This window comes from Gossypium arboreum, chromosome 9, assembly GCF_025698485.1.
Source record: "Gossypium arboreum isolate Shixiya-1 chromosome 9, ASM2569848v2, whole genome shotgun sequence".
Classification (NCBI taxonomy): Eukaryota; Viridiplantae; Streptophyta; class Magnoliopsida; order Malvales; family Malvaceae; genus Gossypium; species Gossypium arboreum.
Window position 1 is genome coordinate 14,315,509 of NC_069078.1, and position 72,089 is coordinate 14,387,597.

A 72,089-nucleotide genomic window follows, 5' to 3' on the forward strand; every position below is an offset into this window, starting at 1 on the left:
TCTATTCCCATCTCTTACATATTCGGCCACCATCCACAATGGCCCTAGGGTTCATACCTTTGCCGAAATTGATGACTAGTTCTAGGTTTAGTCACTCCGATGATCCAAGCTTATCCGAATCGATACCCCATGCCCTGCTGCTCCTCCAACGTATCTACTTCACTATATAAACCATAAAAATCAATTGCAAAAACCCAATAAGGCCTACATCACAAATCGGTAACCACCCTCAACTATAGGGGTTTCGGCTTTTGTCAACAATTACTACTGAATCAACTTAGAGCACTAACACTTACCATAGTCTCCCTCCTTGAACCATTTAACGCCTAGAAGATAAAGGGATTGGCCACCAAAACGTGAAGGGAAAAAAGAAGGTTGCTGGTCAATAAAGAATCGGCACCACCAAGCTTCACAGGTTCGGCTCTTGCGGCTTTTCGGAAGAAGTGGAGGTGAGGAAAGAAGTAGTTAACTGGTTTTGGAAAAAGAAAGAGGAAGAAAGATGATGGATGAAAGGGTGGTAGGTTCGGCTAGAGAAGAAAAAGGAAAGAAAAGAGTAATCCTAAAGAAGAAAACGGCACAACCTAAGTCCCTAATGCCGAAAATACTAACCTAATACCCCCTGCCGAAATCCCCTCTCCAATCCCCTCTATTCGGCTAACTCTATCTCCCTCTCTAATCCCTAAAATCTCTCCCCTTATCACTCCTTAATCCATGCGTTTGACTAATTTAAACTCTTTCCCACAGAGTTCCAGTTGGCTACAACTCCTGCATGCTCAAAGCATAAAAATAACACCACATATGCCATCACAGGGAATCGATCCCAGGTTTTCCCCAACCACTTACATGCCACCTCTTTAGTTCCTTAGTGGCGCCACTTAGCCACTTTACCAGGGGCTCTTTTGTGATACTTTTTACCCACAATTTCTAATAAGGCCACCTATACAAAGCCCCTAACTTCTTAAGTCCAAAATTCAAAAATTCTATCGGGTTTTGGCCATTACGTGGGCCATCCATAAGACTATTTACTCACTCCAATTATGAATTTCACAAAAAATAAAAACTTTATCAAAAATATCGAGAAACATGAAAAACTCGAAAAAATATCAGGATGTTACACACGGGCTGGCTACACGCCCATGTGCCAGCCTATGTCGATTTCGCACCCTGGTTCCCAAATACGTGGAAAAACCCAATTTTTAGGCTTTCTGATCATTCTAAAACTATAAATACCAATTGGAAGAAGATATAAAGGGACAATCAAAGAAGATTGAAGAAAATACTCAAAAAACACCATCGCAATCAACTCGAAAGTGGATATTCTTTAAGATCAAAGATCTTTTAATTTCTTTTGAAGTTTTATTGAGTTTCTTTATGTCTTGTGGTTATTCTGACTTTGATATGTGTTCACTCAAGATTATCAACTAAATTTCCTAGATACCTAGGGAAGATGAAACCTATGATGAATCCTTTTATTTAATATTTGTTTTTACGTGATAAATATTTGATTCTTATTCTCAATTATGTATGCTTAGTTCTTGTTTTAATATTTTTGGGATATTAATTCATGTTTAATGTGCTTATTTCAGTAGAGGAAAATTCCTTGTTTAAGAGTAGATTTAGCATAATTGAGTGGAGTTACATGCAATCCTAGAAATAGGACGACATAAATCTACCGGATTAGATTCAAATCTAATAAGGAAATCCATAGATCAAGTTAATGCGACGATAAAGGCTTAAATTAGAAAGAGATTTTAATTAATCAACATAAAGTTTTAAGAAACATAAAGTCAGTTGTTCTTACTCTCGAAATAGATATTAACATAATTTAGGGATTTCTACAGATCAAGACACAAGTGAATAAATCGTTTAATTCAGATTCATAATAAAAGGTGAAGTCTAAGTGGATTCTTTCCTAGGTATTGTCTATCTTATTGGTTATTATTCTATTATTTCATTGATTTATTCTCCATTGCTTTCTTAGATAAATTAGTTTAGTAATTTTAGATTAAAACACATCACCCCAATTTGTCTGCTAGATAATAAGAAGATGGTAATTACTATTACTTTTAGTTCTCATGGATACGATATTCCCTACTCACCGTAGCTATACTATTGTTTGATAGGTGTGCTTGCCTTTATTGTATTTATAGTTAGTTTTGTGACCATCAATCCTTTATATCTCCAACATGTCCTAGTGCCTCAATGCCCAAATTAAAAAACACATATAAGTAAGTACTTACAATCCTTTGGCATGCCAACTATATCCAACAGTCTTATAAGGTCACAAGGCCAAAATATCCACAATTACACAATTTTAATTATTGATTTAATGCACATCATCTCTGTTCATATTTGTCAATTCACATCACAAACTTGTACACGATGCATGCTTATCAAATTCACATTTAATTGCATGTAAAGTGCCACAATAATGCTCATTAAGCCATCATGTATCCAACCTCATATGAGTGCATTAAAATCAGTTTATGACATACATAACCTGTTACATTAGCATTATATTTCATATTTCAACACATATGTACTTACCAGTTCTTTCACACTTTCACTACACATTTATATTTCTAACACAACAACATCATTATGTTTTGGCATATTTAATATGCCCACAACACAATACAATTCACAATAGTCATCACACATGTCTCATATCACAATATCGCATTATAATAATCAATCCATAAATATTCTCATAATCACATAATTTTCCAAAAATAAAACAAGAGAAATAGAAAGCTTACACTTGGAACTTAGGATAGAGATTTAGGTTATTCCTAAGCTCCCAATTAACACTATGAATCGTGTCTACTAGTAGTGATTCTAAACACTTACTGATTACGCTTTTGCCGAAAAGCTGAAAGTTTAAACTAGCTTTTCCTTGCCTTTTGCCTTGCTCGAAGAAGGTTTCAGTGCTTTGTACATTATAACCACACAATATACACAATCAATATTTAGCCAAAGACTCACTTAAACCAACAAAAAACACAAGTCTAAGTTATATTCCTCCTGAAATTGAAATTTCGACTAACAAACTTGAAACTCAAATATCTTCCTTTATACTTAATATTTTCACCTACAACTGATTACGTTCATCTAGCTATTCACCTACGACTAATTCTCAAATTTTAAACTACACAAAACTACTCAATTCATGGTATCGAAATTTTCGACATGGTTATGGCTATTTTCACAAAATTAATTAAATCCTTTTAAATCCTTAACAAAACTTTAAAGAAATTTTATAAACCTTCTAATCATGTTAAAAAAACTTGAAAAACACTTTGAAACCACCATTTTTACCCAAAATCCCGAAATTCACCATTACGGACCCAATTTTCAGCTTTTATATAAAACATGCGATTTAATAGCTAAAAATTTCATTTAAAAGACCAGATATCATTTAAAACTAATTAGGAATTGAATCATTACCTTAGTTGACAAAAAACTGAGCATTTGATCGAAAACCCGAAATACCCACAAGCTTGACAATGGACAAATCTATGGTATTTTTGGGTGTTTTTCTTGGATTTTATGAAGGTTTAATGATTTGGAAAGTGATAAGAATCAAAGGAATTTAGGTTTGACAAAAAAATTGTATGGGAGGAGTTGGGAGAGCATGAGACGGTAAGAGCAAATAAAAAGCAAGAAGTTAACGTGAAAATAAAACTAAGTGGGGAAGATATACGGTGAATTTTAAATTTTGCTTTATTTGCTACATAAATACAGAATTTTGATCCTTTTAAAAATCAGCACCTAATTCAAAATTGAAAGTCTTTGGAACATTATTTTCAAAAGTTAATTTAACAATAAAAAAGCCATTGTCGATTTTTTTTCGATTCATTATGCTACCAGATTTCCGAGCACTTTGGATCTAAAATTCCTAAAACACCTCTAAAACTCTTAGGCCCAATTTTGGGGTGTTACATGAATAGGCTACTGAAGATGCGACACTAGGACAGTGATGTTGCCATATTAAACATCAAAGTAATCAGGGTCAACGTCGTGATGTGAAGGTACCTGTGATCCTGACGTCACGATGAATGCCTACATAAACACAACCGTGCTTTTAAAGGCTAAAGGGGATTCCTTTCCTAGTCAAATCCTAATTTCTACAAGAGTATTTTAGGCATTTGAGTATTCTGATTTTTTCCTATATAAAGGGCCATTATAACTGTAAAAATAGAATGTCGGTAATGACAATATATCGCAAAAAAAAAAAGAGAAATAAAAATAAAGAACACAGATTTTTACATGGAAACCCTTTCGAGGAAATACCACGGGCGGAGGAGAAGAAAATTCACTATGTTGAATTTGAATAATTACAAGAGGAGTAGACTTTATTCTAATATGAGTGTAGTTGTAACACCCCTTACCTGTATCCGACACCAGAACAGGTTACGAGGCATTATCGGGCTTAAACATAACCAATTATACAAAACTGGGCAATAAAATTTGGTCCAAATCAAATTCATCCAATCACATGCATATGCATATCGTCCCTATTACGGGCTTACGAGGCCCAAAACATACATTGGAGGTGGTTTGGGACAAAACCAAAAACTTTGGAAATCTCAGAAAATTTTTCATCAAAACAGGGGTCACACGCCCGTGTGGGTAAGCCATGTAGTCACACACGCCCGTGTCTTCAGCTCGTGTAATTCTCTGTTTATGACTTCATGTACAATTTGGGGTCACACAGCCAAGTCACACGCCCGTGTCCCAAGGTCGTGTCCTTCACACGACAGAGACACACGGCTGTAACAGCCCAAATTCGCCCGGGCCCATGAAATAAATAAAAATAGAAAAAAAAAGGTTCCTTTATAGTCCATTTACAATAAACAGGCCTCAAGGCCTGATAAGCCCAAAACCCGCTACACTTGAGACCCAATTGGTCTAAACCGGATAGCCTATACCTGGTTACACTTAAAAAAAACCCTTGGCCCATGTACTAGAACCTGACCCAAATTAATAAAGCCCAGTAAGGCCCAATCCTTAAGTTGAATCAGGAAACCTTAGGGTTTCCAGCAGCTTTGCGCCACAAGCACCACGCCTCTTTGACTTATGCCGTTCCAGTCGACACCGTGATTTCAGCCCCGTATCACGCCGTAATCAACGGACGGATCAACACCAGCCCACTCCTCACCGTGAGGTCCTCGTTGATACCTGCAAAAGAAGGAAAGAACTACGACAGAAAAGAGGCAAACAAGGAAAAAAATCGAAAGATTCTTTCCCAAAAATGTAATCGGGGGTTATAAAACCCCTCTTTTTTTAAATTTGTATACACGTTTTTACACAAAGATTCAATAAAAACATAATACATTTTACACTAAAAGAAACCAACAGTCGACTGGAGAGTACAGAGGTAATTATTTTATTCTTTTTTTTTCTAAATACATACTAATAATAAAAAAGAAAAGAAAAGAAATGTACAGATTTAATCTACGTTGGAAAAGGAAACTTTCCAGTTTTCGACCGCCGTAAGTGGCGGCGTTGGCGGGGGCGCGTGAGCGGGTGCAAGCCACAGCCGGAGTCTCGATAGAACTCCGAGGACATCTCCCCTAACCCTCTCAGAGGGTTTCTTTCTTTCTTTTTTTTTAAACAAGGTTTCAAAATGATTTTAAGCTTGATATTTGGCTTATATAGCCTTACTAAAACGGTGTCGTTTTGCTTAAAACCAAATAGCTTCAAAACGACGTCGTTTAAGCCCAGGATCCGCATGTTGACCAGAAACCCAAATGAGATCCACGTGTTTTCATTTAAAGGGGAAATTGTCCAATCGATCCTTCCGTATTTTAAAATTTTATAATTTTAGTTTACTTTTATTTTAAAATTGGCCCTAACTTCTATATTTGTTTCAATTTAGTCCTAATGGCCATTAAAACCTATTCTGAGGAACGACGTCGTTTTCTGGGATTAGGGCTAATTGCCCAATGAGTCCCTCTGATTTAACGCGCCTTTTAATTTAGCCCAAAAAAATTCATTTAGTTGTAATTAACCCTAATTTTTTAATTAAATTAAATTTTAATCCTTTTTTATATATTCAATTTATTTTAAATACTATATATATTTATACAAACATTAGTTATATAAAATGGTATATATTATTTTTCTTTGTATATTATTTATTATATTATTTATATATTATTATATATTATATTACTTACATTTTAATATATATATATTATTTTATATATTACTTATCATATTATTTATATTATTATATATTTTGTTTATAAATTTTATTATATGTTATATATTTTACCATACATTATCTCTTACATTACTTTTATTTTATTATAAAATATATTATTTTATCACTCATTAATTACATATTTTTTATTTTTTATTAAATAAATATGTGTAATATTAATATTTAGTACATTATTTTGTTAATATATTAAGTTATTATATCCTATAATATGGTTTATATATTAATCATTTTTTTAAAAAAGTTCTCCTTTATCATTCTTATATTATTCTAAATATTTCTAAATATCTTTTTATTATTTTTTATTTGATTTATATTTTATATGTTTATAATTTGCTTATTTATTTTGTTTTCTTTTATTTTGATATTTTTTAGTAGGTTAAATTTTCATAGATTATTTGTTATTTCATGTTATTGATTTTACATATTCACATGAAATTAATTATTTATGTTAATTTAAGTTACAATTGCATAAAATATTATCATATATATTGCAATTTATATCTGTTGTATTCATTATGGACTATGTTGTATCTTACATGTAACGATAATGTATGTACATTTATGTTATTTATGATCATATATGCATAAAATGATAATGTATATTGTGTAATTTATGCAATTATTCATCATCTTTTATATTATATTTGCATGGAATGTTAAAATAGGTATTATGTAGGTTAATTTATTTAATATTGATCCTTTGTAATATGTTAAATGCATCATCACTTTAAAGAACTTTTATATTTCATTCGATCCAAACAGATTTTTTTTTAAGGCAATGTTTTTGGTAGTTAGGAATTCGGGAAGTAGTGCCCTAACATGCTGGGTTGCAATTTCCTATTTGTCTAAGTACCTAAAAGATCCTTTTAAATAAGTTTTGAAAATCACAAGATGATTTTAGTTACGAAAGTTTAAAATATCGTGTCCAATCATGCTGGATATGATGTTTATATTCTTTTGAAATAAAGGAATCTTGATTCTTTTTAACTCAAATTATTACCATTTTTTTTTAAAAAAAAAGATCTTATTTCTAAATTCTTTCAAACTTTTGACATTAAGACAAAATTATTCAATTTGATACCAATTTTGGGCATTACGAGGGTGCTAATCCTTCCTCGTACGTAACCGACTCCTGAACCTATTTTCTCGTAATTTCGTTGACCAAAAAATTTTATAAAGTGATCTAATCATACTTTAAAAGGTTGGTGGCGACCCCCGTTTTCAAAATACCCTCCCCATTTTAAAATAAGAGGTTTCGACAGCTTGGCGACTCCGTTAGGGATTATAAAAGAGTCAAGCCAAGAAATTGATTTTTTGTCAAAAGTTTGGAAAATTTTTAAATATTGATCATTTTACATGTGTTTGCTGCATATGTTGTTAGTATGATTCCGCACATTGCATTCGCATGACCGTTGTGGTCAGACCTTTACGTGGGAGTGAGAAGCTACGCTTTCATGAGGTTTTCACCTCCGTATGAGCTAGTGGATTGCTTCCGGGATACTGTACCTATGTCTTCATGAGATTTACATCTCCGCATGGCCATAGGGAAATGTGTCCCCCTGAACTGAACTTGGTCTATATGAGCCTATAATGAGTGAGGACCGAGGAATCTGCTGGTTCAGGTACCCTCGCTTTAGAACTGAAACTCATATAGTGAACTTTAAATGCTTACCCTAGGGATTATGGTGATAACTTTTAGTAAACTACCCTTATAAGTGTTTGTTTGCTATATTTTTATACTATACTAATTTATTTTGTTTTACTATCATTGTATTCAAAGGTATCGATTCACGGTTCGATTTCTGGGTTAGAAAGTTTTGTAATGGGGAATAAATATCTTGATAAAGTGGAGGACAATGCCTCTGTCTGTACCTGGTCAGAGAAAACCCAGTTAGAGAAAGGAGATAGTGTCATTGAGGGGAATACATCAGAGTTATGGAACTTCACCCGTATTAATTCGACGCAGAATGAGTTTCAGGAGTTGAGAGACATTTGGGCCCAATGGGATGACAAGGCTAAGCAGCTTTTCTATCAGAATTATGGAGACCTTCCCTATTTGCTAGACGTCAAAGTAGATAGGCACTTGTTTCGAGCTATGGTACAGTTCTGGAACCCTGCTTATAGTTTCTTTACATTTGGTGATGTTGATCTTGTACCTATTTTGGAAGAGTATACGACTTTACTGCGTTGCCCGAGGATTTAGGGTCACAAGGCTTATGTTAGGCCTACTAGCCTTCCAACTTTTGTGAAGAAGTTGGTGATGATTACTGGGATGAGTGAGTAGTGGGCTGTAGCTCGTGTGCAGTAAAAGGGTGATAGTAAGTGCATTCCATGGGCCGTTTTGAGGGATTTGATATCGACACATCCAGACGTAAAGAAAAGGGTTGACGTCCTAGCTTTGAGTATTTACGGCATGGTGATTTTCCCAAAGACGTTGGGGCACATAGATGAGGCAGTCGTGGATTTGTTCGATCGCGTTGGTAAGCAAAATACACCGGTACCAGCAATCCTAGCTGAGACATTTAGATCTTTGAGTGCATGTCGGAGAACAGGCGGTGGTAGATTTATTGGATGTGCTCAATTATTGCTAGTCTGGCTCCATAGCCACTTCTGGAAGCTTGATAAGGTTCCTTTCTGAGTATTCTTTGAGGGTTATTCTCCCTTAAAGGAAGCAGTAGACTTGCTTAGGAGAGATGACATTTCAGAGGAGAGGTGGATAGACATTCTTCAGAATTTTTGAGAGAAAGATGTTATGTGGAAGGCTCATTGGTTGGTTCCTAGTGACCTCTTTTACCGCTGTGGTAGTTTTGATTGGGTCCCTTTGCCAGGAATTTGGGGAGTTGTTGGATATGCACCATTGCTTGGTCTAAGGCAATATCGAGTGAGGCAGTTCATACTGGCTACACAGGGTTTAGCTCAAAGTGATTTCTCTTATAAAAGAGATCACTATAAGAAGAGGATGCGAGAGATTTCTGAGGCTTGGAAGAAGCCTTTCTGTATGAAGATCTTGACCGAAGGCTCGACGTCATCCCTTGAGTATAAAGGGTGGTTTAGTAGGAGAGTCAATGAAAATGTCCCTAGACTGATTTTGGGGGTGGCTCGATCATTATAGGAGAGCTTGCGAGTGGTTCTATCAGAGTTGGAGGTTATGAAGCAAGAGTTCGAAAGAAAGAATTCGAAGCTTGAAAAGAAGATTGAGAAGTTCGAAGAGGGAAAAATGTGCTTGAGTCTTGACGTCGATGTTCAAAAGATGGAAGTTGAGAAGGTGAAAAAGAAAAAGAGAAAGATCAAAGAAGATCGAGATGATTTAAAGAAGCACTACAAGAAGGCCAAGGTAACATTAAAAAGGGTCGGATTAGGGAGATCTTCAGAGCAGTGGCAGCAAGAGATTCAAGAAGAAAGAGCCAAGCCGAGTATTGGGAGAAGAAGTTCCAAGAGATGCAGTCGCGTAATCAGGCCCTAGAGAAGGAAAATCAAGGATTAAAAATTGAGGTGGCTGAGCTTGGACGATCTTTTCATCATCACCGAAGTCGTAGATCGAGGAAATAAAGCACAATATTGGAGGGTTGGAAGCAGCACTACAAGACTGTGAGCTATAGATTGAGTAGCTCGAGGCAAGAGAAGAACAGTGGAAGGGAGAACTTCACCATCTTCAGAATCAAGTTGGAGATAGGGATTATCTTATGGGAGAAGCTATAGTCCAGATTCGAGAGGTTGGTGATCATTTACAAGGCCTAGTAGCACAAGCTAATGTATTGAGTACAAAATATGAGTTAGTGTCAGATAGAGGTCTAGAGTTAGCTTTGCTATTAGATAGGGTTAAAACCTTGGGCCTGAGGGCAAAGACGTATTTGTAATCCGTTTTGTGTAAAGATTTTTGTTTCTTAAATAATGTTTTCTAAAAAGAAACTGAATCAAAATCGATATCTTTTAGCATTCATGCATTTGCATCTCATCACATCATATGCATTCAAGTTTATAGAAAGACCCTAATTAGTTAAAATTATTAGGGAGAAAGAGAGAGTAAGAAAAATAAAATCTGGAAACAACACATCCTTACGGTACACGCGCTAAGTCAAAGAATATGGATCAAAGACTTGAGCAGATTCAGAAAGAGATGCAAGAACAGTTACAGGAGCAATTGGCAAAAATCCAACAAGAGATAAAGGATCAAATGTTGGAGGCTCAAAGGAATATGATGGCTGAGATGGCTCAGCTGTTGAAGGGGGCGACGGATAAAGGAAAGGGCCCTATGACCATCACTGAAGGAGATAATGAGGATCATCCTCCGGGTTTCACCCCACCCCATGTGCAAACTCAAGCTGAAGCATATCCTCGAAGGCCATCCATCACAATAAGGCCTCAACAGGGTCAAGTTAATGCTGGAATACCCCTGAACTTTCAATCTAGTTTGGGATTCAATCCTGGAGACAATCCTGCCAATCCGGTTATCCCCGGTCTAGATGTAGCTGAGAGGGAAGAAATGAGACTCGAATCATCAAGGCAATTGGAGGAACATTATAGATGGTTAGGGAAGAAGTTTAAGGCATTTGAAAACGCTGATAATCATCAGGGAATCGATGCCAAAGACTTGAGTTTGGTCCCAGATTTGGTACTTTTCCATAAGTTCAAGATGCAAGAGTTTGAGAAGTACAATGGGACTACTTGCCCTGAGACCTATATCATTATGTTTTGTAGACGAATGACTGGATATGTAAACAATGATCAACTATTGATCCATTGTTTTCAAGACAATTTGGTTAGAGCAGCGGTAATGTGGTATAATCAATTGAGTCGTGCAAGGATCAGTTCTTGGAGAGACCTAGCGCAAGCTTTTTTACAGCAATATAATCATGTGACTGACATGACTCCTGATAGAATTACCTTGTAGAACATGGAAAAGAAGCCTAATAAAAGTTTTAAGCAATATGCCCAGAGATGGAGAGAGGTCGCCATGCAAGTCCAACTATCGCTCTTGGAGAAGGAAACTACTATGCTGTTCATTAACACTTTGAAGGCCCTATTCATTACTCACATGATTGGAAGTACCACCAAGAGTTTTGCTGATATGGTTATGGCAGGAGAAATGATTGAGAATGCCATAAGGGGTGGCAAGATAGAGGGGGAAACTGCCAAACGATCAGCCCCACGGAGAAAAGATAATGAGGTGAACAATACAAGTAGTTATAATCCAAAGGCGGTTACAGTTAGTCACCCAGAGTAACTACAGTTGGGCAACAAGATTCTCAAAAGCAGGGATCTGGTTCGAGACAGAATTCTAAGAAAATCTCATTTACACCTATCCCGTTAACGTATCGGGAGCTTTACCAAAGTTTATTTAATGTGCATGCGATAGCTCCTTTTCATTTGAAACTACTGCAACCTCCATACCCTAAATGGTACGATGCAAATGCCAAATACGAATACCATGCTAGAATACTGGGGCATTCGATCGAAAACTGTACCGATTTTAAGAAGGCCGTAGAAAGGCTTATTAAGTTGGGGGTAGTGAAGTTCGACAATACTCCTAATACTGAAAACCCGTTGCCAAATCATGGCGATCAAGGAGTGAATGCCATTGGCAAAGCTAGTGAGAGGAGAATGAAGGAAGATATTGCTGAGGTGAGGATACCTATGAAGGTGATTTGGGAGGAGATGATGAAGAGAGGTATGTTAACCTCTAAAAACAAGAGAAGAGAAACAAGGAACTATGGTGAGTTCCATGAGAACGAAGGACATGAAGTTCAGGATTGCAAAAAATTTAAGGCCTTGGTGCAAGGCTTTATAGACAACAAAGAATTACAAATTTTTAAAGGTAGCTCTTATGAAAAACAAGTATGTGTGCTAGAGGATGAACTGAAAGGAACTAGCCGGCCAAGGATTATTATTTCACTACTAGGGAATAATGAAGTAGGGGCACAAATGGTGCCTAAGGTTATTATCCATAAGCCTACGCTTTTCCCTTATAAGGATAACAAGAGGGTACCATAGAGTTATGACTGCAGTGTGACAGTGCCGGAGGATGAGAGTATAGCCAGTACGTCTAATGATGTACAAGTTGAGGGTTCCCATACACGGAGTGGAAAGCGGTATGATACGGTAGGCATCAGAGAGGAGCCCACAAAAACAAAGAATATTAGTACGGAGAAGGAAAAAGAGGCTGAAGTGCCTATCAAGGAGCCAGTAAAGGAGGAGGAGGCTAAGGAATTTCTAAAGTTCCTTAAGCATAGCGGGTATAGCATGGTCGAGCAGTTGCGTAGGCAGTCGGCTCGCATATCAGTATTGGCTCTACTTCTGAGTTCTGAGGTACATCGGGATGCATTAATGAAGGTGCTCAATGAAACATATGTCACCCATGACATATCCGTTAGCAAGCTAGACCGTTTGGTGAATAATATAATTGCAGATAATTTCATCTACTTTAATGATGATAAAATCCCACCGGGGGGCAGGGGGTCAACTAAGGCCTTGCACATCACCACTTGATGCAAGGGGTACACACTCCCAAGCATGCTCATCGATAATAGATCGGCCTTGAATGTTCTACCGTTGTTTACATTGAACAGATTACCAAATGATGGTTCTCACATGAAGACATGTCAAAATGTGGTAAGAGCCTTCGATGGTACAGAAAGGAAGCTGATGGGAAAGATTGACATCCCCTTGGAAATTGGGCCGAGTATATGAAGTAGACTTCTTGGTGATGGATATCAAGCATTCCTACAATTGCTTATTAGGGAGGCCATGGATACACTCAGCGGGAGCGGTGCCCTCATCGTTGCACCAGAAATTAAAGTTGGTGAGGATGGATGGTTAGTAACCATCAATGCGGAATAATATATTATAGCTGTAGTCACTAGCAAGGCCCCTTATGTCAAGACGAACGGAGAGTTTATTGAGTGTTCCTTTCACTCTATAGAATTCGTGAATGCAACTTTCATTTCAGAAGGGAGTGAGCTACCGGTGCCAAAGATAGCAAGAGCCACGAGGATGGCTCTACAAATGATGGTGGGAAAGGGAGCCTTACCAGGAAGAGGGTTAAGAGAATACCTGCAAAGAGGGACTCAAATTTCAGAACTGAAAAAGAAGAGAGATCGCTTTGGTCTGGGCTTCAAGCCAGACTATAAGCAAAGGAGGAAGGAAGTTGAGAAGCGCCAAGAGAGAAAAAGGGCGCGCCTTAATGGAAGAGAAGTGGAGTGGGAGCCGATAACATTCCCTCCAATATCCCAAACCTTCATATTTGGAGGGTTACTTATAGAAGAAAGTCATCAGATTAATGCTATACACGACGAAGGATCGGAGCAAGGAAACTTTAAGGGCATTCGCCCTTACGAACCGGGAAGCTCTCTGAACAATTGAATCATGAGGAACTCCACGTAGTCTTTAGGAATTTTCGAGTAATTCTCAAACATTCTTGTTACTCTAGGGCCTAGGAGTAATAAGATTACATTTGTGGAATGGGCTTACGATCATCTATTATTTTTTTAATAAAACATAACTTTTATCAATTTGAACGAGTATTGTTTCATTTTTTATCAACCAATATTCCATTAAACTTTTACAATTCTTATTCTTTCATTCATAGCACATAAATAATCATTCTTAAATTCATTCATTCTTTGTATATTCTTTATACTTCACAAGTCCCTAGATATCAATGACATGAGCATTGATATTACAAATCCTGATTTCTCTAGTGAGCAAGACATGTGTTTAGAGCAATCTCAGGATTTTGAAGATGTCCAGGATTGTGATGTGTCTCCAGATCTGTTGAGGATGGTAAAACAGGAGGAGAAACAAATCATGCCCCATGAGAAAGAGGCAATAGAGAATGTAGCCCTAGAGGAAGGGAAAGAGGTGAAAATCAGCACGTATATTACCGAGGACACAAGGCAAGGATTGATTGAGTTGCTACGTGAGTTCAAGGATATCTTCGCATGGTCCTATCAAGATATGCCAGGGTTAAATACCGATATTGTGGTGCATCATCTTCCAATAAGACAGGATTGTAAGCCAGTCCAACAGAAGTTACGAAGAATGAGGTCAGATATCATATTGAAGATAAAGGATGAAGTCAAAAAGTAGTTTGATGCTGGATTTCTACAAGAGGTGAAGTATTCAGAATGGGTGGCCAACATTATGCCTGTCCCTAAGAAGGATGGGAAGGTACGAATGTGTGTTGATTACACAGATCTGAACAAAGCTAGCCCAAAGGACAACTTTCCTTTACCGCACATTGACACTTTGGTGGATAATACAGCGGGGTATTCGTTGTTCTCCTTTATGGATGGCTTCTCAGGGTACAATCAGATAAAGATGCATGCTAAGGGCATGGATAAAACTACCTTTATAACATTGTGGGGAACCTTTTGTTACAAGGTAATGCCTTTCGGGCTAAAGAATGCAGGGGCAACATACCAAAAGGCTATGGTGACTTTATTCCATGATATGATGCACAAAGAAATTGAGGTGTATGATGATGACATGATTTCTAAATCTCGAGCAGAGAATGAACATATTGAAGTTTTGAGGAATCTGTTCCTGAGATTAAGGAAATTTCAGTTGAAGCTTAATCCGGCAAAGTGCATATTTGGAGCTAGGTCAGGGAAGTTTTTCAGCTTTGTGGTCAGTGAAAAAGGAATAGAAGTTGACTCAGACAAGGTTAGAGCCATACGAGAATTGCCTCCACTACGTACTCAGAAGGAAGTTCGAGATTTTCTTGGAAGATTGAATTATATTGCTCGGTTTATTTCGCAATTAATCGAGAAATGTGATCCTATATTTCGCCTCCTTAGAAAACACAACCAAGGTACTTGGGATGAGGAATGCCAGAATGCTTTTGATAAGGTTAAGAATACTTGTTAAATACTCCAGTGTTATCTCCGCCTAGTCCAGATAGACCATTAATTCTGTACTTATCAGTAGTTAGTAATTCTATGGGATGTGTGCTTGGCCAACATGATGAGTCAGGAAGAAATGAGAAGGCGATATACTACCTCAGCAAGAAATTCACAGAGTGTGAGATGAGATATTCGCCAATTGAGAAATTGTGTTGTGCTTTAATCTGGACAACTCGAAGGTTGAGGCAATATATGTTATATCATACGACTTGGCTAATTTCAAAACTTGATCCATTAAAGTACATGATGGAGTCAACAGCACTAAATAGAAGAATGGCAATATGGCAAATATTGTTCTCAGAGTTTGATTTAGTCTATGTAAGTCAAAAAGCTATAAAAGGAAGTGCAATAGCAGAATTTTTGGCTAGCAGAGCTCTAGAAGATTATGAGCCATTAAACTTTGATTTCCCTAATGAGGAGTTGGTGTTGTGGCAACTATTAAAGAACGTCCATGGAAGATGAACTTCGACGGCGTATCCAATGCGGTAGGAAATGGAATTGGGGCAGTCTTGGTATCCCCAAATGGTGATCATTATCCATTCACATGTAAATTGGATTTTGACAGTACGAACAATGTGGCTGAGTATGAAGCATGCATCATAGGGATCCGAGTAGCTATAGAGCGAGGAATAAGAACCTTGGAAGTATATGGAGAGTCTGTGTTGGTAATTTACCAGCTTAGAGGTGAATGGGAGACAAAGGATCCTAAATTGATCAATTATCGAAAGGTAGTTTTGGGGTTACTTGAAGAGTTAAATGACATCACTTTCAATTATATCCCACGAGACAAAAACCAGATGGCAGATGCTCTAGCAACCTTGGCTTCAATGATTAAAGCGAATAAAGAGGAGGAGATGAGACCCATTCAGATAAGTATCTTTGAGGCTCCAGCTCGCTATTGTAACATTGAGGAAGAAGAAAAGGATGATAACCCTTGGTATCATGATATATTGCGATATGTGAGAGATCATAAATACCCAGAACAAGCAACTGAAAATGATAAGCGAACTTTAAGGAGATTAGCCTGCGACTAGATTTTGGATGGGGACATCTTGTACAAAAGAAGAAAGGACCAAGTATTGTTGAGACGTGTTGACGTCGTGGAAGCTAAGTTAATCTTGAAAGAAGTTCACAAGGGTGTTTGTGGGACGCACGCTAATGGTTTCATGATGGCTAGACAAATCATGAGGTTTAGATATTATTGGTCTACTATGGAAGGGGATTGTATTAACTATGCCAAGAAATGCCATAAATGTCAGATTTATGGAGACAAGATTCATGTACCACCTTCACCTCTACATGTTATGACTTCTCCATGGCCTTTTTCCATGTGGGGCATGGATGTCATTGGGCCAATATCACCAAAAGCTTCAAATGGGCATCGCTTTATTTTTGTGGTCATTGATTACTTCACAAAGTGGGTAGAGGCTGCTTCTTATGCGAATGTTACTAAGTTGGCTGTGAGTCGATTCTTGAAGAAAGAGATCATTTGTCAATATGGGATGCCTGAAAGGATCATATCAAACAATGCATTGAACTTGAACAATAGAACGATAGCAGAAGTTTGCAGTCAGTTCAAGATTAAGCATCATAACTCTTCTCCGTATCGCCCAAAAATGAATGAGGCAGTAGAAGCAGCCAACAAGAACATCAAGAGGATAGTTGGGAAGATGACTAAGACTTATGGAGATTGGCATGAGAAACTACCGTTTGCACTCTTTGCCTATCGAACATCTGTCAGAACCTCTACTGGGGCAACTACTTTCTCGTTGGTTTATGGAATGGAAGCAGTGTTACCTATTGAAGTGGAAATACCGTCTCTTCGAGTCTTGTCAGAGATAAAGTTGGATGAAGCTGAATGGATACAATCGCGATATGATCAGTTGAACTTGATTGAGGAAAAGAGGCTAAGGGCCATTCGTTATGGTCAGATGTATCAGAAACGAATGATGCGAGCTTACGATAAGAAAGTGCGACCAAGAGAATTCCACGAGGGGGATCTTGTGCTGAAAAAGATCCTTTCCATTCAGAAGGACTTTAGAGAAAAATGGATGCCAAATTGGGAAGGGCCATATGTCGTGAAGAAGGCCTTATCTGGGGGTGCATTGATCTTAACAGAAATGGATGGGAAAAGTTTACCCAATCCAGTGAATTCAGACTCAGTCAAAAAGTACTTTGTCTAAAGGAGAGGAGAATCCAGGGTGAAAACCCGCAAAGGGCGCCTTGAGTTTTCGAAAAAAAATAGAGAGGCCAGGGTGAAAAACCGCAAAGGGCGCCTTATGACTAAAAGAGTTTTGAGTTGAAAACCCAAAAGGGCAGCTCAAATTTTGAAGAGCACACAGTAATCTTGCTATATCTAATTCAACAAAAAGCGAACTTTAACAATTGTTCAAGGAATTCACGTAAGTGAGGTTTGAAAGAACTCAAGGAAATTCTTTCTTTAGTCTAAAATGATGATTGGACAAATCAAACGATTCGATCCTAAGAGAAGATCATCTTATAGACATTTTCAGTGGGTCATAGCATTTGAAGAATGGTACAAACCCACAGGCTAAGTAGGAATGATACTTCGAGAGAAATATGGATAAACTTCGATGAAGGAATTAGTGGTGACATCTGGAGTAGGGGTCATATTCATAAACATTTTGCATTATAGCAGGTTTAATTAGGAGCATTTGACTCACTTCGATCATAGCATCCTAATCATTAGGCATGAACTCATACACATATTATGTCCTTCAAGGGACAATGAAGATTGATGCGCCTTAACCCCCAAAACAGTAGGGTAACAGGCTAAAGCATAGCAAATCTGACCTTCAGGTGTTTACGCTGAAGCAGATCCAAGATGATTTGGCATCTCTGTATTGGCAGAGAACAAATTGAAGAAACAGATTTGGCATCTCCATATTCGACAGAGCAGATCGAAGACATAGCAGATCTAACCTTCGGATGTTTTTGCATCGAAGCAGATCCAAGATGATTTGGCATCTCTAAATTGTCAGAGAGCAGATCGAAGATAGCAGATTTGGCATCTCTGTATTGTCAGAGAGCAGATCGAAGATAGCAGATTTGGCATCTCTGTATTGTCAGAGAGTAGATCGAAGATAGCAGATTCGGCATCTCTATATTGTCAGAGAGCAGATCGGAGATAACAGATTTGGCGTTCGTGAGTTTGCAAGAAGCAGGTTGAAGATAGCTAGTTTGACATTTCTGAAGCTATTAGAATACCTTTGAGGAAGATAAGGATCAAGATTTCGAGATTTGGCCAGGCCGGGCAAATTTGGTCCTTTTGTAATCTTTGTTCTATTCCTGTTACACAGTAACAAGCAAAGAGGGGCAGCTGTAACAGCCCAAATTCACCCGGGCCCATGAAATAAATAAAAATAGAAAAAAGGGTTCATTTATAGTCCATTTAAAATAAATAGGCCTCAAGGCCTGATAAGCCCAAAACCCGCTACACTTGAGACCCAATTGGTCTAAACCCGATAGCTTATACCCGGTTACACTTAAAAAAAAACCCTTGGCCCATGTACTAGAACCTGACCCAAATTAATAAAGCCCAATAAGGCCCAATCCTTAAGTTGAATCAGGAAACCCTAGGGTTTCCAGAAGCTTCGCGCCGCAAGCACCACGCCTCTTCGTCTTACACCGTTCCAGTCGACACCGTGATTTCAGCCCCGTATCACACCGTAATCAACGAACGGATCAACGCCAGCCCACTCCTCGCCGTGAGATCCTCGTTGATACCTGCAAAAGAAGGAAAGAACTACGACAGAAAAGAGGCAAACAAGGAAAGAAATTTATTTCCCAAAAATGTAACTGGGGGTTATAAAACCCCTCTTTTTTTTTAATTTCTATACACGTTTTTACACAGAGATTCAATAAAAACAGAATACATTTTACACTAAAAGAAACCAACAGTCGACTGGAGAGTACAGAGGTGATTATTTTATTCTTTTTTTTCTAAATACATACTGATAATAAAAAATAAAAGAAAAGAAATGTACCGATTTAATCTACGTTGGAAAAGGAAACTTTCCAGTTTTCGATCGCTGTAAGTGGCGGCATTGGTGGGGGCGCGTGAGCGCGTGCAAGCCTCAGACGGAGTGTCGATAGAACTCCAAGGACATCTCCCTCAACCCTCTCAGAGGGTTTCTTTCATTTTTTTTTTAAAACAAGGTTTCAAAATGATTTCAGGCTTGATATTTGGCTTATATAGCCTTACTAAAACGGTATCGTTTTGCTTAAAACCAAATAGCTTCAAAACGACGTCGTTTAAGCCTAGGATCCGCATGTTGACCCGAAACCCGGATGAGATCCGCGTGTTTTCATTTAAAGGGGAAATTGTCCAATCGATCCTTCCGTGTTTTAAAATTTTATAATTTCATTTTACTTTTATTTTAAAATTGGCCCTAACTTCTATATTTGTTTCAATTTAGTCCCAATGGCCATTAAAACCTATTCTGAGGAACGACGTCGTTTTCTGGGATTAGGGCTAATTGCCCAATAAGTCCCTCTAATTTAACGCGCCTTTTAATTTAGCCCAAAAAAGTTCATTTATTAATAATTAACCCTAATTTTTAATTAAATTAAATTTTAATCTTTTTTTATAAATTCAATTTATTTTAAATACTATATATATTTTTACAAACATTAGTTATATAAAAGGGTATATATTATTTTTCTTTGTATATTATTTATTATATTATTTATATATTATTATTTATTATATTACTTACATTATATTTTTATTTTATTATTAAATAAATATGTGTAATATTAATATTTAGTACATTATTTTTGTTAATATATTAAGTTATTATATCCTATAATATGGTTTATATATTAATCATTTTTAAAAAAAAAAGTTCTCCTTTATCGTTCTTATATTATTCTAAATATTTCTAAATATCTTTTTATTATTTTTATTATTTGATTTATATTTTATATGTTTATAATTTGCTTATTTATTTTTGTTTTCTTTTATTTTGATATTGTTTAGTAGGTTAAATTTTCATAGATTATTTGTTATTTCATGCTATTGCTTTTACATATTCGCATGAAATTAATTATTTATGTTAATTTAAGTTACAATTGCATAAAATATTATCATATATATTGCAATTTATATCTGTTGTATTCATTATGCACTATGTTGTATCTTACATGTAATGATAATGTATGTACATTTATGTTATTTATGATCATATATGCATAAAATTATAACGTATATTGTGTAATTTATGCCATTATTCATCATCTTTTATATTATATTTGCATGGAATGTTAAAATAGGTATTATGTAGGTTAATTTATTTAATATTGATCCTTTGTAATATGTTAAATGCATCATCACTTTAAAGAACTTTTATATTTCATTCGATCCAAACAGATTTTTTTTTAAGGCAATGTTTTTGGTAGTTAGGAATTCAGGAAGTAGTGCCCTAACATACTGGGTTGCAATTTCCTGTTTGTCTAAGTACCTAAAAGATCCTTCTAAATAAATAAGTTTTGAAAATCACAAGATGATTTTAATTACGAAAGTTTAAAAATATCGTGTACAATCATGCTGGATATGATGTTTATATTCTTTTGAAATAAAGGAATCTTGATTCTTTTTAACTCAAATTATTACGGTTTTTTTTAAAAAAGATCTTATTTCTAAATTCTTTCAAGCTTTTGACATTAAGACAAAATTATTCAATTTGGTACCAATTTTGGGCGTTACGAGGGTGCTAATCCTTCCTCGTACGTAACCGAATGCCGAACCTATTTCTCGTAATTTCGTAGACCAAAACGTTTTATAAAGTGATCCAATCACACTTTAAAAGGGTGGTGGCGACTCCCGTTTTCAAAATTTCATCCCCATTTTAAAAAAGAGGTTTCGACAACGGCCATGTCTCTGCCCTTGTGGCCAAGAAAATAGCTGTTTACCAAGCCATTTGCCACCCTCATTTGCACACTCACATACACACTTTCAATGGTATTTAACATGGCACAATTAAGCTACCAACACAACCATAATCAAGGCTTAAACATATCAAAACAATTATTTACTGTTCATAACAAAACTGTCCACTTGAGTCATAGTCACTAAATTATTTATATCTTGAGCTACAGAATTTTAAATTAAGATATGCTTGATTTTTCCAAAACTAGACTTGAATAGCTTCCTACCATAAAATTTTCAGAATTTATGGTTTAGCCAATAAGTACAATTAATTTTTCAAATTCGTCCCTATTCTGCTATTTGACAATTTTAACCTTTCTTCACTAAAAATTAATTATCTCTTAGTACAGGATTCGGATGATATTTTCATTTGTTTCTATTGATAATAGACTCATTAATAATTTAAACATATAAATTTTCTCCCCAAGTATTTTTATACAATTTTTTAATGATTTTACAAAGTCAGAATAAGGGAACCCGAAATCATTTTGACCTTGTCTCATAAAAATTAAAATATCTCATAAAATGAAATTCTTTTGCTTACATTGTTTCTTCTATGTAAAACTACTGCTGTTGTCCAAAACAATTTTAATGTAATTTTACTCTTTCAGGATTCCCTTGTACTAACTTTCATTAACATACCATTATAAACCACATCACACAATGACATTGGCATAAGCGTATGAGTAACTAATATACTTGCATCCCATTAGCCAATATAAGCCAATTTATATGGCTACATACCAAATCAAATCCTTATTCATTACAAGCCAATACATTTGGCCATATCAAATCCCTATACATGCCATAGACTTAACATACTTACATTCACTTATACCCAAATGATAGCTTGATAGTGTCATAGAATCTCTGACGATCTCCAACCTGAGCTAGCTAAATAAACCTATAAGAGGTGGGAAAGAAAAGGGGTAAGCTATATAGCTTAGAAAGTCCATATGAAAATAATAAGTGAATCATTTACATGCATTTACCAATTTCATCAATATGTTATCGTGGTTACACATTAATCAATTTTAATGCTCATCTTTTAATCTATAAACATAAATTTATCCTATCTTGATATTAGTTAAGCAAACATAAATTGTCATAATAAAACACTTCAACACTTGACAAATCATTTCAGCATTCATAATAAAAGTGCATATTGATTATGTATATTCATATTTCCCAATTCATATAGCTTAACATCCTTCAATGGTCCAAAACTTTTAGCTATCCATACTCTCATATCCATTTTTATTATGTTTTATGCTGGTCTTTCTCTCTTTTCATTATTCATTAAATTACAACATTAAAAGAATGAGCACATCGTGTCTCAATTCAATTTGGCCTTAAATTCCATATATTTTTACGTCATAAATATAAGCCTATAATCACAAGGTCATCATAGAAAATCATTCTCATAGACATAACTCATTCATTTGCATTCTTACCACAAATCAAGCTTAATGCTCATGAGTTTTGAGTACGTACCTATACTATCTCATAACACATCCATATACTTATTCTTCTTATCGACTTACCCCTCGGGTTTTCCGTCAAGTTACTCAATAATTTACCTGTTGAACACTTGGAATACCATCGGATACATCGGAATCTCACACCTAAGTGCCCCATATGTAGCCAACTCTACCTCATATCACATATCACATGTTGCTCGCTTTCGAGCTACTCATGGGTCTGCTCACACAAGCTATCAGGTATCCACAACACATGTCGGACTACCCAGCACCGGTAGAACATACAAGACTAGCACTCAGATCGCCATAACATGTGTCACATATATCATGAACTTAGAATACAACTCATGAGCTCAGGTCACATAGTTCCTAGTGACATGTCACTTGTATCCTGAAATATTCCTAAGGTTCAAACGGGATTTCCTTAATTACACGTCTTCGTTGAACTTGTGCAGAGAACCAATCATATAACTCATGATAATGATTAATCACATAATTCTTCATAATGATAATAATTAGGATAATCACATTTAAACACGAAATTCCAGCTCATCACAATGTCATCAAGAATTATAGACATATTTTTTTAACATATCATTGTATAATGTATCATAAAATCTCATAGTCATTTTAGTAATACCGTACTCCATAGCATTCACATTTCATTTTAATAATAAGGCATTTATTGCAATTATATAAATTAAACATTTATACATGTACAATTAAATGCTTATTAAACATACGAACTTACCTCAATACTAGAAATAGTGAAAAAGACCTAACCATCAAATACACGTTTTTCCCCCGTTTTAGGTCCAAACCTCGTTTTCCTTGATCTAAAATATCACATTTAGCTTATTTATTAGTCACATTATTCATTTTGACCCAAAAATCATATTATGGAAAAATTAAGTTTTTACCCCTAAACTTTATCATATTTACATTTTTCCCCTAGGCTCGTAAAATGAAATTTATTCAATTTCCTTGTACTTTAAGATTAGATGAACCATTTTCATAACTATAACAGCCCATAATTTCCACTAAATCACACTTTTATGACAAATTTTATAACTTTTACAAATTAGTCCTTTTTAGCATTTTTACCGAAAGCTACTTAGTAAAAGTCATTTCTCCAACCATAAACATGTATAATCTACCATTAAACATCAAAACACACAAATTTATAAAATGGGTAAAACCCTATACCTTCATCAAAACTTAAATAAATGGTAGAATTATGTAGATTATGTTACGAGGATTTCAAAAACGTGAAAATCATTAAAAACGGGGCAAGAACGGACTTACAATCGAGCTTGAAAGCTTGGAAAACTCTAGCCATGGTTTCTTCATGTAAAATTCGGCCAAGGTTTTTTTAATTTATTTTAATTACTAAATGACCAAAATACCCCTAACTTAAAAATATTCTATTTCAACTATTTCATATTCATTTTTGTCCAACAAATTAAGCAATGGTCTAATTACCATTTAAGGACCTCCAATTTAAAATTCCATAGCAATTAGACACCTCTAGGTTCTAGAACTCAAGTTTTGCACTTTTTATAATTTTGTCCTTTTGACTAAATTGAGTGCCCAAACGTCGAAATTTTCGAACGAAATTTTTACGAAATCATTCCGTGAAATTTTAGACCATAATAATATAATAAAAATAAAATTTTCCTCGTCGGATTTGTGGTCTCAAAACCACTGTTCCAACTAAGCCCAAAATCGGGTTGTTACAGTAGTAAGATTGAAATACCTTCTTCTAATCAATATCAAATAGATAGAGTTTAATAAGATTTAAAAAATTCTTATTCTAAATTAAAATAAAAGAAGTGTAGTTCTATATGGATTTTACTTTTATTTTATTTTAGCACTGTATTTTATTTAAATAAGGATATGGGTCACTCAATTCTAATAATCTCCACCTTGACACGAATTCTCAATGAACAAGTTCTTTATCGCGAACTTTTAACTAATAAGTTTACTACCTCTTCCACAAAACCCCTTAAGGGTTTAACTTCAACAATGAACGCCAACCAAGTCTAAGTAATACTCAAACTTGGTTATAGGAAGTGACTTAGTCATCATATCTGCAAGATTTTCATGAGTACTAATTTTGCTCACAACAATTTCACTACGAGCAATAATATCATGAACAAAATGATACCGAACATGAAAGTGTTTTATTCTCTCATGAAATATTTGATCTTTTGTAAGGAAGATGGCACTCTGATTGTCACAAAATACTGTACTAATTTGAAGGTCTTCATTGAGTTCACTAAAGAGTCCCTTCAACCAAATGGCTTCTTTACAAACCTCAGTAATCGCCATGTACTCAGCTTAAGTGGTAGAAAAAGTGACTGTAGTTTGCAGAGTGGCTTTCCAACTGATTGCACAACCTTCGATTGTAAAGACATAACCTGTGAGAGATCTTCTTCTATCAAGGTCTCTAGAAAAATTAGCATCAACATACCCAATGACTCCATCTCTAGTTCTTCCAAACTGTAAACAAACATTAATAGTACCTCATAAGTATCTTAAAATCCACTGAACTACTTTCCAATATTCTTTATCGAGATTCACCATGTATCTGCTAACTGTCCTGACTGCATATGATAAATCTGGACATGAACAAACCATAGCATACATGAGAGATCCCACTACATTAGAGTATGGGACATGTGACATGTACTCAATCTCATCATCTGATTGTAGAGATAAAGCCGATGAAAGTCTGAAATGGGCTGCTAAAGGAGTACTAACAAGCTTAACACTCTGCATGTTTAACCAGCAAAGAACTTTCTCAATGTACCCCTTCTGAATTAGGTACAATTTACTTGCTTTTCTATCTCTAAGAATCTCCATACCAAGTATCTTATTTGCTAGTCCCAAATCTTTCATCTCAAATTCTTCACTTAGTTGGGCTTTGACCTTTCTTATCTCTCCTTCATCTTTTATTGCTATCAACATGTCATCAACATAAAGGAATAGATACACAAAAGAACCATCACTGTTTTTCTTAAAGTAAACACAGCTGTTGGAACTACTTCTTTTGAAATCATGAGAAGTCATAAAGGAATCAAACATCTTGTACCACTATCTTGGTGACTGTTTCAAACCATAAAGGGACTTTTTCAGCAATCAAACATAGTCCTCTTTTTCTGAGACTGTAAAACCCTCTGGTTGTTGCATGTAAATATCCTCCTCAAATTCTCCATGCAAAAATGCAATTTTTACATTTAGCTGCACAAGGTCCAAATCATGCATGACTACAATAACAATCAAAGCTCGAATCGAACTATGCTTCACAACTGGGGAGAACACATCTGTGAAGTCCACTCTTGGAATTTGATTGTAACCCTTTGCAACAAGCCTTACTTTATATCTGGGTTCTTTAACTCCTGAAGTTCCTTCTTTCTTTTTAGACACACATTTACAACAAACAGCCTTTTTACCTTTAGGAAGTTTCACAAGATCCCATGTTATGTTTTTGTGGAGTGATTTCATCTCCTCTTGCAGAGCAAACATCCACTTTTCTGAGTGTTCACAACTAATTGCCCTAGAATAATTAGGTGGCTCTTGGCTTGCATCTATATCTTTAGCCACATTTAAAGCATAAGCAACTAGATCAGTGCTGACATACTTTTTTGGAGGTTTAATTTCTTTTTTAGTTATTGTTTTTTGGTGATAGAGTATTGTGGTGAAGAAGCAACTCTATTCTAATTTTTTTATTGGCTTGAGGAGTCAACTTTTTTGTAGATTCTGGATTAATGTAATGCTCCACCTACTTCGATTTTCTTTATTGGAAGAGTCTTCAAGAGATAAGTTAAGTAGCATAGCAGTTTCATAAAAAATAACATCTCTACTAATCACAACTTTTCTATTTTGAGGACACCATAACTTATACCCTTTTACATCAGTTTTATAACCAAGAAAACATATTTAATGGATCTCGGTTCCAATTTTCCATTATCAACATGAGCATACGCAAGACACCCAAAGATCTTTAAATTAGAATAGTCAACAGGATTACCAGACCATACCTCTTGTGGAGTCTTTTCCTCAATGGCAATGGATGTAGATTGGTTGGTCAAAAAACATGTAGTAGAGGCTGCTTCAGCCTAAAATGGCTTTGGTAAGTTGGCATTTGACAACATACATCGAACCTTCTCCATGATCGTTCTGTTAATTCGTTCTACAACACCGTTTTGCTGTGGAGTATGGTAAATTGTCAAGTGTCTCACGATCCCTTCTAACTTGCACAATTTATTAAACTCATCAGAATAGAACTCTAAGCCATTTTCTGTGTGGAGGTATTTTATTTGTATTCCTGTCTATTTTTCAATCATAGTTTTCCAAGACTTAAATGCAGAAAACACATCACTTTTCTGCTTCAGGAAGAACGTCCAAGAGTTTTTGGAAAAATCATAAATAAAAGTTAGCATATAATTAGCTCCACCTCTTGAAGGCACTTTGGATGGCCCCCACATATCAGAATGAATATATACCAACGTTCCCTTCGTGTTATGGATTCCTCTAGTGAATTGAACTCTCTTTTGCCTCCTAAAAATGCAGTGCTCATAGAACTTCAATTTGCAAATTCCTTGCCCATTAAAAAGTCCTCTTTTGCTCAATTCTGCCATGTCATTCTCACTCATATGCCCTATACGCATATGCCAAAGTTTAGTAATATCATCATCTGACAAGGAAGAGGAAGCGATAGCTGTATCACCAGTAACAATAGAACCCTACAGAACATGTCTACGTCACTAAGTGTTCATCAAATATATTAACTTTAATTGTTCAACACTTGTGATTTTACATGAAACATTATTTCCCATCAAAACAACACCTTCAAAAACTGTTTCGTAAGTTGTAAACCAATCCCAATTGGGACTCATGTAAAAGCTGTAACCCGAATCAAGGATTCACTCCTCGCGCACTTTAGAATTGTTAACAGAAGCGGCTAGAAGTTCACCATTGCTGTAGTTTTCTACAACATCAGCTTCACCAAAATTTTCTAGTTGTTTTCCTTTTTGATTCGCAGCCTCCCTTTTGATCGTGTTCTGTAGCTTATACCATTCAGATATAATGTGCCCTTTCTTTTTGCAGAAGTTACAAGTTTTACCTCTGTTTGAAGACTTCGATCTACCCTTAGATTTATCGCGAGGATTTCGTTCCTATGTCCTTCCATGATCATCATAAACATTTCGATCTTGTCTCCCACGAACAATGAGACCCTCTCCCTGAGAGTCAATTTTAACCACAAGATGTTTCATATTAACATACGAGGTCAAAGAATCATAAACATCATCAACTGTGAGAAATTCATGACTATATAAAATCTTGTCTCTAAAGGTTGAATAAGACGGGGGCAATGAACAAAGTAGAATCAACCCTAGATCTTCGTTATCATCTGAACCTACATGGCCTCCAAGTTTGAGAGAATTTCTTTAAACACTGTTAAGTTTTTGTGCACAGATGCACCTTCCTCCAAATGATGAGCATAAAGACGCTGCTTTATATGCAGCTTGTTGGATACAGTTTTCAACATACATATTTGTTTCAGCCTCTTCCATAATCTAGCGGCGGTCTTATCATTCATCACATCCTACAAAATTTTGTTATACAGATGCAGTTGTAACTGTGTTAATGCCTTTTGATCCTTGCACTTTTTCTTTTCTTCCATCAATGTCGAAGGCATTTTATCTACCCCTAGTAGGGCTTCCTTTAAGTCCATCTGTGCAAGAACTGCCTGCATCTTTATCTGCAACAATGTGAATTTGGTGTTGCGATCCAACAGCGAAATTTCATACTTCAAAGACGTCATTACTGTGATTGAGATGAATAACCTGGAAGCTCTGATACCAATTTGTAAAAAGAGAATGTTGGTAATAAAAATATATCGCAAAGAAAAGAGAAATAAAAATAAAGAACACACAGATTTTTACGTGAAAACTCTTTTTAGAAAAAACTACGGGCAGAGGAGAAGAAAATTCACTATGTCGAATTCGAATAATTATAAGAGGATTAGACTATGTTTATTTATAGGCTTGTAAAATCATATTCTACTAGGAGTGTAGTAAGATTGAAACACCATATTCTAATCAATATCAAATAGATGAAGTTTAATAAGGTTTAAAACCTTATTCTAAAATAAAATAAAAGAAGTGTAGTTCTATATAGATTTTACTTTTATTTTATTTTACCATTGTATTTTATTTAAATAAGGATTTGAATCACTTAATTCTAACAATAACCATATTAGGGGACAAATTCTTAGATAGAGATTATTATTTTGATTTCAACTTTTTATTTTAGTTTTTAGTTTTTTTTTCATGTTTGCTTAATTGGAAGATCCTATTCCAATGTTAGCCTGTCGCGAGTAAAGGGTGTTTCAGATCCTTGCTTTATTTCCATATATATAAGCATTCTCTATCTCTAATTTGTTCTTTTATTTATATATTTTTCTTTAACGTTGTTAATTGATTGTTTGTGTAAATATTAGAATAAACTTGTGCTCCATATAGATCTTGCATGACTCAATTGATTAATCTGATTAATTAACCAAGTAATTAGTTATCTAAAATTTAGTATTTATTCAAGAGAACTTTGTATACTAGGACTGACAACCCTAGTAAAATACCTAGACAGGTGAGACCGAAAACGTATCATGTTAAGCAAAACTTGTACTAAGCAGTGAGATCGAAAGGATATCTTAGGTGCTAATCCTTAGTGAAGATGAGACCGAAAGGGTATTCCTAAATAAGGGTGGTAAGTACTTAAATAAGAGTAATTATTGATTTAGTTAATAATTAGGTAACACAATTGGATCTAAACTAGAGTAGCTCGCAAAGTTAAAACTAGGAATAAGATAAATTGATAATTTAACTTAGGTTTAGTTAATTAATTTTATTATTGTTATTTTAGTTTAATTTAATTAGTTGTTACTACCGTTTTAGATTTTGCACTGCTAATTCGTGACTTGATTAGAATAGTAATTGTTTTCGGTAATTAATTAAATATTAGTTTTTTCAATTTGTAATCCCTTGAGTATAACCCTCAGAATACGTGTTTCCTTGTAAACTAACTATGTTACAATCTGACCTATTTGCTTGCATAAACCGCACTTCATTCTTATCTTTCTATTTTTATAGTATTTATACTCTTGTCTTTTGCACGTCGGGAAGCGGTCAAAAGCTCCATCTATATTAAATTTTAGCCAACCAAAATTCCAAGGAGACTAGTCCAACCACCTTCTTGCTCAAGGGAAAACATTAAGAAGGAAACTCCTACCACTCAACTTTAGAAATTTGAGCATCACCTTTGGACGCATCAAGCTAAACCAATAAATGTAGCTTCGTTAAAAAATAGTGTCATCCAAATTTATACATTTTTATTTCAAAGACCAAATCATTTGGTGCAAGCCTCAACGACCACATAGCTAATGCGCAAACCGAAATCCACCACTTCCTTCCAATCCCTAAGAAACCCTATTCCAAAAAATTAAATCAGACCATACAAATCCGTGGGCTTTCTCCAGTAAGCCTTCTACCACAGAGGAAAATTTTCTCAAAAACTCATCACAAACTCACATTGGCTAAAGATATGATCATTTGTTCCCTCCGTTCTCTCACACCATGGACATATAACATCACCAATTGAAATGCCCCTTCAAATAAGAATGATTTTTGTAGGAATTCTCCCAAAGCACCAACAACCATGGAACAATTAATTTTAACTTTTTGGTGGAATAGTCAATCTCCATACTAAATGAAATCAAAATCACCTTGTTGGCCAGTCCCTTCAACCAATAACTTGGACAACTTCTTGACATTAAAACAACCTCCCTTATCATGAACCCAAATAATCTTGTCATCTAAACCTGGATTCAAATAAATACAACTCAATTACCCCTCTAAATCCTCTAGCAACGTCAATTCTCAATTCCTCAATTCTCTAGAGACTGAACTCTCTCCCAGTTGAAGTCTTTAAGTGAAAGATACTGAGCAAATTCGTCAATTTTCCAGTTGCCTAAGAACGCTCTATATAGTTTTGGAAAAAGATCCTTCGGAAGAGCATCTAAACAACACCAATCGTACTATAATAAATACATTTACCATATCGGACCACCCAACGAAATTAACTGGACCCATATATTTTTCTATCCCTCGTCAACAGAGTTATTAACAATACCCTTCCAAATTGCAAACATCGACCTACATTTGTTCATTTTTGGCAGCCATGAAAGTTTCTGTTCACCATACTTGGCTGCACCAACTCTTCTCCACAAAGCCACCTTCTGTCATTCTTTTGTAGTAGATTGTTCATGTGACTCCATTATTCCCATTCAAACTCCCAAACCTTCAAGATACCATTGTTACCACTACCGGATTCTTTGTTGACCATGGATAATTATTACTAACTTTTGAAATTGTAAATGGATAATTTATTCATCCTAATAAATATAATGTGTGGTTATAATCATATTGCTATTCTTGAAGAAACTACAATTTGTCATGTAAGCAAGATGCTTTATTATATAAAGTCTAGTGTATGTACATTATTCATCATAAATAATATAAAGGGATAAAAAAACTAGAAAAAAAAAAACTAAAGAGATCAAATCTGTATAGAAAATTTCTAGGGTTTAACTCAATAGTATAACTGCATGAATTTTACGAAGTTAAAAAATAAAAAGAAAAGGAATCTAAAAACTGATATAGGAAGTGGTTTTTAGAGCAAGTTCATGGAAGGCAAGAGACAAGGTTGGCGCAGGTTTATGTATGGAGAGTATTGTTTTGTTGTAATGATTAAGGGCACACATGTGAATTGGTGGGTGCATAATTTGTCGCTGTGGAATGGAGACAATGCTGGAATTGCAAGGACCCAAACACATCCAAACTAGCTTATATAGCTTCCATATACGATTATATGAGAAAAACCAAAAAACAACAAAAAGAACTCATGTTTATGTGGTTGAATGATATATATATTTACATCTATATAACATCTCGTGACATGTTCATTGGAGAATGGCTAGCGATTGATCAGAAATTCTCCTATTGCATTTCGAGTTCTTCCCAATGCTGTAGTTTCATTCATCAGTTGAATATAGGGAAGGATTTTTTTTTTTTTTTCATTTTTGGATAGCTACCTTAGGTTTCTGCATATCTTCCCATGCATAGGCAGATCATATGACAATGAGATGAATGGGTGTTCTTTCCTTTCCCAAAATTGTTGTATAACTTATATAATATTATTGGTCTTATTGGAAATATTCACTACAACAGAACATGCCATTCACAATGTTTTCGTTTTGTTTTCTTTTGGCTGCGTTTATGTTATTGCAAGCAGGGGAGAAAGCGAATTTTTTAGCGGAATTAAGTTATATATTTTACAATAGTAAAAATATAATTTTATCATTTGAATTGTATATATTCTTATAATTTTGAAAGATTAAATCAAATTTTATCATTTTTAAAAGAAGTTAAAATATAATTTTATGATTATTAATTTAAAGTTCTATGAATTATAAAAGAGTTAAAGGTTCGAGATCTCTACTAACCGCTTGACCCTACCATTGATTAAAAATCACACAATTATAATTTAAAATAAAAATAAATTATGATAATAATTTTATAATTAATTATATAAGTTAATTGGATTAGACTTTGATTTTAGGGAATGCCAACGCATATAATATATATCCAAATAACATTATGTATCAGTCAATAGCTGCCATGGAAATAACATGTGTCAAATTATTATTTTTTCTTCCACAAGCTTATCCTTAATTACTTGTGAAATGATGATAATAGATTCAATTTCCAAGAAAACAAAAATTATTGAGTGCATGAATGAATTGCCAAAGTTTCTGATTTGATGAAGATGATGAGTAAGGAAAAAAATTATAGTGATTATAAGGGCAAAGAATGGCACGTGTGGAGAGAGAGAGAGAGAAGACAAAGAGGGTGACGGCTAGCTGGTGATGAGCGGGGGGGAAGAGTCTAAAACAAAGGCCCCGTGAGGAGTGTTTGGAGGCATTCCAATATATCACAAAACTAAAACATCCACTCCTTTTGTTTCACTTCTTTCGATGGCCATTTTTTTTCACTTCCACTCCTTCACGAGACCTCACCTCATGATTCCCCCCATTCCCCCTTCCTCCTTTCTCATCCAATGCCATTTCCCCAAATACCCCCCTTATATCTAAGTGTAATTTGCAAATGTCTCATATCTAAGTGTGATTTGTATACCTTCTTATAAACTATTTGGCTTATAAGTTAAAGGTAAATGATTGCTTTACTTGATATTAGGTTGTAAGTTTAAATCTGAATAATCATTTCTCTTTACCCTATTGGTAAAAAAAAGAGTTTTTGAGTACAAGTTTAATTCTTACAATTTAGTTTTTAGATCTTGACCTCTAAATCTAAGAATATAAAACTATCAAACCATTTAGCTATATGGAACTGTTTAAAAATATATTGTGAAACTACCATAATTAATTAAGTCTATGTTTTTCATCCAAACTAATTAATTATCTAGGAACTTGAAGATAACTTTCCTAGAAGGCAAGTGATATACATGCACAATCAAGACTATGGGACTAGTATGATTCTTTGCTATGAAAATGAAAAAAAAGAACATATAAAATTTTGTATATAGTGAATATAATTGACTACGTACATATGATTGTTAGCCAAAAATCATATATTTGATCATGCTTGAAATCTATCCCTTAAATAAAGCTTGAATCAATAAAGATATATTCTTGACATAATTTTATGTTTGTTGAAAAACTGTCAAAATAATACATAATGTCTAATGCATATTGCTATATAGGTTTTAAGTTTCTTTTTTGCTCGGCCAAATTAAAAACCAAAAGTTATATGGAGTTTTGATGCTTGCCTTAGGTGTTTTTGTGCATCATTGGCTTTTAAGTTTCTACTAAATTTAAACATCTCATACATCCAAAACACTGCCTAAGGTAGGATTTAACTTTAAAAATTCTTTGGGACCATATTCTTGAATTGTCCATTTTCTTTGAAATAAACGTAAACGAACGTATAAAACTCAAAATATATAAAACAAATAATTTTTTTAAAAAAATTATGATATCCATACAAACACTTATTACGAATCCGGATAACGCAGGTTTGGATAGCATAATTATCACATAAAATGCAATAATATATATTAACAAAATTAGAAGGGGCAATGTGGTAAAATGAGATGGAATCTATATTATATTATGGTGGTAAGAAACTGAGGCATTCATGTGGGAAGCAAATAGTAGGATCCTATAGATTTGAGAGCTCATCCCTTCTCTTTTAAACAGCCTCTATGAGCATTGCAGAGAGTTGAAAAAAAAAAAAAAAAGAGAGAGGAGAAGAGAAAGAGGGGATAATAGATAATAGAGCAAAAAAGCTCAAAGATATAAGAGAGAAATTATATAAAAGTAATACACAAAAAAGAGAAAAGAAAATGGTTTCTAGGGAGCACAAGAGAGCAGCACTGCATGAGAAGCTTCAACTTCTTCGTTCCATTACAAACTCTCATGCTGTAATTTCTCTATATCTATTTTTCCATAATCCTACTAAGCCCCCCTTAATTTGCTTTCATTGCTATTCACCAGTGTTCTTTTGTGTGCCACTGTTTCTTATTGGTTTTCAATTATTCTTATTGGAGCTATAAGGGATACTCCTGCTATATGCAATCTTTCATTGAATATTCATAATCTAGCTTGTGCTTAAATTTCTGAAATTAATGAAAAGAGAAAAGGGAAAAGAAAGCAAGAGGAAGAAAACTTTATGTTAACCCCCCCACCCCAACAATTTAATTGTAAAATTACATGGCATGGCAGGTGAATAAAACAACAATCATTGTGGATGCATCAAAGTACATTGAAGAGCTAAAACAGAAAGTAGAAAGATTGAATCAAGATATATCAGCTGCACAAACTTCAAATGATCAAAATCCATTGCCTATGGTAATTAATTTTCTCATATTTGTTCTTCCTTTTATTTTTGGTTTCAACTTCAACTTAAACTGTATTATATGTTTTTTTTTGAACATAGCAGGTTACAGTAGAAACACTAGAGAAGGGTTTTCTTATAAATGTATTTTCAGAAAAGAACTGCCCTGGTCTACTTGTTTCTTTATTGGAAGCCTTTGAAGAACTGGGTCTTAATATTCTTGAAGCTAGGGTTTCTTGCACTGATAGCTTTCGATTACAAGCAGTTGGTGGAGAAGTAAGCATCTAAATTTATCTTCATACATAAATTATATGTGTATATTTAGGTTAAAGAATTATCACAACGATCTGATATAAATTATATATATGTTTCTTTCTTATCCTTCAGACTAGATTTGAAACCATGATTCATTGTTCTTGAGTTATCTGATTATGATTTTGTTAATGTAGAACTATTGAGTTATCTGATTATGATTTTGTTAATGTAGAACTATGGATTGCATTATAATATATATTTTGCTTTCAATTTTTTTTTTTTTGGCAGAATGAAGAACAAAGTGAATCTATTAATGCACAAGTGGTGAAACAAGCAGTGTTGCAAGCTATTAAGAATTGGAGTGAGGGTACTGATCAACAGGAGTAAATGGATTTTTTGTTGTTATCTATTAACTTTCTTTTTCATGCTTTTGTTTTTTTCATATGTACCTTATTGGCAATGTCGTTTAATCAAAAATTAATCTCAAATATTGAGTGAAGTTTACCAAAATGTAATACGAGATCTACCTTTTAAGGATAACTCCATGCATGAATCAATTGGACTAAATCCAGATTCTATAAGTATTGTGTGCTAATGCCAGTCTTGTATCTTCTTCTGTAATTGATCGAAAACGAAAAAGGAAAAGCCCCTTAGCAAAAAGGATAGAGTAATTAAATCTAAAGCTTCTTCTTGTGAAGATTAAAAAGAAAGTTGCTTGTAAAGTTTCACCACTTACAATCAATAGTGCTTGTTAAAGAAGAAAATAAACATCAAGTCTATATAAGAAAACGATGCATGTAAATTAGGGGTAGGACCATATATATATTCATATAAGATTTTCAATAAAGACGATGACAAAGTGATTATTATACCTTATTATGTTCAAGTGTATATATATAATATATATAACGGTCAGAAGATTTTTTTTTCCCTCATTGGTGCAGTAGATGTAGTTCCCATGCATGGATATTGCAACATGCAAAAGGATTTAGTTTATTGGCCTTCAGAATAACTTTCTCAAGTTTCACAGCTGCTTTTATACATACTGATGGTCCTTTCGGGCTACATATACATAATAAATTTAGTTTCCTACTCGGTTGGAACCATGCCTAATTAAACCGCTAATAGTTGTAGCTTTTTGGAACCAAAACTCGTAAGAAAATTCAACAAGTAAACTGATCTATAAATTTTATCTGATAATTTTGTTAATAACAAATCATACATCCAAAGATATATAATGACGCAACAGTCATATAGGTAACTAGACTTCAACAGCCCAACTTGAAAAGAAATTAAATTAAATGATTATGACAAAATTTTTGTTGTACTGAGTGTGAAATATAACCAATCATTCACTTAATTATTACTTTGGTACTTAAAGAATTTTTTATTTCGATTTAGTACTTAAAATCTCCAACCGTGTATCGCGTTGTCCTAACTATTAACAGCATTAAAAGAAGCTAATGTGGCACGCTACCAGCGAGCCATGTCACACTACATATTTTTGTGTGAAATAAATTAAAAAAATCAAAATAAATTAGGAAAAACTTCAAAAAGTAGAAGAAAATTTAAAAATATCAAAAAATTTAAAATAAGAAAAATATAGAAAATTAAGGAATATTTTAAAAATATAAATTACAAAAACACAAAAATCTATAAAATTAGAAAAATTTAGAAAAATCTAAAAATAAAAAATTTATAGAAAATTTCCAGAAATTTTAAAATATATATAATTTACTTTATATATATTCTTTCCATTTTAATACATATAATACAAAAAAAAGAGAAAAAAAAACATAAACAATTTGCTACCGGGGAGATTTTTGGCAATTTTTGAGGAGTGACCAAACCATTGCCAATTTGTAGTAACATTGTATGTTCGGAAGACTAGTCATGTTTGTGTTGACAAATTTTGGCAACAACATTCATTGGCTTGTGATTCCTATGTTATTGTAGACGCTTTTTACCCATCCTTGATACCTAAATTACACATAGCAACATGTTTTGGAGATTGACTTGGATTTTTATCAAAGCAATCAACTTTCCAAGTGTAATGGATTAGATCGAGTCGAATCAGGCTAAAATGGAATTATACCTTGAAAATTCAATACTTATCTTGAGCTATTTGAATATATTCTTTATGCATATTATCCTTATAATGCCTAAAAATTTCGATATGACACGTGGCATAATTTCGGGTTCAAATATCAAGAAAATTGTGAAAAAAAAATTGTGGAATGATTCAAAAAAGAAGATTTATGAAATGAATTTGATATTGGAGAAAGAATTACATGGAAAAAGTTGTTAAGGTGAAATATGACAAAAAGAACCAAGTCGTAAATTTTAAAAAGTATGAGGGCTAAGGTGCGAATTCATCCAAAAGAGGAAAATTTGAATCATTAACATGAAATAAATTGGAACGTGATTTGATGATATGAAAATCACTTTTGGGACTGAATTGGAAAAAAGTTGAAAGTATAGGGACTAACTTGTAATTTTTCATTTTCACCCATAAAGTGAAAAATTTTAATTCTCACAAATCAAGGACTTATATTAAGACTTAAATATTAATCATGAATTTGGTTTGGACAAAGTATCAAATTTTGGGAAGAAATCATGAAAAAACCAAAAAGGGTAAAATGATAAATTTGTCATAAAGGTAATTTAGTCAATTCTCGAGGCTTTTATGATGAAAATAATATTTAAATATGGTATTTGATATTCAAATTAATTTGGATCACTCACACCTCATATTAAAGAATTGGACCACAATTTAACAAAAATAGGCCGGCCCATTTGTAAGTCTTTTTATATGGAAGAAAACCCCCCATCAACCTCATTCTTCCTCCCCAAATAGCAGTAGTAGCCATGGAGGTCACCTTTATAATGACCCGATTTCTAGTGGTGTTGAAGAATGCAATTTCGGAACCCCATTTTCGTAAATCGAGTTTGTAAATATAAAGTAGGAATATTTACGGAGTTAATATAAAAATATATTGAAGTTTGGTCAAGTAATTTACCCAAAAAAGTAGTTAATAAAAGCTCAGGAACTAAATTATAAAAGTCCAACCGCTATTGAGTTTTAATTAAGAAAAGGCTTCGGGACCTAGATAGCAATTATTGAATGTATTAAAATGATAAATGAACCAATAATAAGTAATAGATAGTGGATGATGATATTGGAAACTACTAAGTTTGATTAATAGAAGATTAAGGTATGATAAAAGTTAATTAAGTAAGATGATAATTCATCATATTCTTTATCATCCACCATTGTTTAGAAGCAAATGAAGCTTCAAACTCCATTGAACATTTGGCTATCAATTGTTTAAGGTAACTAAGCCCTTTTCTTGTAATCTTTATAGATTTATGATCATGAAAGCTTGTAAACTCCATGAATCGAATGAAATTTGATATAATTTATTTGCTAAATTGTTGTACATAGCTAAAGATGATGTTGAGAGAGAAAAGAAAGGCGAGAGTCATTGATGAGAGATGCAAGGAATTGGTTTGTACTTGTATGATTCAAGATCAATATATATATATATATATATATGTTTGTATATTCATGTTAATTTGCATGATTGAGTATTGAGGTAAGTATATAATTGTTGTATGAATTGATACATTGTGATTGATATTGAATATTGAGAAATTGGACTGAATTGAAAAAAATACAAAATAGCATGATTTAATTCATACGTGATATGTGATATGTGATATGAAAATGGATTGAACTATGCTATGTGGTATTGGTAATATATATATACACGTGAATTGATAATGACGATATGTGAATTAGTTATATAATTTAATTGGAACATTAGTTACCCTATTAGCTATTTGGGCAAAGTCGGATATAGTTGGCATACCATAAGGTCAGGTATAATAATTTGAAACCATGTCTTTCGGGCAACCTAGAGTGGTAGAGTGTACCTATGCTAACATTTATTATTGTCGAGCAACCCGGGATGACAGAAGAATCAAATTGTGAAAGCCATCATTGTCGGGCAACCTAGGTGGTAGTGTCACGAGGCTAAAACTTTAGTATTACGTTCTGTGCAGCCTTAGGCGATCCTTTCGATCAAACACACCTAAGCCATCCTAACCACCACAAAGTGAGGATTCAACTAGAATTCCTCCAAGGCACCAATTTATATAACAAAAGTAACTCTAGCCAAAAGAAAGCACAACAAAACAGAAAGCTATAGAAAACAATGCACAAGAGGTGTTTGAGTAAATGCTCTCAAAGAATTCCATTACACTTAAGAAATCAAGATATAATAGAGAATGGAATGAATTAGAAGTGAGATAGAGGCTCTCTATTTATATTTGAGCTCCCACAAAATCGATGGTCTAGATCAAGTTACATCAACGGATGAGATTAGCCTATCCCTTAAATTTAGGGATTTACAAGATTACATAATCAATTTATATAATCAAATCTAATCTAATCTTATAAGATATGATTCCCATCAATTTTCTAAGATTAATTCCCATGTTTGCCAAGGTAGCCTATCTTTCCAAATCTGCATCATTGGGCCACCCAGGCTTCAATCTGACTAGCTTCTCCAACAGCTATTTCGATCGAGCCAGTTCTCGTGGTCTAAATGATCCCCATCTAATTGATAGACCTTCATGGGATGTATCTGGTGCGATGGTCACGGACTTTGCACTTTGGCCTATGACAGTCTCCCTCACCTATTCTTGTAACGCCCTCGTTGTGCCTTCAAAATGGCACTGACTTGATTTGCTTCAGTCTCTTCTCGACACCTTAGCCTTTTCCTTCATTTGGAACTTTTGCCTCAGCTTTCATCATCTCTTAAATTGAACCATCCCAGTTGTTAGTACATCTCGATGGCAAGAAGCCACGACTCTTTCTTGCCCACATTCGGACTCGCTTCGAATGGGATACTCTTGATTCACACCACTTGGCTTCAAATTGCCCATAATCCCTTGGCCTCCTTACTTAAGAACTTTGAATGGGTCCCTACATTCTTGCCAACTCAACAAATAAGAATGCAAAACACTATCAAAGTGTTCGGAATGCACCTTACTTGTCGCATTTAATCGACTCAACTGTCTAAGTTGTATCACCACTTTTCCAAAGTTTGATGTACAACCCACCTTTCCTAAAGGTGGTAGCTCGTCCGTTGTGTCAATAAAAATGAGCCTCCTCAAAGTTTGTATTGCTACTTCTTCTTCTAAGACTGATGCACAACTCACCTCTTCCATAGGTGGAAGCATCACTGATGACTTGGCCAACTCCGTCGCTTTACTCGAATTGAGCCTCATTGTCCTAGCTTTACTATTTTCTTCACAACTTTTTCCCCTAAGTCTGATGGCAAACTCACTTCTTCCTTGGGTGGAAGCCCTTTCGATGACTCAACAAGCTTCGATGTTGCCTTTTCTTTCACCACAGTTTTCTTTGGATAGTTCTACAACTCATGCGAACCATGGCACAAGAAGCACTTTACTCGCTTTTTCTTACTCCTCTTTGCCCTCTTGGCTTCAACTTTTCCCTTACTCGAACCAAACTTCTTGGGCTCATTGTCTAATACATCATCCCCTTCGATGGTAAATGATATCTGTAATACCCTTACTCGTACTCATTGCCGGAATAGGGTACGAGGCATTACCGGAGTTTACGAATTAAATTTTTTTTATATTCAATATAGCCCCTTTATAAATATCTAACCTTCCCTGCAATCTTAAATCGAGACCAATCCACATCAACCAAATCAATTCAACATATTTTCAAGATAAATTCATGCATATTTATAAGATAACGTCATCACATATCTAAAACCGTGTTTGTTAACCATACTAATGGCTAACTTTACATTCATTTCACGTTAACATTTACTTTGTTAGCTTATACATGCCATTGATTTCCAAAATAAAGTTTCTTTATATATGAAATCCGAGGTTGATATGTGATGTGTCTCCACCAAATCCGACCTCCGAGCTCTTAACACTACAAAACAGGGAAAAAGGAACGGGTAAGCACTTCGTGCTTAGTAAGCTCATGTAACAAGAATTATACTTACCTAATATTTTCAATACAATACAATAAACATCCATATATCCATTCAATGCATTATTACCCTAATATGCACAAACTCAACATTCAAGTTAGTACAATAATATCCATGTACCAATAATATATACCATGATTGATGAGCTCGTCAATACCATGATTTCCATTTTCTTGTTATTTTTCCATATTTATCCCGTTGAATTTTTTGGAATTTTCGATGAATTTTCAGAGATACACTTTTAGTGTACATTTTCGGATCTGTCAATTCATATTCATGTGCGACATATCCATTTCGAGAGCACACTCATGAACCTCAACCTTGCGGCGGGATTACCATCGAAGCTAAATCCTCAAGCGAACGACAATTACTCTAACGAGCTTGGATCTAAATTACCATCCAAAGCAATTCAGACCTAATTCGGATTACCCGTCCGGCTAAATCCATTTTACACATATTCTTCTGGAGGGCTATATCAGATAGGATCACCCGTCCTGCTAGATCCTTTTACCATCAATTCCTTTTCGAGATCCATCGAATTTTCCTTTCATTCAACCGGATTTCTTCCCATTTTATCAAATATATCAATGTTTCATTAATTTTCATAAAATGAACACTCAAATCATATTCACATCAATAACATACAATCTCAAGCATTTAAGAATATAATTCAAGTTACATGAACTTACCTTGATACTTGTTTGTAAACAATAAAAATCTACTAATCCCGAACTTTTTCCTTTCCTCAATCTAGCTTCGTATTTGAATCTTCCGGATCTAAATAAATAAATTTAATTATCAATTTAATACATTTCATGTTCATATGCAACATTCTCTATAATTCAACTATTATTTATAGTTCATTCAAAGCTGTCTACTTCAGTCATAGTGACTAAATTATTTATAACTTGAGCTACGGAACTCCAAATTTAGATCCGTTAATTTTTCCTAAAACTAGACTCATAAATATTTTTACCATAAAATTTTCAGAATTTTTTGTTTAGGAAATAAGTACAGTTTATTCTTTAAAGTCACCCCTGTTCTGCTGTCGACAGTTCTGACCCTTCTTCACTAAAAATTAATTATCTCTTCATAAAGAATTCAAATGATGTTCTCGTTTGTTTATCTTAAAAATATACTCATTAAGGATTCTATACATATAAGTTTAAGCCCCTAATTGTTTTTATTCAATTTTTTATGATTTTTCAAATTCAGAACAGGGGAACCTGAATTCATTCTGACCTTGTCTCACAAAATTCATTATATCTCAAAATTTACAAATCCATTTCTTACACTATTTCTTCTATGAGAAACTAGACTCAATAAGATTTAATTCCATTTTTTTTCATCTTCTAATTCAATTTCTACAATTTATGGTGATTTTTCAAAGTTAGTCTACTGCTGCTGTCCAAACTGTTTTTGTGCAAGTCGTTTATTACCATTTTTCCCTAAGCTTTTAATAAATGATAATTTCGTCCCTACTCAATTAGCCTCTCAATTGAGCTGATTTTTCTCAATTAACATTTTATTCTATCACCTTAAACTAGTTTACAACCTTTAGGAATCAGAATTTCAGCAATAGACTTTAATTCCAAGCATTTTCACAATTAGGTCCTAAAAATCAATTTCTATTGAAATTACCTAATAAAATCATCTCATAAACAAATTAAAGCTTTAATTTCATTCTATTTCATCATAAAATTACAGCACTAAACCATGGTGACTTTCAATTTCATCCATGAAATCAAAAACTAATGAATTTAATAGTAGGACCTAGTTGCAAAAGTCTTAGAAACACAAAAATTACAAGAAAAAGGCAAGGATTAACTCACTTGGTGCAAAAATTATGAAATACCAGCTTAGAGAGCCCTCCTATGGCGTTTTTAGCTGCTGGAATTGAAGAGAAATGAAGAGAAATCTAGATATTTCCTATTTAGTCCTAGTTTTATTTAGTTAATTTTGCAATATTCTAATTTTACCCTTAATTTATCAATTTTTCTGCTGATTTAATGCCCTTGTCGTCTAGCCCAAATAAATTTTGGGTCTAATTGCCTTTTAAATCCTTTCTCATTAGACTTTTAAGCTATTTAATCATTCTAGTGACTTTTACACCTATTACAATTTAGTCCTTTTCATTTAATTGAATACTCAGACATTAAAATTTCCTAACGAAATTTTAATACCACACTAATAACATTTCATAAATATTTATAAAATTATTTTCGACTCGGTTTTACAAGATAAAGGTCCCGATATCTTGTTTTTACCCAATTTCTTCAATAATTTCTTTTTCTAACTAACCACTAAATCGGTAAAATTTTTCTATCAATATTTTCATACGATTTTCCTATCATATCAATTTTCATGCAAAAATATTGAAATAAATTTCTCTTTAAATCGGATTTGTGGTTACGAAACCACTGTTTCGATAACCTTGAATTTAGGCTATTACAACTCTCCCCCCTTTAAGGATTTTCGTCCTCGAAAATCTTACCAGTAAAGAGATTTGGGTATTGTTTCCTCATTGCCTCCTCCGGTTCCCATGTCGCTTCCTCAATCCCGTGCTTTTGCCACAATACTTTCACCAAATTTATCTTTTTATTTCTAAGCTCTTTTGTCTCTCGTGTTAATATTTTGACTGGTTTTTCACTGTAAGTCATATCCGGTTGAATCTCCACTTCTGTCGGAGAAATAACATGTGAAGGATCTGATCGATATCGTCGTAACATAGATACATGAAAAACATTATGGATTCTATCAAGTTCCGGTGATAATGCCAATCGATAAGCGACCGGTCCAATTCTTTCTATGATTTCATATAGCCCGATAAATCTTGGACTCAGTTTACCCTTTCGACCAAATCGGAGGACTTTCTTCCAAGGAGACACTTTCAAGAATACCTTGTCACCAACTTGAAATTCAATCTCTTTTCGTTTAAGGTCGGCATATGATTTTTGACGATCGGAAGCTGCTTTTAGACTATCTCGAATAACCTTTACTTTTTCTTTTGTTTCCCGGATCAAATCAATCCCATGTATCTTCCTTTCACTAAGCTCTGTCCAATATAACGGTGTTCTACATTTTCTACCATACAAAGCTTCATAAGGAGCCATTTTAATACTGGACTGATAACTCTTATTGTAAGCAAATTTTATCAAAGGTAGATACCTCTCCCAATTACCTTCAAACTCTAGTATACAACATCGGAGCATATCTTCCAATACTTGAATTACCGCTCAGATTGACCATCTGTCTGAGGATGAAATGCAGTGCTGAAATACAACTGAGTACCCAAGGCTTCTTGCAATTTTTCCTAGAAACGAGACGTAAATCGGGGATCTCTATCTGATATAATGGAGACAGGCACTCCATGTAGCCTGACAATATCAGATATGTACAGTTCAGCTAGTTTATCTAAAGAATAATCCATACGTACCGGAATAAAGTGAGCTAACTTTGTCAATCGGTCTACAATCACCCAAATAGCATCTTTTTTCCTCGGAGACAAAGGTAACCCCGATACAAAATCCATAGTGATTCTTTCCCATTTCCATTCCGGTATAGTAATTGGCTGAAGTAACCCCGAAGGTACCTGATGCTCAGCTTTAACTTGTTGACATATTAAACACCTTGATACAAACTCAGAGATATCACATTTCATTCCCGATCACCAGTACATCTTTTTCAGATCATTATACATTTTATTACTCCCGGATGTACGTATATATAATCTCGCTGTGAGCCTCGTAGAATCTTCTCAGATGAGCTCAATTCGAGGTACACATACCCTACCTCGAATAATAAACAACCATCGAACCAATCAAATTCGAATCATTACGACTCACACTGTGCCCGTTTAACTTGTAACTTCTCATCATTCTTCCGAGCTTCACATATTTGTTTGTAAAAATGTCGGTTTAGCTTTTAATTCGCTAGGATTGAACCATCATCATCAATGATAACCGGGTATTCATAGCTCGTAAAGCAAACAGAGATTTCCGGCTCAAAGCATCAGCTACAACATTAGCCTTACCCGGATGGTAATCAAATCAAAGCATAGTCCTTTATCAGTTCAAGCTACCTGCGCTATCTCAAATTCAAATCTTTCTGTGTCATCAAATATTTCAAGCTTTTATGATCAGTATAAATATGACATTTCTCACCGTACAAGTAATGCCGCCATATCTTCAAATAAATACAATAGCAGCTAATTCAAGATCATGTACTGGGTAATTTCTTTCATGTGGTTTAAGTTGTCTTGAAGCATAGGCTATTACTTTACCTTCTTGCATCAAAACACAACCTAAACCATTTAATGAGGCATCACTTGTAAATAACAAATTCCTTACAGGTTCAGTTGCACTAATACAGTGCTTTCGTTAATAGGTCTTTCAATCGGTTGAAACTTTGTTGACATTCATCACTCCACTCGAACTTTACATCTTTCTGCAATAATCGAGTCATTGGAGAAGCTATCATAGAGAATCCCTGTACAAATCTCCGATAATAACCAGCTAAACCCAAGAAACTTCTAACTTCAGATACATTCTTCGGTGGACTCCAATTGACAATAGCTGAGATTTTACTTGGATCTACCCTGATGCCTTCGGCAGATACAATATGTCCTAGAAAACCCACTTCTCGAAGCCAAAATTCACATTTACTGAATTTAGCATATAACTGCTTCTCTCGCAGAATTTGCAACACAATTCTTAAATGTTCTACATGTTCTTCTTCATCCCGAGAATAAACCAAAATATCATCAATGAATACTACTACAAATCTGTCTAAGTACGGTCTGAATATCCGGTTTATCAAATCCATGAATACTGCAGGTGCATTAGTTAGCCCAAACGGCATAACTAGAAACTCATAATGCCCGCACTGGTTCTAAAGGTTTTTTGGCACATCGACTCCTTTACCCGTGGCGATAATAACCCGATCAAGATCAATCTTTGAAAACACAGTAGCACCTTTCAGCTGATCAAATAAATCATCAATTCGGGGTAACGGGTACTTATTCTTTATGGTTACTTTATTAAGCTGTTGGTAGTCGATACACAATCTCAAAGACCCATCTTTCTTTTTCGCAAACAGAACCGGAGCACCCTAAGGTGAATGAATCGGTCGGACAAAACCCCTGTCAACAAGTTCTTGCAACTGTGTCTTTAACTCCTTTAATTCTGTAGGAGCCATACGATATGGAGCTATAGAGATCGGAGTAGTTCCCGGAATCAAATCTATAGAAAATTCCACTTCTCTTTCTGGTGGCAATCCTGGTAATTCCTCTGGAAACACATCGGAAAATTCACATACCATCGAATCGCTCGTATCTTTGACTCGAGATACCTTGGTGTCCAAAGACATAAGCCAAGTAAGCATCATACCTTTTTTTGACATACCTTTGTGCTGCCATTACTGAAATCACATCAGATAACCCCTCTGTCTGATCAGATTTAACCAGGAGCAACTCACTATTCTGACATTTTAACACAATATATTTTTGTCTACAATTTACTACCGCATCATGCTGGGTTAACCAATCCATGCCCAATATCACGTCAAATTCATCAAATGGTAGTAACATCAAATCAGCCGAGAAACAATAACCTCTTACCATCAGTGGACAATTTTTACAAATTTTATCCACCAACATAGACTGGCCTAGGGGGTTCGAGACTTTAACCAAAAATTCAGTAGGTTCAACAGGTAAATTTTTAACAATTGCAAGTTTAACGCATATATATGAATGAGTAGAACCAGGATCAATTAATGCAGTAATATCAGTATCAAGTAAAGAAAATGTACCAGTAATAATATCAAAATCTTGAGGCATCTTCTCCGCACGAATGGCATATGTCCTAGCGGGTTCTCGTATTTCGACACCGCTGCAATATCTTTCGTAGCTCCTCGGCTACCACTGACATTACCAGATGGTCGAGGTGGTCTACCTCTCGAAACTGGATTACTCGGGTTCAATATCTGTTCAGCTTCTTTTTCACCTCTTTCTGGACAATCTCTAAGGAAATGGTCAAAAGAAACACATCGGTAACAAGCCCCGCTCTTTAATCGACATTCACCAAAATGAGCTTTATTACAGTACTGGCATCTCGGCTTAGGAGTGCCAACACTACCAACACTGGTCACTGATGGAGTAGAAGGTCTTAGATTAGTGCGTTGAGAACCTCGCTCTCGCCTCAATACCCAATGGTGAAGTAGAACGATCCGATACTTCTTCAATTTCTTTGAAGCAAAAACGGGATTTTCCGTCGGTCTTTTACTAGAAATTGAGCTTCCCTCTCACTGCTTTCTTTTCTTTGCTCAATTCTTCGCTTTATAAGCTCTCTCGCCAATGTAGCAAACTCTCGAATTTCAAGAATTTCAATCAAGAGTTTAATGTCTTCATTTAACCCTTCTTGAATCGTTTGCACATTTCACTTCGATTGTACCCATTCTCGAGCATATTTACTCAATCGAACAAATTCTCTTTCATATTTAGATATCGATCATTACCTGTTTCAACTCAAGAAATTCTTTTCTTTTCGATCGAGAAACCTCTGGTGATGTATTTTTTTCGAACTCGATTCGAAAGAATTCCCATGTAATTTCTTCTTCGTAACAACTGAAGCTTTAGTATTCCACCAATGGTAAGTCAGTATCTTTTAGCAATGAGACGGCATATTTGGACATTCTTCGGTGTACAAGATAATTCTTCCGAACCCGAGTAGTGTTTTCTAACGAAATTCAGCCCGTTCTCGATCATCATCAATCGCTGCTCAAAATTCTTGACCCCATATTTTGAATTTTATCTACTGGAGCTTTTCCTTTTCTGACAGATTCAGTACCTGCACCCTGTGGGATCTCAGGAACCGGTGAAAGAGTAGGAGGGGGAGCTTGAACTTGCTGCACTACAGGGTTAGTTCTTAAGTATTGATTAAACCATTCATTCATCATTTGAAAGAAGGCTATTTTTGCCTCCTCCCTCGATCCTCTCTCGGGCCTTCTCGCTAGTTTCTTCTCTTTGTATCAAGTTTGAGCATGACTCCCAACTTCCTCATATTGAGCTCATCGGATGACATTACTATAAGAAAAACACATTTTAAATGGTCGGAGATATCACACTATCAATAATAATTTAAATGGCATGTATAGCTAATCCCTATTTGCTACATCGGTCCTAGAACCGGCTAAACCGTAGCTCGATACCAATAAATGTAATACCCTACCCGTAATCATTGCTTTAATAGGTACGAGGCATTACCGAGTTTACTTAATTAATTTTTTATATTCAATATAGCCCTTTATAAATATCTAACCTTCCTGCAATCTTAAATCAAGACCAATCCACATCAACCAAATCAATTCAACATATTTTCAAGATAAATTCATGCATATTTATAAGATAACGTCATCACATATCTAAAACCAGGTTTGTTAACCATACTAATGGCTAACTTTACATTCATTTCACGTTAACATTTACTTTGTTAGCTTATACATGCCATTGATTTCAAAAATAAAGTTTCTTTATATACCGAAATCCACGAGGTTGACGATGGTGATGTGTCTCCACCAAATCGACCTCCGAGCTCTTAATACTACAAAACAGGGAAAAAGGAAACGGGGTAAGCACTTCGTGCTTAGTAAGCTCATGTAACAAGAATTATACTTACCTAATATTTTCAATACAATACAATAAACATCCATATATCCATTCAATGCATTATTACCCTAATATGCACAAACTCAACATTCAAGTTAGTACAATAATTTTCATGTACCAATAATATATACCATGATTGATGAGCTCGTCAATACCATGATTTCCATTTTCTTGTTATTTTTCCATATTTATCCCGTTGAATTTCTTGGAATTTTCGATGGATTTTCAAAGATACACTTTTAGTGTACATTTCTGGGTCCGTCAATTCATATCCATGTGCGCACATATCCATTTCAGAGAGCACACTCCCTCGAACCTCAACCTTGCAGCGGGATTACCAGTCCAGGCTAAATCCCCTACAATATAAACTCATAGAGTATTGCCGGGATTACCAGTCCAGGCTAAATCCCCTGCAACGATAGTTACTCAAATGAGCTTGGATATTACCAGTCCAGGCTAAATTCAGACCCTAATTCGGATTACCCGCCCGGGCTAAATCCATTTTACACATATTCTTCGGGAGAGCTATATCAGGATAGGATCACCCGTCCGGCTAGATCCTTTTTACCGTCAATTCCTTTTCTGAGATCCATCGAATTTTCCTTTCATTCAACCGGGATTTCTTCCCATTTTATCAAATATATCAATGTTTCATTAATTTTCATACAATGAACACTCAAATCATATTCACATCAATAACATACAATCTCAAGCATTTAAGAATATAATTCAAGTTACATGAACTTACCTTGATACTTGTTTGTAAACAATAAAATCTACTAATCCCGAACTTTTCCTTTCCTCAATCTAGCTTCAGATTTGAATCTTCCGGATCTAAATAAATAAATTTAATTATCAATTTAATACATTTCATATTCATATGCAACATTCTCTATAATTCAACTATTATTTATAGTTCATTCAAAGCTATCTACTTGAGTTATAGTCACTAAATTATTTATAACTTGAGCTACGGAACTCCAAATTTAGATCTGTTAATTTTTCCTAAAACTAGACTCATATATATTTTTACCATAAAATTTTCAGAATTTTTTGTTTAGGCAATAAGTACAGTTTATTCTTTAAAGTCACCCCTGTTCTGCTGTCAACAGTTCTGACCCTTCTTCACTAAAAATTAATTATCTCTTCATAAAGAATTCAAATGATGTTCTCGTTTCTTTATCTTAAAAATAGAATACATATAAATTTAAGCCCCTAATTGTTTTTATTCAATTTTTTATGATTTTTCAAATTCAAAACAGGGGAACCCGAATTCATTCTGACCTTGTCTCACAAAATTCATTATATCTCAAAATTTATAAATCCATTTCTTACACTATTTCTTCTATGAGAAACTAGACTCAATAAGATTTAATTCCATGTTTTTTCATCTTCTAATTCGATTTCTACAATTTATGGTGATTTTTCAAATTTAGTCTCTCTGCTGTCCAAACTGCTTTTTGTGCAAGTCGTTTATTACCATTTTCCCTAAGCTTTTAATAAATGATAATTTCGTCCCTACTCAATTAGCCTCTCAATTGAGCTGATTTTTCTCAATTAACATTTTATTCTATCACCTTAAACTAGTTTACAACCTTTAGGAATCAGAATTTTAGCAATAGACTTTAATTCCAAGCATTTTCACAATTAGGTTCTAAAAATCAATTTCTATTGAAATTACCTAATAAAATTATCTCATAAACAAATTAAAGCTTTAATTTCATTCTATTTCATCATAAAATTACAGCACTCAACCATGGTGACTTTCAATTTTATCCATGAAATCAAAAACTAATGAATTTAATAGTAGGACCTAGTTGCAAAAGTCTTAGAAACACAAAAATTACAAGAAAAAGGCAAGGATTAACTCACTTGGTGCAAAAATTATGAAATACCAGCTTAGAGAACCCTCCTATGGCATTTTTAGCTGCTGGAATTGAAGAGAAATGAAGAGAAATCTAGATATTTCCTATTTAGTCCTAGTTTTATTTAGTTAATTTTGCAATATTCTAATTTTACCCTTAATTTATCAATTTTTCTGCTGATTTCATGCCCTTTTCGTCTAGCCCAAATAAATTTTGGGTCTAATTGCCTTTTAAATCCTTTCTCATTAGACTTTTAAGCTATTTAATCATTATAGCAACTTTTACACCTATTACAATTTAGTCCTTTTCATTTAATTGACTACCCAAACATTAAAATTTTCTAACGAAATTTTAATACCACACTAATAACATTTCATAAATATTTATAAAATTATTTTCGACTCGGTTTTACAAGATAGAGGTCCCAATATCTTGTTTTTACCCAATTTCTTCAATAATTTCTTTTTCTAACTGACCACTAAATCGGTAAAATTTTTCTATCAATATTTTCATACGATTTTCCTATCATATCAATTTTCATGCAAAAATATTGAAATAAATTTCTCTTTAAATCGGATTTGTGGTTACAAAATCATTGTTCCGATAACCTTGAATTTAGGCTATTACAATATCGTCGTTGAGAGCACCAAAAATATCCTATGTCCTAAAATAATGAAAAAGAACAGTAAAGAGGAAGTAGGGTCGAATCCTCAGGGACCAGATTGCACGAATGCTTGTTTCTCGAAATCCTAGGCAGAATTGTGCCCAAGAAAACCTACATTCCTGAAAAAAAAAAGATTTTTAAAGTTTTGATATGGGAGTGAAATAAAATAAAAACGAATTTAAAAGTTGAATTGAAATTTCAGAAATTAAAAGTAAAAATAAAGTTGACAAAAAGATTTCTTATGGTGGATTTCCAGCCTCCGGTTGTCTCGATTTGCCTTGAGTTTAATCCTTGGCTTTTAAGTGACCCTTTTCAAGGAGAATAAGCCAGTTATAATGGAAAAGGATGCCTACGAACACCAGCTCCAAGAATTTAGACTTAAGATTTGGCGGAACCTGACTTTAGCCAATAATCGCTTTTGTGGGACTATCTTCTACTAGATCATCACTTCCCAATGGTGAATACCATGCCATTTTGTCTCTTGGACTCATCAACCTCTGGCGCAGAAAGCCAACGAACCGACTGTGCAACCTTCCTAAAACGTTCAAAGCGGTCGTTCCTTGCACAAGTTGAAAAGATCACCTATTAAGGGACATGAACGGAAGGGTCAGCCCCGTAATGCCGAGAAGCGATGAATACCCTATTGAGAAGGCTAAGCGTGGATTCTAAGCTTCATGAACCTTTTCGGGGAATTTTGACAACCTTTGGCTAGATTAGATTTAGTGGCTCATGATTTTTGGGGAAGATGAAATAAAAAATAATGGAAAGAACAAAAATACTAGATTTATGGGGGAGAGAGTGTTTAGAGCAAAAGATGGACAAAATTTGTGTCACTTCATCCCCTATTTATAGTACTAAGAAACCTAGCCTATTCCTAATTAAATTCTAAAAGACAAATACAAACAAATAAAGATAAATAAAAATAAATCCTAAATTTATATCTAAATAATTATCCTTAATAATTATCCTAATATAATAAAACATTAAATAGAGTCTTGTGCTATAAAATCTCTTCTCGTATTTTTACCCCAAAAGTCTTCCACACTTTGAATTTTTGGCACCACTTCTCTCCTACTTCGTATGTTGGCCCACTTTATCTCTAAATTCACACTTTTTGCCTTTAAATTTACTTTTTCCTTCAATTTAGTCCCTAAAAGATAAAAGACCATAAAATAACTCAAATTAGTAGGATCATACTCAAAATAAACATGCTAGCACATAAAATATGTCGTTCGAGAGTATTATCAAATTCCCCCTACTTAGCCCATGCTTGCCCTCAAGTATGGTTCGTGTCCAAAGTGAAAATTAAATCCTGCCATGAAAGAAATACTACTCCAAAGTTTTATAAAAATTAGTCAAAATGCATATGAAAAATAAAGAGAACCCTTAGCTTGCTTTAAGTAAAATTGAAAAAGTATTCCAATTAACACACACAAAAATTAAGATCGACTTGGATTATTTCATGAAAATTATGTAATTTACCAAACCTATCAAGACACCCTATTCGTTTCTACCTTTAGTCCCCACACTTTATTAATATATCTTTTTCTTTCTTTCTTTTTTTGTTTTTTTAATTTAATTTAATTTAATTTATTTTTACTTAGGAATATATTGAACCTTTTGACGCGAAGAGAGATGACAGCCAAGCACCCCACCCCAGTTACTCAGCCCAATATACTCCTAATTTTTTTATTTTTCTTAAGAACTTATTGAACCTTTTGACGCGAAGAGATAAGACAGCCAAGCACCTCACCCCAGTTACTCAGCCCAACATAAAAAATTAATTCTGGTTAGCGGAGTTTTACCTAACACGTCACACAACCTTTTGACACGAAATAGGATGACAACCCAAGCACCCTACCTTAGTTACTCAGCTAGTCACGTCTTAAGTTGTACTCATAACCACGGAAATATTATTATTTTTAAACGAAATTTTAATTTTGGAGGACTTAGGAGCAACAATCAAGTGTCAAAAATAAGTTTCAGCAACCACCTTAATAGTTATGAACATATTTTAAGCATGCAATTGTATTAAGTGTCCTTTTTTCATTTAGACTTAATAAAATTTACTAAAAGAAAATTAGGGTTAACTCTATTAATCATAATTATTTAGCCTAAAAGAAATAAAATAATGGAGATGCAATCAAACAAGCAAAATCATAACTAACTTAGTAGGCAAAATCATGCATGTGGGTCAAACAGCGGGTAAGTCGTGTTCAAATTCTTGGGCATGAAAAGAGGCAGAATATTCTTAAAAAAATAAATTATATGGACAACAATGATCAAACCAACAGCAACAATAAAAAAAATCAGCATCTAAAATGATAGAAATAATGAGGAATGCCTCCCCCTACTTAAAACATATAGTCCTCAATGTGGAAGAAATAAATATATAGGCAGAAGAAAAGTTTAGAAGAACTGCCCGTGTAGTTACTATCGTTTGCGCAAAATGGTAATGAATTCAGCTAGCTGCTGGCCAAAAGTGTTGAGTCGAGCCTCGATGCATTCTAAGCGTTGCTCAACGGGCATCAAAGGTTGGGCTTGAGTGGGTACTTCATTCTGATTTTGCTGTCGAAGGACTCATTCAACCCGTACGTGAGGAGGAAAAATGGAGAAGGGGACAACGTTGTTGCGTAAAGTGAAAAAGAGGAAGAAGGAGGGGGTGACTCACTCGGTGGAGAGGAGGAGGTTGAGTCGTGCGGTGGTGATCGAGCGGAGGCGCGCAAAGAGGACAAGGACGACACCTCGTTGGTCAAGTCGACAGCTTGGGGAGCAGAGAAACGGCATCAGCAGTGGTTGACAATGAAAGATGGCTCAGCAGCGGCGTCTCTCCTAGTTCGCATCATGGTCGGTAACAAATTGGCGATGGGAGGGGTGGTGGAGATGATTTGGCGGCTAGGGAGAGAGGGAAGGAAAACTGGAAAAAAAATGTAAGGTTTGGGGTTTTATTTGGCTGAAGGTGGGTGTTTGAATGAAGGTTTGGGGGATTCTAGGGTAGGAACGCACTATTCTAGGCTGGAATAGGGATAGAACAAGAGCTGTTTGGTTGCAGGTTTTGTCTTTTCTCTTTTTTCTCTCTGTTTTCATCTCGGTTTACCTAATTAGAAGAAGAAAATTTTTATTAATATCCAAAATAAAATAAATAAATAATAAATAATTAAAATAAAATAATAAAATAATAAAATAATAAAATAATAGATAAATAAAATAAAGAAAAATAAAAATTGGATTGCCTCCCAACAAGCGCTTGTCTAACGTTGTTAGCTCGATGCCGTAAATGGTTCTATGGTGGCTCTAACTGAATTTTCTCGACCGGGTAGGCCTGAAAATTCTCGTAAAATGGCTTCAATCGTTGGCCATTGACTACGAATCGCTTTCCTGTTTCTTCACTCTCTATTTCAACTGCACCATGTGTGAATACTTGGGTCAAAATAAAAAGTCCTTGCCATCGAGATTAAAGCTTCCCTGGGAATAGCTTTAATACGGAGTTATAAAGTAAAATTTTTTGTCCTATCGAAAAATACTTTAAAGCTATTTTTTTTATCATGAAACAACTTTGTCTTGTCTTCATAAATGCGAGCATTCTCGTAGGCATCATTACGAATTTCCTCCAATTCTTGAATGTCTAATTTCCTCGCCTTCCCTACGAGTTCTAACTCCATGTTAGATTGTCGAATAGCCCAATAGGCTTTATGCTCCAACTCTACAGGAAGATGGCAAGCTTTGCCAAAAATAAGCCGATATGGGGTCATGCCAATTGGTCCTTTATATGCTGTCCAATAGGCCCAAAGTGCACCATTAAGTCTAAGACTTCAATCCTTTCGGTTGGGCTTGACTGTTTTCTCCAAAATAGACTTGATTTACCTGTTCGAAACCTCTGCTAGGCCATTCATTTAGGGATGGTAGGCCATTTCTATACGATGATGAACTCCATATTTTTTCATGAGTGCCTCCATGTCTTTATTGCAAAAGTGGGTGCCACGATCATTGATCAAAGCTCAAGGTGTGCCAAACCTAGAAAAAATAGTTCACTTTAGAAACTCCACAATAGTTTTAGCATTATCATTGCGAGTAGGCTTTGCTTCTATCCACTTAGAAACATAGTCTACTGCAAGAATTATATATACGTTTCTAAATGAGGAAATAAATGGGCCCATGAAATCGATGCCCTATACATCAAAAATCTTACATACATGAATTGGGGATAGGGGCATTTGATTTCATTTAGTGATGTTACCTGTGTGTTGGCATTTATCGCAAGACTTACAAAAATTATATACGTCCCAAAAAATTGTCGGCCAATATAGCCTACACTCCAATACCTTGAGAGCAGTCCGTTTAGGGCCAAAGTGACCTCTGCAAGCTTCTGTATGACAAAAAGTAGGTTTCCTCAGTTTTTGGAACACATCGTCTTATTATCTGATCTGAATAGTGTTTCCATAAGTAGGGGTCATCCCAAATGTAATATCGAGCTTCCCTTCTAAGCTTGTCTTTCATAGAACATGCTAACTTAGTGGGCAACGAACCTGTGGTTAAGAGATTTACTATATTTGCATACCATGGGTAATGAACCTCAGTTGAAAATAAGCTCTCATCAGGGAACTCATCCTTTATAGGGATGTCATCGTCAGGTATTCTTAACCTACTCAAGTGGTCGGCTACCAAGTTTTTGCATCCCTTTTTGTCACGAATCTCTATGTCAAATTCTTAGAGCAGCAAAATCCATCTAATGAGCCTTGGTTTTGCTTCCTTCTTCGCGATCAAGTACCTAAGAGCTGCATGATCAGAAAAAATAATCACTTTAGATCCCAATAAATATGACCTAAATTTATCCAAAGCAAATACAACAGCTAAGAGTTATTTTTTGGTGGTGGTGTAGTTGCTTTGTGCAGCGTCTAAGGTTTTTGAGGCGTATCAAATGACATGAGGCTCTTTTTCCATCTTTTGCCCTAACACGGCCCCCACACTGTGTTCGCTTGCATAGCATATAACTTTAAAGGGGTAGTTCCAATCTGGTGCTTGTACTATAGGAGCGGACACCAACTTTTGCTTGAGTGCATCGAAAGCCTACTTACATTTTGGACGAAACTCAAATTTCTTATCTTTTTGCAATAACTCGGATAGTAGTTCAGCTACTTTCAAGAAGTTATTTATAAAATGCCTATAAAATCCTGCATGGCTAAGGGAAGAACGTATCTCCCTTATAGTAGAGGGATATGGAAAAGAATTTATAATGTCAGTTTTGGCCTTATCGACCTCAATTCCCTTAGCTGAAACTATATGACCTAGAATCAAACCTTTGTCTACCAAAAAAATACCACTTTTTATAATTCAAGACAAGATTAAATTCTATGCACCTATTTAAAATTATCGTGAGGTTTTTTATGCATTCATCAAACAATTCCCATGCACAGTAAAATCGTCTATAAAAACTTCGATAATTTTTTCCGCATATTTGGAAAATATACTGATCATGCATCTCTGGAAAGTGGCGGTGCATTGCAAAGTCCAAATGGCACCCTTCTGTACGCAAATGTACCGAATGGGCATGTAAAAGTGGTCTTTTCCTGGTCTTCTGGTGCAACTTGGATTTTGAAGAAACCTGAGTATCCATCAAGACAACAAAAGTGAGTTTTACCACCTAATCGCTCAAGCATTTGATCTATAAAAGGATGAGGGAAATGATATTTTCTAGTGTAAGAATTTAACTTCCTGTAATCATTGCAGACACACCATCCATTTTGCACTCGAGCTGGTACCAAGTCACCTTCAACATTTTTCTTTACTGTCATGCCCGTTTTCTTGGGCACGACTTGTACCAGACTTACCCATCTGTTGTCTGAAATAGGGTAGATTATGTCAGCATCCAGCAGCTTGATTATCTCCTTTTTTACCACCTCCATCATATTTGGGTTTAACCGTCTTTGTGCCTCTCGTCTTGGTTTAGTGTTTTCCTCCAAGTAGATTTTGTGTATGCATGTTAAAGCTTATCCCTTTTAGATCAGCAATGGTCCAGCCAATTGACTCTTTATGATTTTATAGTACCTGGATCAAACTTTCTTCTTCAAGCTTAGAGAGTTTATTGGATACTATAATCGGTAGGGTATTATCTTTCCCCAAAAATGTATACTTAAGATGTTCGGGAAGTAGCTTTAATTCCAAATCTGGAGCCTGCACAACAGAAGGTAAAAGTTTAGTGTTTGATGGAGACGATAATTCGTTAATAGATTCATAATCATCAACTATAAATTTAGATTTATATTCATAAATGGACTCAAAAGTCTCCTCTACTAAAGAGTGAATTATGTCGACACAGTTTACGCTCAATACTTGGATGAGTAATAGAATTGTAGACATTGAACTTCATGATCTCCCCATCAAATTCCATCGTAAGAGTTCCACTTCGAATGTCGATTTTGGTGCTAGCGGTACTAAGGAAAAGTCGGCCTAACAAAAGGTCCGAAGATCCAGGAGAGCTATCCTCCTCTATTTTTATCACATAAAAATCTGTAGGGAAAATAAGTTCGTTAACTTTTACTAGTATGTCCTCGAGGACTCTTTTGGGATACACAATGGATCTTTCTGCCAGCTAAATGATAACACTTGTTTTTGTCAAAAAACCTGGGTTAAGTGATTCATATATAGAATAAGGCATGACATTTATTGAAGCCACTAAATCACTCATAGCCTTCTTAATTCCCAAATGGCCTATCTTGCATGGTATTGCAAACATGCCCCTATCTTTACATTTCGCTAGCATTTTCCGCTGTAACACTATAGATACATTTTCACCAACACTTACCTTTTCATTACTTGTTAATTTTCGTTTGTTGGTGCAGAGTTCTTTAAGGAACTTGGCATATCGCGAAATTTGTCTGATGGCATCCAATAGTGGTATGTTGATCTCAACATTTCTGAATGTTTTAAGGATCTCCTTGTCTTTTTTTCCCTTTTGACATTGATTTAATCGTCCTGGAAATGAAGGTTGGATTTTCGGCAATGGAGGTTTAGTTTGGACCTGTTCGTCGCTTTCAGGATTTTCTTGGGCATTTTCTTGGCTAAGATTTCTGCCAGGAATTGGTTCTAGTACCTTTCCATTTCACAGCGTCACTGCATTCACGTTTTGTCTCGGGTTCGGTTTTATTTGTGACAGCAGCTTACCTTAAGAACTCATTTTCTCAATAGATGTGGTCAATTCTCTTATAGATGCCTTTGTTTCTTTTCAGAAATTAAGAGTTTCCTGTTGGAAATCAAGGACATTAGCTGCTAATTTATTGACTCAAGTTTCTAGAGAATTACCTGAATCTTGTGGTTATTGTGGAACCCAAATTTGGTATGGCTGGTTATATCGTGGATTGACCCCATAACTTAAGTTAAGGTGGGGCCTCCATCTTGGGTTGTAGGTATTAGCGTAAGGGTCGTATCGCCTTTGTGGTGGCTCAGGGAAATTTCCCATGGCATCGAAATGAACCATAGTATCATACAGACTGGGACATGCATCAGTTATATGTTCAGGTGTAGCACATATTCCGCATACTCGGGCTAGTTTTTCATCTTTTTTTTTTTTTGCAACAAGAGAATTCATAATATTAGTAAGTCTATCAAGTCTATCCTCAACAGTAGAATTACTTAGCTGGTGAACCCTTTTTGTAATGTCCCTTACCCGCATTCAACACCGAAACAGGGTACGAGGTATTACCAGAACATAACACATACCATTAAATAAAACCGGGACAAAAATATGGCATCCAATTAGATCATGAATCGTTATAACATATGACTTTAACAATATTAGTCAACTTCAATGGCTTTGTACAAAATAATCGGTCAAATACTATAACCAATATTTTAAACCTAGGCACTTATGACACGTAACAAAATAACTAAGCCTACTATACATGCCATAATTCAAAATGTTTAGTTCAAATACCAAAAGTATTGATAGTGCGGGCAGATCTTCAACGATCTCTAACTCCTGTGCTAGCTGGATGACACTATAAGACAAAAGAGAGAAAAGAAAGTAAGCTTATAGCTTAGTAAGTAAGTATATAAATAATAAATAAGGAATCTAATATGTTTACAAAATAACTCAATTATATTTATTTTTAATTTCACTATTTACTCCAATTTGATCAAACTGTCCCTCCTGCGTCATGTTTACTGAATAATCATAACTCGAGTTACGAAACTCAAAATTCAAATCCATAAAATTTTCCTGAAACTAGACTCATATTACTTCTTACTAAAAGTTTTCTAGAATTTTTTGTCTAGCCAATTAGTACAGTTTATTAGTTAAAGTTTCCCCTGTTATACAACTCGACTGATTTGACCTTTGTTCACTACGAATTAATTTTATCCCTATAAAAAAGCCATATAGCCATGAAATTTGTTTCATTTACAAATAGACTCAATAAGGAATCTAGGCATATAAACTATATTTCTTAATTACTTTTGTACAATTTTTAATGATTTTTCAAATTCAAAATAGGGGATCACATATTCATTCTAAACAAGTCTCACAAAAATATAAATATCTAAATATATAGGATTCCTTTACTTGTTCTGTTTCTATTACATGAAAATAGACTCATTAAGATTTAATTTCATACCTTATTGATCCTCTAATTAAATTCCTACTATTTTTGGTGATTTTTCAAATTCACGTCTCTGCGACTGTCCAAACAGTTTTATTATCAATTTTGATCTTTCACACTTTGGTTGCATTCTTTGCTTATCCTTAACAATTTTTCCAACTTCCAGTCACATATCGAGTTTATTACTCATACGTTACACATGTATATTCTTACACTTATCATTACATGGTCATACATAATTTCATTTAGTCGATTTTCATGTTGAACACTTCGGATCGAGTCTCCGATACTTGGTGGTTTCAGCATATAGTTCCACCAATCACATAGTTCGGCTCTCTTGTACACATGGTAAACATGAACACTTAGTACCACCCATGTGACCTAGCCATTTTATCTCGTAGCTCTCTTGTCTACATGGTGTCCTTCACCTAAACCACACATGCGACCTAGCTACATTTATCCCGTAGCTCTTTTGTCTACATGGTATACATCCCATTTCACACATGTGACCTAGCTACCACATAGTATCTCGTAGCTCTCTTGTATACATGATATGCACTTGGCACCATACATGTGACCTTGCTACATACCATCATCTTTCGATTCTGAAGGTTCAACCAGGAAGTATTTCACTTTCTAATACTTATTTCTATTCTTCCAATAGTCGATTATGATTCAAAATCAGCTACAATATATAAAATATGCTGAAATATAAAAACATAAATAAAGATAATGAATTATTTACATACAAACTTACCTCAGTGCAAAATATGGAAATTTTGCAATTTAGTCCAAAATCTTTTCCTTCCCCCGTTCGAGGTCGATTCCACGCCTTTCTTGATCTATAACAACACATTTAGCTCATTTAACACTCATACTATCTATTTCAATCCAAAAATCACATTATGGAAAATTATGTTTTTGCCCCTTAACTTTTACAAAATTACAATTTTGCCCCTAGGCTCAGAAATTTAATTTCAGCCCTTATTCTTATGTTTTATGACATGCTAAACATTTTTCTCTTCTATGACAACATCAAATTCTCACTCTAACATGTACTTATGAACATTAGGTATTTTTACCGATTATGCCGTTTTGCTTGTTTTTGCTAAAAATCGCTTAGAAAAGATCGTTCTCCTAACTTAAAACATTCATATTCTACCATAAAAAATCAAAATACATGCATATCATTCATGGGTAAATTTTTAAACATAAACCCTAACTCGAAATAATGGTAGAAATAGGTAGACCGAGCTACGAGGATTTCAAAAATGTAAAGAACATTAAAAACGGGGCTTGAATGCACTTACTATAGAACTTGAAAACTTGGAAAAAACCCTAGCTATGGTGTTTATGAGAGTTTCGGCCAAGCTTGGTGAAGATGATACTAATTTTGGCTTTGTTTTCCTATTTTACTATTTTATTTACCAAATGACTAAGTTGCCCTTCATTAAAAACTATGGTGTTTTATCTTCCTTTAGGTATTATTTTTCCAAACTAGTATAATGGTCTAATTACTATTTAAGGACCTCTACTTAAAACCCCCATTTCAATCAAGTACTTTATGAACTAGAACACACATTTTTCACCTATTTCAATTTAGTCCTAAACATCAATTTAAACACCCAGTCATAAAATTTTCAAACTCGGATTCGTGGTTTCAAAACCACTGTTTCGTTTTGGCCTTAAATTGGGCTGTTACAACTCTTCCCCTTTAGGAATTTTTGTCCCTAAAAATCTTATCGGCAAAGAGGTTTGGGTACTGTTTTCTTATGGCTTCCTCCGGTTCCCACGTAGCTTCTTCTACTCCTTGTCTTTGCCATAACACTTTCATTAGAGCTATGCTTTTCTTTCTTAACTGTTTCACTTCTTGAGCCAAAATCTTAATCGGTTCCTCATCATAGGTCAAGTCCGATCGAATCTCAATTTCTGTTGGCGAAATCGCATGTGAAGGCTCAGAACGATAACATCGCAACATTGATACATGAAACACGTTATGAATTCTTTCTAACTCTGCCGGTAAAGCCAACTGATATGCCACTGGTCCAATCCTTTCAATAATCTCGTACGGCCCATTAAAAAGCGGATTCAACTTGCCTTTTTGTCCAAATCTCAGAATCTTCTTCCATGGTGACACCTTCAAGAACACTTTATCACCCACCTAAAATTCAATCTCTTTTCTTCTTTTTAAATCTGCATATGACTTTTGTCGATCTGAATTCAATCAATTTCAAATTACTTTTACTTTTTCTTCAGTTTCTTTAACTAGATCAACTCCGTGAATCTGTTTCTCACTAAGTTCGGTCCAATATAAAGGAGTTCGACACTTGCGACCATACAAGGCTTTGTATGGTGCCATCTGTATACTCGACTGGAAACTGTTATTGTAGGCAAATTCAACCGTTTGTGGATGAAACACGATACTAAAATTCAATTTTGTACCTCAAGCTTCTTGTAACTTTTTCCAGAATCTCGAGGTAAACCTCGGATCTCTATCTGATATTATATACATAGGTACCCCGTGCAATCTCACAATTTTAGCAATATATAATTCAACTAATTTATCAAGTGAGAAATCGGTACATACCGGTATAAAGTGAGCCAACTTTGTTAACCTATTAACCACTACCCAGACAACATCATTCTTTTTAGGAGTCAAAGGCAAACCGGTTACAAAAACCATGGTAATCCTATCCCATTTCCACTCAGGTACCATCACCGGTTGGAGTAGTCCTGAAGGCACTTGATGCTCAGCTTTTACTTGTTGACAGATCAAACACTTGGTTACAAATTCAGAAATGTCCCTTTTCATGCCTGGCCACCAATATAACTTCTTTAAATCATTATACATTTTTGTACTACTAGGGTGTACTGACAACAGCCACTGTGCATCTCATGTAATATTTTCTAAATCAATTCATCATTTTTCAGTACACATATCCTGTCTCGAAACATCAAACAGTCATATGGTCCAACTCAAAAATCTGAGTCGTAACCCGATTCACACCGAGTTCTCTTGGTTCACAACTCACTATCGTTCTTTTGAGCAACACAAATTAGTTGGAGAAATAACGGTTTAGCCCTCATCTGTGCCAAGATTGACCCATCATCAGACAATGCTAACCTCGTATTCATGGCTCTCAAAGTAAAAAGAGATTTCCTGCTTAATGCGTCAGCAACTAAATTCGTTTTCCCTGGATGATAATCAATTACTAGCTCATAATCTTTCAATAATTCAAGCCATCTCTTCTGTCGTAGATTCAAATCCTTTTGATTCATCAAATACTTTAAACTTTTGTGATCAGTAAAAATTCGGCATTTTTCACCATACAAATAATGTCGCCAGATCTTCAAGGCAAAGACAATAGTGGCCAATTCCAAATCATGTATAGGATAGTTCTGCTCATGCGGTTTTAGTTGTCTCGAGGCATAAGCTACCACTTTACCCTCTTGCATCAGCACACATCCAAGGCCTGCCAATGATGCATCACTATAAATTACGAACTCCTTCCCTGGCTCGGGCTGTACTAAAATCGGTGCTTCAGTCAATCGTGCTTTCAGCTTTTCAAAACTCTGCTGACATTTATCAGTCCATTCAAACTTAACATTCTTTTGCAACAACTTAGTCATAGGTGAGGCAATCATCGAAAATCCCTTCACAAAATGTCTATAATACCCAGCCAAGCCTAAAAAGCTTCTAACCTCAGATACATTCTTTGGTGGTTTCCAATCAACGATCGCGGAAATTTTGCTCGGATCCACCCGAATACCATCACCTGAGACTATATGTCCCAAAAATCCGACTTCACGAAGCTAGAACTCACTTTTGCTAAACTTAGCAAATAGTTTCTTTTCTCTCAAGATCTACAATATGGTTCTCAAGTGTTCGGCGTGCTCAGACTCATCCCGAGAATAAATTAGGATGTCATCTATGAATACTACCACAAACTTATCCAAATACGGTTGAAAGATTCAGTTCATCAAGTCCATAAATATAGCTAGAGCATTTGTTAAGCCGAAAGGCATCACAAGGAACTCATAATGTCCATACCTTGTCCTAAAAGCGGTTTTCAGTACATCTGACTCGTTAACTCTCAACTGGTAGTAACCGGACCTCAAATCGATCTTTGAAAACACTGCTGCCCCCTTCAACTGATCAAATAAATCGTTAATCCTCGGTAACGGGTACTTGTTCTTTATAGTCACCTTATTGAGCTGACGGTAATCAATGCAAAGCCTCATTGAGCCATCTTTCTTCTTTACGAACAATACAGGAGCGCCCTAGGGAGAGAAACTCGGTCTCACAAATCCCTTATCTGTTAGCTCTTGCAACTAAGCCTTTAATTCTTTTAATTTAGTTGGAGCCATTCTATATGGAGCAATCGAGATCGGTACAGTCCCTGGCAATAAATCAATGGCAAATTCTATCTCTCTGTTTGGAGGCAACCCAAGCAATTCCTCTGGAAATACATCTGGAAATTCACAGACTATCGGCACTGATTCAAGCTTCAATTTAGACATCTCAGTATTCATTACATAGGCAAGATAATTTTCACACCCTTTCCTTATGTATTTCTGTGCAGACATGTGCGAAATCACCATAGGCAATTTATTTGATTCATCTATTTCAACCTACAAAATTTCACCATTTTCACATTTCAACTCTAGTGTTTTCTGTTTACAGTTTACCTTGGCTTCATACAATGTCAACCAGTCCATTCCCAAGATAACGTCGAACTCATCAAATGGTAACAGCATCAGATTAGCCGAAAAACAGTGACCTTAAATCATTAATGGGCAATTCTTGCAAACCTTATCAACTAGCACATATTGGCCTAAGGGGTTCGACACTTTAATTGCAAACTCAGTAAACTCAACAGGCAACTTCTTATTAGATACTAAATTCACACAAATATAGGAATGAGTAGACCCGAGATCAATCAATGCAATAACAATAGTATCATAGAGAAAAAATGTACCAGTAATCACATCAGGAGATGATGCATCCTCTCGAGCACATATGGTATAAGCTCTAGTAGACGCTCTAGATTCTGATCTCGTCGCTGAATCTTTCATCACAATTTTACTACTAGCACCACTTCCAGTATTTCTCAGTGGTCTACCTCTGCTAGTGGTAGTACTCTGTCTAGCACTTTGGAATTTTTCTTCTTTAACTTTCTCTGGACAGTCTCTAATGAAATGCTCGCGAGAACTACACCTAAAACAAGCTCACTCATTTCACCAACACTCGCCAAAATGTTGCCTGCCACATTGCTGACATTCGGGCTTTCTAGACCGTACATTACCCACATTTGCCACTGAAGTAGCTTGAGCTTTAGATCCCAAATATGCCTTACCATGATATTTGTGTGAATCCCCAATTGAAACTGCCATTCGAAGGTTTGTCTCTTTGGACCTCTTTGATTGAGATTGAAATGACTTGCTTATCGGCCTCTTTTTTGGCATCTCGAGCCTCAATAGCAGCTTTTCTTCTTTTTTTGTTCAATTCTTCGGCTTTAAGAGCTCGATCAACCAATACTACAAATTCTTTCAGCTCTAGAATTCCCACAAGCACTTTAATATCTTCATTAAGCCCATCCTCAAATCTTTTGCACATAATAGTTTCGGTGGACACACATTCCTGGGCATACTTGCTGAGTCTTACAAATTCGCGTTCATACTCTGCCACAGACATCTTGCCCTACTTCAATTCAAGGAACTCCTTTTGTTTTTGATCAGTAAATCACTAACTTATATATTTATTTCTGAATTCTTCCTGGAAGAAATCCCAAGTAACCCTTTCTTTTGGCACCACTGCTACCAACGTCTTCCATCAATGGTAGGCCGAATCTCTCAAAAGTTATACAGCACACTTTAAACACTCCTCGGGTGTACATGAGAGTTCATCAAATACACGGGTAGAATTTTCAAGCCAGAACTCCGCTTTCTCAGGATCATCATCGATCTTTACTCTAAACTCTTCGGCCCCTTGTTTTCGAATCTTGTCGACCGGAGGCTTGCTCATTCTTACCAAATCTATGCCTTGAGTAGCTATAGGAATCGTCTGAGGTATGGGAGGGGGTGGAGGAGGTTGACCATTTGGGTTTGCTCAAATAAACTTAGTATACCAATTGATCATCATTTGGAGAAAGGCATCTCGAGCCTCATCTCCCTGTCTCAATGTCTCAGGTCTACTATCTACAAGCACGGTCCTTTTGTGGAGCCGTGACACTAGCAAAGATCATCACCGCAGCCCGTTCATCGGGATCCATTACTATATTAAAACAAAACACAGTTTAGAATAATCAGGAGTCACCACACTATCACAGTATATTTATGGCATGTACAGCTAGACTTTTACACACACTATATTAGTCCGAAAACCGACTAAACCATGGATCTGATACCACTAAATGTAACGCCCCTTACCCGCATTCAACACCGAAACAGGGTACGAGGTATTACCAGAACATAACACATACCATTAAATAAAACCGAGACAAAAATATGGCATCCAATTAGATCATGAATCGTTATAACATATGCCTTTAACAATATTAGCCAACTTCAATGGCTTAGTACAAAATAATCGATCAAATACTATAACCAATATTTTAAACCTAGGCACTTATGGCACGTAACAAAATAACTAAGCCTACTATACATGCCATAATTCAAAATGTTTAGTTCAAATACCAAAAGTATTGATAGTGCGGGCAGATCTTCAACGATCTCTAACTCCCCGTGCTAATGGATTACACTATAAGACAAAAGAGAGAAAGAAAGTAAGCTTATAGCTTAGTAAGTAAGTATATAAATAATAAATAAGGAATCTAATATGTTTACAAAATAACTCAATTATATCTACTTTTAATTTCACTATTTACTCCAATTTGATCAAACTGTCCCTCCTACGTCATGTCCACTGAATAATCATAACTCGAGTTACGAAACTTAAAATTCAAATCTGTAAAATTTTCCTGAAACTAGACTCATATTACTTCTTACTAAAATTTTTCTAGAATTTTTGGTCCAGCCAATTAGTACAATTTATTAGTTAAAATTTCCCCTATTATACAGCTCGACTGATCTGAACTTTGTTCACTACGAATTAATTTTCTCCATGTAAAAATTTCATATAGCCATGAAATTTGTTTCATTTATAGATAGACTCAATAAGGAATCTAGGAATATAAACTATATTTCTTAATTACTTTTGTACAATTTTTAATGATTTTTCAAATTTAGAACAGGGGATCACGTAGTCATTCTGAACAAGTCTCACAAAAATATAAATATCTAAAAATATAGGATTCCTTTACTTGCTCTATTTCTATTACATGAAAATAGACTCGTTAAGATTTAATTTCATATCTCATTCAGCCTTTAATTAAATTCCTACTATTTTTGGTGATTTTTCAAATTCACGTCTCTGTGATTGCCCAAACAGTTTTATTATCAATTTTGATCTTTCACACTTTGGTTGCATTCTTTGCTTATCCTTAACAATTTTTCCAACTTCCAGTAACATATCGAGTTTATTACTCATACGTTACACATGTGTATTCTCAAGCTTATCATTACAAGGTCATATATAATTTCATTTAGTCGATTTTCTCGTTGAACACTTCAGATCGAGTCTCCGATACTTGGTGGTTTCAGCGCGTAGTTTCACCCATCACATAGTTCAGGTCTCTTGTACACATGGTATACATGAACACTTAGTACCACCCATGTGACCTAGCCATTTTATCTTGTAGCTTTCTTGTCTACATGGTGTCCTTCACCTGGAACCACACATCTGACCTAGCTACATTTATCCCGTAGCTCTCTTGTCTACGTGGTATACATCCTGTATCACACATGTGACCTAGCTACCACATAGTATCTTATAGCTCTCTTGTACACATGATGTGCACTTGGCACCATACATGTGACCTAGCTACATACCATCTATATCTTTCGATTCCGAAGGTTCAACTAGGAAGTATTTCACTTTCTAATACTTATTTCGATTCTTCCAATAGTCGATTATGAATCAAAATCAGCTACAATATATAAAATTTGCAGAAATATAAAAACATAAATAAAGATAATGTATTATTTACATACAAAGTTACCTCGATGCAAAATATGGAAATTTTGCAATTTAGTCCAAAATCTTTTCCTTCCCCCGTTTGAGGTCGATTCCATGCCTTTCTTGATCTATAACAACACATTGAGCTCATTTAACACTCATACTATCTATTTCAATCCAAAAATCATATTATGGAAAAATTACATTTTTGCCCCTAACTTTTACAAAATTGTGATTTTTCCCCTAGGCTCAGAAATTTAATTTCAGACCTTATTCTTATGTTTTATGACATGCTAAACATTTTTCTCTTCTATGACAACATAAAATTCTTACTCTAACATGTACTTATGAGCATTAGGTATTTTTACCGATTATGCCGTTTTGCTCATTTTCTCTAAAAATCGCTTAGAAAAGATCGTTCTCCTAACTTCAAACATTCATATTCTGCTATAAAACATCAAAATACATGCATATCATTCATGGGTAAATTTTTAAAAATAAACCCTAACTCGAAATAATGGTAGAAATAGGTAGACCGAGCTACAAGGATTTCAAAAATGTAAAGAACATTAAAAACGGGCTTGAATGCACTTACTATAGAGCTTGAAAGCTTGGGAAAAACCCTAGCTATGGTGTTTATGAGAGTTTTGGCCAAGCTTGGTGAAGATGATACCAATTTTGGCTTTGTTTTCCCATTTTATTATTTTATTTACCAAATGACTAAATTGCCCTTCATTAAAAACTATGGTGTTTTATCTTCCTTTAGGTATTTTTGTCCAAACTAGTATAATGGTCTAATTACTATTTAAGGACCTCTACTTAAAACCCCCATTTCAATCAAGTACTTTATGAACTAGAACACACATTTTTCACCTATTTCAATTTAGTCCTAAACATCAAATTAAACACCCAGTTATTAAATTTTCAACCTCGGATTCGTGGTTTTGAAACCACTGTTCTGTTTTGGCCCTAAATCGGGTTGTTACACTTTTAAGGGGTTCAATATTGGCTCAAAATTGTTGAGAATTTGCAGTCATCGTGGAGATCAAGTCTCTTGCTTGGTGAGGATTCATGTTGACCAACGTTCGTCGACTAGCGGCATCTATCATATTCATCTCCATGGGTTTCATGCCTTCGTAAAAGTATTGGAGGAGAGATTGCTCTGTTATACCATGTTGTGGGTAGCTTGCACAAAACTTCTTACATAGCTCCCAATAGTCGTAAAGAGACTCTATTTCTTTTTGTCTTATTCCAACGATCTCTCTTCTTAACTCAGCTACTTGTGATGCTGGAAAAAACCTGTTGAGAAATAAACGAGAAAGATCAACCTATGTTGTAATAGATCCAGGAGGTAAGTCAAATAACCATTCCCTAGCAGAATCTACTAGGGAGAAAGGAAAAGCACACAATCTGATTTGATCCTCAGTTACCCCCTAGGGTTTCATACTATGACAAACCATATGAAACTCTTTCAGATGTTTGTGGGGATTTTCGTTTTGCAACCCAAGAAAAGTTGGTAGAAGTTGGATTAAGCCTAACTTCAATTCAAAATTAGTATCCATAGTAGGATATGCAATGCACAATGGTGTTTGTTCTGTCGGAGCTTCGACCAGTTGCCAAATTGTTTGAGCCATTGGTTCATGTGCTAGATTTGGGTTTACGTTAACCCTGGTGTTAAGCACTTCTTTTGGTGAATCGACTTTTACTTTTTCACTTTCAAATGTTTGAGTAGGGTTTTCATTAACCCTAGACTCTACTTCGTCGTCTATTCTAATTTATGGCTGTGGATTACTTTGAGTCCCAACCACCGCTGACTGCTTTTTCTTTAGCTTTGTTTCTTTGCGATTAGCTCTTACAGTCTTTTCAATCTCCGAATCGAACGCAAGAATACCTGGAGCAGATCTGGTCATAAGAAACAAAAAACAAGATTAGTACGTTACCAGTCCCCGGCAACGGCGCCAAAGTTTGATGCAGTCGTTGAGAGCACCAAAAATATCCTATTTCCTAAAATAATGAAAAAGAACAGTAAAGAGGAAGTGGGGTCGAATCTTTAGGGACTAGATTGCACGAATACTTATTTTTCGAAATCCTAGGCAGAATCGTGTACAAGAAAATTTGCGTTCCTAAAAAAATAAAAAAATATAGATTTTTAAAGTTTTGATCTGGGAGTGAAATAAAATAAAAATGAAATTAAAAGTTGAATTGAAATTTAAAAAATTAAAAGTAAATATAAAGTTGAGAAAAAGATTTCTTATGGTGGATTTCCAGCCTCCAGTTGTCTCGATTCGCCTTGAGTTCAATCCTTGGCTTTTAAGTGACCCTTTTCAAGCAGAATAAACCAGTTATAGTGGAAGAGGACGCCTACGACCACTAGCTCCAAGAATTTAGACTTAAGATTTGGCGGAACCTGACTCTAGCCAATAATCGCTTTTGTAGGACTATCTTCTGCTAGATCATCATTTCCCAATGGTGAATACCACGCCATTTTGTCTTTTGGACTCATCAACCTCTAACGCAGAAAGCCAATGAACCGACTGTACAACCTTCCCAAAACGTACAAAGCAGCTGTTCCTTGCACAAGTTGAAAAGATCACCTATTAAGGGACATGGACGGAAGCGTCAGCCTCGTAATGCCGAGAAGTGATGAATACCCTGTTGAGAAGGCTAAGCACGGATTCTAAGCCTCATGAACCTTTTTGGGGAATTTTGACAACCTTTGGCTAGATTAGATTTAGTGGCTCTTGATTTTTGGGGAAGATCAAATAAAAATAATGGAAAGGGAATTTTTATTGAAAGAAAATATGGAAAGAACAAAAAGACTAGATTTATGGGGGAGAGAGTGTTTACAGCAAAAGATGGGCAAAATTTGTGTCACTTCATCCCCTATTTATAGTACTAAGAAACCTAGCCTATTTCTAATTAAATTCTAAAAGATAAATACAAATAATTAAAGATAATTAAAGATAAATAAAAATAAATTCTAAATTTAAATCTAAACAATTATCCTTAGTAATTATCCTAATATAATAAAACATTAAATAGAGTCTTGTGCTATAAAATCTCTTCTTTTGTATTTTTGCCCCAAAAGTCTTCCACACTTTGCATTTTCAACACCACTTCTCTCCTACTTCGCATGTTGGCCCACTTTATCTCCAAATTCACGCTTTTTGCCTTTAAATTTACTTTTCCCTTCAATTTAGTCCTTAAAAGATAAAAGACCATAAAATAACCCAAATTAGTAGGATCATACTCAAAATAAACATGCAATTAGCACATAAAATATGTCGTTCAAAAGTATTACTAGTAAATTTCCTCGGGCATTTCCACAACCTATGCGGACCATGACAAAATAAGCACTCTACTGGCTTCTTCTCACATTCGGTCTCTTTGGCTTTAACACCCCTTATGCTTGAACCAAGTCTCATGGTCTTACCTTCAGGCTTGTCCTTCTTTGAAAGTGCGGATTTCTTTATACATTTATTCAATAAATATGGCCCGTCACAAAGAAATCATTTGATCTTGCCCCTATTTTTGTTAGGTTTCTTCTTCCCAACTCATGGTTTCCTATTACCACCATAATTTTTGTTGCCAATGTCACCATATTCCTCGTGATTCCCTTCACATACGCCCATTTCCTCAGACTTGGAAGACTCAAGCTTGTCTTTCCCTAGACCAAGCTTAACCATAGACTCCGCTACCTTTAGAGCTTTTGACAAGTCTTAGACACCTCCTCATTCCAATTCTTGTATGACTCACGGCTTTAAACTATTCTTGAAGACAAGTAATGCCTCTTTCTCAATCATATTTGAAAATTTGAAGCATGAGTTCCTTGAACTCTCAAACATACTCCCCCACTATGCCTCGTTGTGTAAGCCATCACAACTTTTCCAAAGCTTCCTCCTCGACAAATTCTGGATAAAACTGTCCCTTCAACTCATGTTGGAACTCTTCCCACATCCCAATCTCACAATGCCTTTTATTTATGGACCTACCTAGCCACCATAAAAGCTCAAAGTCAATAAGAAACATGGAATTAGTATTACCTTACTCGCATCCTTCATGATGCCTTTGGCAAGGAAGTAGTGCTCCATCCTCTGCAAGAAATTATCCACATTGCATGTAGACCTTGTCCCCACAAACTCTTTCGGCTTTGGGACATCTTCACAATTAAGTGTTGCACTCGACACTCCATTCCCCATGGTTGCTTGACACAAGGCAAGCTCTCCATTGAGCTCTTCAATTCTTGTGCTCAAAGATTTTTTCGTGGCCATTGTTTCCTTCTTCAAAGCCATCACCATGGCTTTGAGAGAATTTTTCCTCTCTGTCAGCTTTTTCCTATGGGAATTCAACAACTCTTGCACATTATCCCTATTGCAAGTGAGATACGTGATCACA

The 72,089-nt window shown here is 35.1% G+C and overlaps 2 protein-coding genes across 3 annotated transcripts; both read left to right on the plus strand.

Annotated features, from left to right (window-relative positions):
• Positions 1-10,313: 10,313 nt before the first annotated feature.
• Positions 10,314-13,588, plus strand: LOC128280419 (uncharacterized). The gene is made up of 7 exons (XM_053018568.1): positions 10,314-11,000; positions 11,121-11,396; positions 11,486-12,163; positions 12,221-12,684; positions 12,796-12,908; positions 12,967-13,041; positions 13,149-13,588. Exons 1-7 carry the CDS (start codon positions 10,314-10,316, stop codon positions 13,586-13,588), a joined length of 2,733 nt encoding a protein of 910 aa, XP_052874528.1.
• A 20,212-nt stretch (positions 13,589-33,800) lies between these two features.
• Positions 33,801-35,303, plus strand: LOC108455752 (transcription factor SCREAM2-like). Of its 2 annotated transcripts, none has more exons than XM_017754295.2 (4): positions 33,801-34,125; positions 34,427-34,552; positions 34,641-34,814; positions 35,082-35,303. In XM_017754295.2, the coding sequence occupies exons 1-4, from the start codon at positions 34,048-34,050 to the stop codon at positions 35,178-35,180; spliced, it is 477 nt and encodes a 158-aa protein (XP_017609784.1). In that variant the 5' UTR covers positions 33,801-34,047; the 3' UTR covers positions 35,181-35,303. The 2 variants fall into 2 exon arrangements, with proteins under 2 accessions (XP_017609784.1, XP_017609785.1); XM_017754296.2 differs by having other exon boundaries at positions 34,644-34,814.
• The last annotated feature ends 36,786 nt before the right edge of the window (positions 35,304-72,089 follow it).

What these genes read in the sequence shown, in the direction of transcription:
- LOC128280419 (XM_053018568.1), top strand. Translation starts at nt 10,314, where the DNA reads ATGGATCAAAGACTTGAGCAGATTCAGAAAGAGATGCAAGAACAGTTA. An exon ending in ACAATTTGGTTAGAGCAGCG is followed by an intron (nt 11,001 to 11,120) that starts GTAATGTGGTAT and finishes ATTACCTTGTAG; the next exon opens with AACATGGAAAAGAAGCCTAA. An exon ending in CACGGAGAAAAGATAATGAG is followed by an intron (nt 11,397 to 11,485) that starts GTGAACAATACA and finishes TCTCAAAAGCAG; the next exon opens with GGATCTGGTTCGAGACAGAA.
- LOC108455752 (XM_017754295.2), top strand. Translation starts at nt 34,048, where the DNA reads ATGGTTTCTAGGGAGCACAAGAGAGCAGCACTGCATGAGAAGCTTCAA. An exon ending in CCATTACAAACTCTCATGCT is followed by an intron (nt 34,126 to 34,426) that starts GTAATTTCTCTA and finishes ATGGCATGGCAG; the next exon opens with GTGAATAAAACAACAATCAT. An exon ending in ATCAAAATCCATTGCCTATG is followed by an intron (nt 34,553 to 34,640) that starts GTAATTAATTTT and finishes TTTTGAACATAG; the next exon opens with CAGGTTACAGTAGAAACACT.